This window comes from Patagioenas fasciata, chromosome 5 (genome assembly GCF_037038585.1).
Source record: "Patagioenas fasciata isolate bPatFas1 chromosome 5, bPatFas1.hap1, whole genome shotgun sequence".
In the NCBI taxonomy this organism is placed as follows: Eukaryota; Metazoa; Chordata; class Aves; order Columbiformes; family Columbidae; genus Patagioenas; species Patagioenas fasciata.
Genome location: NC_092524.1, coordinates 60,268,435 through 60,339,004, shown reverse-complemented (window position 1 = coordinate 60,339,004; position 70,570 = coordinate 60,268,435). Strand labels below are relative to the sequence as shown.

At 46.7% G+C, this 70,570-nt stretch overlaps 2 protein-coding genes across 4 annotated transcripts in view; one reads left to right on the top strand and one right to left on the bottom strand.

Moving 5' to 3' along the window:
* The window catches only part of EIF5 (eukaryotic translation initiation factor 5), a 7,800-nt gene extending 4,732 nt beyond the window's left edge, over positions 1-3,068 (bottom strand). Inside the window, exons 1-4 of one of the 3 annotated variants that reach the window (XM_065839301.2) lie at positions 2,956-3,068; positions 2,593-2,785; positions 280-559; positions 1-34 (exon numbers count right to left, since the gene is read on the bottom strand). The exon at positions 1-34 is cut by the window's left edge and continues 48 nt beyond it. In XM_065839301.2, the coding sequence (XP_065695373.1) occupies positions 1-34; positions 280-351 (106 nt within the window). In that variant the 5' untranslated portion in view covers positions 352-559; positions 2,593-2,785; positions 2,956-3,068. The other 2 variants (XM_065839302.2, XM_071809670.1) reach the window with 2 other exon arrangements.
* Positions 3,069-28,898: 25,830 nt separating this feature from the next.
* LOC136101753 (exocyst complex component 3-like) lies at positions 28,899-54,594 on the top strand. Its single transcript, XM_065838151.2, has 12 exons — positions 28,899-29,219; positions 30,826-31,420; positions 33,135-33,252; positions 37,801-37,875; positions 40,055-40,155; positions 41,187-41,279; positions 42,610-42,742; positions 43,948-44,058; positions 45,572-45,727; positions 48,731-48,852; positions 51,085-51,270; positions 53,120-54,594. Exons 1-11 carry the CDS (start codon positions 28,934-28,936, stop codon positions 51,263-51,265), a joined length of 1,971 nt encoding a protein of 656 aa, XP_065694223.1. The 5' UTR covers positions 28,899-28,933; the 3' UTR covers positions 51,266-51,270; positions 53,120-54,594.
* The last annotated feature ends 15,976 nt before the right edge of the window (positions 54,595-70,570 follow it).

Sequence of the window (70,570 nt, the reverse complement as noted above, 5' to 3'; positions counted from 1 at the left end):
TAACCGTCTTTATTCCATTTCCTTTGCCCTCCACCTAAGGAAAAAAGTGTTTTAAGATTAAGTGACCGCAACAGCCAAACTCAGTGTGTATTCCCCATCTCACTACATCAAAGTTCTGCTTTTATATGTGTCTTTAAGAAGAGCTAATATGCAGAAAGGAGCAGACACACACCTTGCCCTCTGGCTCAACATCATCACTAACTTCAGCCCCCTCTTCCTCCTCTACCAACAGATCAAGTGGTATGAAACACTACCTACTTACCACTAATAGTAAGTTACCTTGGCAATCAGACGGGGCATTTTGTAGCGATAGAACTGATCTGAAACACTGCGGTTGACGTTGACAGACATTTTGCCTTATTAGTAGCTTTATCAATAAGATGAAGAGATCTTTGATTGCAGTTTTTTGGTATCTTCTGTCTGGAGAAGACGGGATGACATAAACGACTGCAAGAGTTCTCGGTCTCTGACATGAAAAAATTTTCGCCACTGAGGCTGTAAGGTTCTTGCTTGTATGCTATGTTTCCCCAATACAGGTACCAGTGGCTGCGCAACAGCTCTGCAAGTGTTAATAAACAGAAAAGAAATGAAGTATCTTATTGTGCACCAATCAAATCTTAAAACAGAACTATATAAGTGGCTATAATTAGCATGAAGAGGGGGGAAAAAAAGTACTCTCTGTATCATGACTTTCTTCAATTTGTGGAACTGAAAACAACAGCCTTGAACTGTACTGCTACGTAACATCCTCAACTACACCATAGCTTTCCACCCTCTTCTTTCTTAGCACCCCAAAACCACTGCATAGCTTATGGCTATTTGCTGTACGATTAACTCCTAAAGAAATGCTGCCATCAATAAGGAAGGGAAAGAAACACTGCTGGATTTATTATGGAGACCAATGGCTCTTGCACTGAGAGGGTCATGTGACACGTTTCAGGCTGCAGGGCAGAGGAAATCAGGAGAAAGATCTGGAAACCTGTTTCAAATTCCACATCATAGCATGAATATCACATAAACTGTCAGAATGCTGAAAAACCTCAGTAAGACAAAGCAGCAGTGATCTGTAGCCCAACCTAGTTTTCACATGGATTACCCATTTTTGGATTGTAATGGAAAATAACTGAAAACTAGGTAATTCTTCCTCGCACTTATGGATTCTCTTAGCAGCTTCTGTTGAGTTTTGACTTAACAATAAACCAGATAAAGCCTGACATAAGTTGCTTCACTGTAGAAAGCTTAACAATGCAGAGGTACAGAGCAGTGCAGAAGCTTTTCCATTTTTTTTTTTTCCTTACGGAAAGGGGGGGGGGAGAGAATGAATCCTATTATTAAAGTTGCCTTAAGCAGTATTTACATATTTAAATTAATGTGTCTCTATAATCAGATCTAAGAGTACTTAAGCCACAACCGGATGACTACACAGGCAACCTTCACTACAGCATGGCTATTCTGACACGTCATCACATTTTTATCATTAATAACAGAAGCGTTGACACATTAAAATAGCCTTCTTAGTATTTATGCATAACAGCACATCGATTGATTCCACACAGCCCGAGTCCCTCTGGTCGGGCCTAAATATATTTTATTTTTTTTTCTTACACAAAAAGCAGTCAGATTTTTAAGTGCCTTGTGTTCTACACTAGCCCAGATGCAGTTTTGCCCTTCCTCAGCAAAAAGTGCAGCATAGACACTGTTTCAAGCACGAGGCTTCCTTCCCAAAGTGTCTAAGAAGAGCCACAGCGTGACCTGACCACATGCTTGCAGCAGCACTGAGGAAGCACGTATCTCAAAGCAGAACATGCCGTTTCTCCTCCTTCCACACTACAGCTTTTGTCTACTATAGACTAAAGCTCCCTCTCCTGGTCCCTAGGACACCTCATCCCAAGCACCACCCTCCCCCCCACCCATACGCTATGCACGGAGGAAAAAGCGGGCAGGCACATCGACTCCCCGCTTCAAAGCGCCCTTTCCCCGCCCCGCTCAGCCCTGTGATGAGTCATAAATGCAGCAACGAAGCACTGAGTCAGCCCTGGAAGAGATGGAGGGGAGTCACCTCCAGCCACGCATGCGTTCTCCAAACGCGGGGGGGTTCAGGCTCCGCAGCCGCCCCTCCTTCCCCCCATCCCCCGCCCCGGCTGACCCTCGAACAGCAGCAGCCGCCCCCCTTCCCCCCCGCTCCGTTGGTAACTGCGCCACAGCCCCCCTCGCCGCGCGCCCCCTCCCCGGTCCCCGCCGCGCGCGGAGGCGCGGCCCCCGCCGCCGCCATCTTGTCTCGTCGCATGGCGGTGGTGGGGGAATTAAGGAAAAAAAAAGAAAAACAAAACAAAAATACAGCAAACAGGTACAATTAAAACATTGCAGGTTTTTTTTTTTCCCTGTTTGTTTGTTTGTTCTTTCCCCCCCACCCCAGTTCTCGTCCCCCTCCCAACAAGGTCCCAGACGCTTCGTTACACAAAACCTTCCCCCACTACCCACCGTTCACCCACAGCCCGACGCCCCAGCCTGAGGCGCCCGCCCGCTCCCCACACCTTCTCAACACCCAAACCCACCTACCATCACCCGCCCCAGCCCGGCACTAGTACTCACCGTTTTCGTCCAATAAAGACATAAACCCAACGCTGCTCGCCCCGGGCTGCGACGAAGCCGAGTGTGCGAGGAGAACAGGGCCGTGGGGGCGCTTATATCCGGGCGGAGAGGGAGGCGGAGGCGGACGCCGCAGCCTCCGGGTCCCGGCGTCCTGGGGCAGGCGGTATCAGCAGGGACAGCAGCGCCGGACAATCTGCGGGCAAGACACAATCAGGGGCATCGTTAGTGGCGACACCTATGACGAGAGGGAAGAGGAGGAGGGGGGAGAAAAGGGAATGGGGGAGGGAGAGCCGGCGGCCGGCGCGCAGCTCAGGCGGAATGGGCCGGTTGATGGGACCCCGGCAATGGCTGCCCCGTACTCACCTCTAGAATGTTCTCGCTCTGACTGAACAACGCCAAAGCTGGGATCAATCAGCCAGCGGCGTGCCCCGCCCCCCCAGCTCCACCATTGGTTCGCCTTTCGCCTTGGGACGGATCTATTGGCTGAAACTTCGCCGTCCCCCCACCCACTGGCGGCGACCGCAATCAATCAAGACACCCCTGGCTTCGCTTCCCTCCCTCTCTGCCCTCCCCCCGCCAGTGCCCCAGAGGACATCGCGTCTACATCGACCGAATCTCGCGAGAGCTCGCGGGATGGGCCGGGGGGTGCGGGAGCTGAGTCAGTGCGGACGGGCCTGGGGGGGCAGCGACTGAGCTGGGGGGTTTCGCGCTTCTCCTGGCCTGCCCTTCCTTCCTACTGGGTGTGCTGAGAGACTTCGCACCTTCTCACCCCACCTCCGCGCTCTGCGGCGGGGAGGGGGCCGCTCGGCTTCTCCTCAGGGCTGCCCTCCCGCCCCGGCCCCCGCGGCCTAGATAGGGCCCTTGCCGTTTAGGCTGTGCCTGCGCAGGCCGGCTGTGCCGGGCGCTTGGGGAAAGGCCCGTGTTCCTTCTTTGCCCAGGCTTTCACCTCCGCCGGTGGCGCGGAGCGGGCCGAGGGAGGCGTGTGGAGGAGGATGCAATGCTGTAGGAATGAAAATTTGGGTGGGTTGCAACTCAGACCGGTAGTGACCGAATGCTTGACATTACAGCAGCTACATTACAAATAATTTAAAGCAATTAAGTTGCTAAGTTGTGTTTTTCCTGTACACCCTGCTTTCAGAGTGCAGGAAAGAGCCTTTTATTTAACTTCAGTGTCATAAAGACTAAGCTTCGCGGGCTGCCTTACAAAGGATGATAAAAACACCGAGTGTTTATTCTTAATGTAAAATGTTTCCAGCCCTCTTTAGCTGAATTGGGACCCTGGATGAAATACATCTTTGGATTTACATTCACTTAAAAGGCAGAAATGTGTGTCATTCCTTCTCTGTGGACTGTTCTTTCCATTTCTTTCCATCTTCACTTTCCAATATAACAGAAATTGCAATATTGGACATTTTAGAATGCAAATAAAAGTTTAAGTGGCCAAGAACTTATTTATCAGTTGAGTGATGGACCAGCTTTTTTAGTCCTATAAATACTTCTCAGCAAAAAATACTCCTCAGTTCCTGTCACTGTGCATTACTGAATAATGTTGTAAAGCTTCTTGATGGCTGTGTGGGTGCGTAGAGGAAAAGAGGGTATGAAGGTAAAACTAGTAGTGACATTAAATAATGCCGTATACTCTAAATCTGTTCCTGCTTGAAGTTAGGTTTGAAATGTAGGTTTCCCGACTGACTTTGGTAACGATGAGGTCAAAGGAAACACCCCTTCTGTTGAGCCTTTGAGTAGATGTTGAACATTTTTGGTGTGATATGCGAAAGAACTGCATTAAAATATGAAGGTGACTGATAAATGGGTTTTTCTTAGAAATAAGAAAAGATGGGCTGTTGTTATGAGCACTTCCAGTGACACACAATAATAAAAATCTTGTTCCTTCAGCTGGAGCCACCAGGGATAAATGTGCACATCTTGGTGCTTTCCAAAAAACCCCTCCTATGTGATGGCTGCTGCTGTAGTTACACATCTCTTCAGTCTATGGAATAGCAAGTCTTTGTAGCCAGGACACCATCCCGTAAAACATCATGTGTGTCTTGGACTTCACTATCTGCATTTTGAAAAGTTAAAAGTTCTTCAGGGTATGCTAAATGTATTATTGATAATTACACAGCAACACTTTTTAAAATATGAGAGGGTAGGACAAAATAAGGAAGCATCTCCAAAATATGTGAAGCTTGACAGTTACCGTGAGGGGAAAAAAAAAATATACAAATGTGGGAGGGAGGCAAGAAAAGCACAGCAGGAACTCCTTTGCTGTGAAAATATGCAGCATGTATAACTTGCTAGATGCCTCCTGTCTGTGGCTTTAGTTCCATTTATTAACCTATGAGGTTAATAAATTACAAATGTTAAAGCACACTCCTGCCAACACCACTTTATTGAGCAGCAAAAGGGAAGTGAGACCCTGGATTTGGTGCTATTTGACATAATGAGCAACTCTGAACACTTATGATTAGTAGCATAAAGAAGGATTTTTAAAATATAGTATATAAATTGACATCATTAAGTTAAAGAGTTACCTTTTAATTATACAAAACGGACTAGAATTGTGGACTGTTGTCTTCTTGCTAGTTGTTGATTTTTTTTCTTACCAGAACAATTAATTAATAATAAATGTTGGATCCCAAGTATATTTTCTTTCCTCCCACTTTAAAATGTCATGGTTTCATGAATCCTGAAGTTCACAGTTCACATTGCTTAGCTGACCTTCAAAATACAGACCACTTGTGTGCTTTGCATTTCATTGGTAGAAACTAAGCAGGTTTTAGATATATTTTTGTAGTGAAGACATTTTAAGTGGCCTCAGTAAGTGAGGTTTTGGAAGTGGTTTTATGTCTGAGAATAGGAAGTTTTCTGCAGTGGACCTCAGGGTGCATTTCCTTATCACAGGAATGCTTTATTATCAGTTCAGCCTTGAACAACTCAAGTTTGTTCTAAGTGGTCTTTGTTTTTTCTTAAAAATAACAGAGTAAATGTCAGCAGCAGCAAAATACAAATTCTATTGAAAATCCCAATATAAATCTGTATTTAAAATGTAAATCTTCAAAAATGGGTATTGTAATCACGTGTGTTTATATTCTCTGATAGACAACTTTGTGTTCTGTCAACAGTTTATTCTTCGGCAAGTTTGTTGTCTATCAGTGATGTGGTTGGCTATAAACATAACCCTGTTTCAATACCCACTTGGTAACCTTGGCCTTGAGGAATGTTTTTTTCTCTGCTGTAAGCTGAACATGTTATCTCCCAGTGACTCGTTCAGAGCTGTTATTTTGTCCAGGAACCCTTAGCTACTGAGTAAGTGATTCCTGTTTTCATTACTTTGACTGTAGTTTCAGTAATTTCAGAAGATGGAAGGAGGGCCAAGATTGCGTATACTTACACTGAACCCTGAAAAGCAATGGCCTTTCTTCTTTGTGTCTTGGCAAAATATAGACAATTATTTACACGTTACGCTTCAATATGCAACCTTTAGTGAAGCATGAGTCCAAAATCCATTGGGATTGAGACTGGACACTGATCGGTAGCAAGGGCAGAGGTTAATTCTGGTTTTACTGTTCAGGAGCTCCACATGAATTGCTGTCCAGCAGCTTACTGTTCATCTTGGGGAGACTCCCTTTCTCGAATGCCTTCCTTTCCATGCTCTGTAACGTTGCTATTCTGTCAGCTATTGTCGGGAGTTCAGGAATTAGTAAACAGAGAAAAAAAGGAGAGCAAGTCTATGATGTAGCATGGAACAAGAACAGTCTGGCCAGTAGGACTAGGGAAGTGATTGTTCCCTTGCACTTGGCGCTGGTGAGGTTGCACCTCAAATAGCTGTGTTCAGTTCTGGGCCCCTAGCTATAGGAAAGACATTGAGGTGCTGGAAAGAGTTCAGAGGAGGGTGACCAGGCTGGTGAGGGACCTAGAGCACAAGTCTTATGAGGAGGCTGAGGGAACTGGAGCTGTTTAGCCTGAAGAAAAGGAGGCTGAGGGGAGACCTTATCGCTGTCTACAGCTACCTGATAGGAGGTTGTAGCATGGAGGGTGTTGATCTCTTCTTCTGCATAGGACAAGAGGAAATAGCCTCAAGTTGTGGCAGGAAAGGTTCAGATTGGATATTAGGAACACTGATTCACAGAAAGGGTTGTGAGGCACTGGAACAGGCTGCCTGCGGAAGTGGTGGAGGCACCATCCCTGGAGGTGTTTAAAAGATGTAGAGATGAGGTTCTTAGGGACATGGTTTAGTGCTAGATTTAGGTTATGGTTGGATTTCATGATCGTAAGGGTCTCTTCCAACCAAAATGATTCTATGATTCTGTCAGATACACATATAGCCATTATTTATGGTAATTATTTTTGTTCCTTCGATTACTATGTAGAAATGCTAAGATCTCCCAGTGAGTGTTTAGGTCTGAGTGCCCTGAAAGGGCTCTAGTGTTCAGCATGAGGAGGCTCTGCCTCAAATCTGTGTTATCATTCCAGTAGACACAGTGAGGCTCCCTCTTGCCCTCATTCTTCCTCTCTCAGTGTGTGCTGCCTAGATAGGGGAGGCACCTCAGCAGGGAGAAGCAAACAGCTCTCTCTGCAGAATATAAACCACTGTTTGAGATCTATAAATGCTGAGGGAAAAGGATGCCTGTTCTGTATCCCAGGGTTTCCTATCGGGATGCACTGCAGGAGATGGATAGAGGTTGACTGGGTAGGGGAGCGGTGCTAAGGGGACGCTGCTCAGTACCAGACCCACACACAGGGTCACCTGCTGAGGCAGCGCTGCCTGCCTGGACCAACACCACATCCAGCATCACGTACATCACCATTTCATGTTAAACAGAGTAGGGGATGGCTTCCCAGAGCACCAGCAAATCTAATGGGCCTGTTGTCACTTTGGCTTTCATGAATAAGGTGAAGGTGGGCAGAGAGTATCTTGGCTCTGTCTGGATGTATGTCTGCTGGAATACCCTTTCCAAAATAATAGCGGTAATATATCTTTTCTTAGACCAACTGGTATGTCTGGAAGAACTAGCAAGCTTCCTGACAGCTGAGTAATACCCGTCTATGTGGGCTGAGAGAAGGGCTGAAGGCTGTCAGGAGCATTGCTGAATTTTAAGTGGTGCGTATCTCCAGCAATGCATTAGAAAAGTGTTTGGGCTATCAGGGTGCATGTACTCAGTGGACATTTGAGTCGCCTCACTGTGTTTGCTAGGATAACATGGATTTTCATAATGGTATTTATTTTTTTAACAGGAACAGGTTGATTTGCTTTGCATGTTGTTTTCTGTGTTGGTGATTTTTCAATAGTGTACCTTTACCTTTGACATTGCACTTGGCTGGTTCTTTGTCTGTAGGAGGAGTCTGCTGGGAATTTTACAGACAGTAGTTGTTTGGATGAAAGGACAAAATAGAACATCCTTTTGAGCAAATAAGTCCAGGCTGTCTGTGTTTAAAGAGGCAAATAAACAAAGGCAAAGTCACAGAAATAAATGAAAAGTGCAGATGGGGTGTAAGTTCAACCAGGAGGTGAATTCAGCACAGTGCAGTTTGGAAGTCTGTGAAAAAGGGATGCTTCTGGATTGGAGAGCTGTCTTTTCTCCATGTGTCTCAGCAGCAGATGAAAATGTTGGTGATAGGAATCAGACAAGCCATGTTTCTTCAGTTTGCCCAGGTAGCTTTGGCTGTGGGCCTAACTGGCAACCACTAGCATTATCCAGCAGTTGCCTGCTTGTGGTTGGCAAATCTGCTTGCTACATTTATATGGTTGCTGAAAGACGTGGATGTGGAAGATAAGGAGTCCCTGGGGAATACAGCTTGCAGCTGAGGACGTGCTGTCAAAGCTGCCTGCCGGTTCATTATGCCCATTAGCAACCGCTGCATTTACATTTCCCTGCTGCTTGCCATGGCCAGCCTTCAGACATCAAAATCTGTCTGCTTGAGCATTAAGTTAAATCTCTTTTCGGGTATCTTTTTAGCTATTTACGCTTTCATTTCCATTTCATTAAAGAAACAGTTCAAGTCCTCTGCAGCTGTCATATGCTTTGCCAACACTTCCACATATAAATCCTTTGTCATCCTTTTCCTTTGGCCCCTGATGGTCTGGCAACCAGTGCTGTGATTATCAGTGTCAATTTCCCAGCAGATGTTAACTCTAAATAGTAAAAAAGAGTAATGAGTGCTTAGAGTTACCTATTGGCTTTCTACTTTTCCTAAGAGAGAGGTGTGGTAGCCCCTGGTTTTGAGACCCTCACTTCAGAACCTCTTCCTAGGCTGGGGAGACCTTGGAGATCTTAAGTGCTCTCCAAGCCCTTCTCCTGTGGGCAGAAACATGTATCTAGGGGTCTGCACTGCTGGTTACAGCATGCTTTGCTCTTCTGTTCTGCTCATTTGAGCATGGAGGAGTTTCTTTGCTTTAGAATAATATGAGAGAATTACTGGGAGAGCAGGGGTTTGGAGGCAGTACTGGGGTCCAGCTAGGGATCACGTTTGTGCTTCTGCTGGCAGATCTATGAGAGGAGAAGGTGTCCCTGATGCTTCTGCTGAAAGCAAAGGAAAAGTCTGTTTTGAAGGCAAAGGAAAACCTTCATATTCTCCAGAACTAGACCTTTGAAGGTGCTGCTTGGCTGGGAGGACAGAGTTGTGTATTTGGAAAGAGACATATAGCAGAAAAAGTTTTGTCTGCAAAGTCTGATTTTATATCCTTGACTGAGTTGCCTCTCTTGCAACATTGAAGGTATTTTGCAAGGCAGTACAGGTTTTGTAGTGGATTATGTTGAATTTGTAGGTTGTAAATCAGAATTTGCTGTTTGCTTGGTATATTTTGCCTTTAGCTTGAGTACAGCTGGTGCAGACTGCTTAATAAAAATACAGGGATTACCTTTTGTAATGAAGCAAATAATACATGACTGCAATGCAGTGCCAAAGTCTTCGAATGCTCTGGTGGTTTGCAGCTCAAATATTTATAGTACTAAAGTAAATTATTTGCCAAACTGAGAAAAAAAAAAAAAAGGTGGTACTTAAAATAAGAAAAGAGAGGCAGAAACTTCGTTCTGTGGTTTGTGCATGCCAAGTGCTCTGTATGCTTAAACTATTACATAGACTAGTAGCAATATTAAAATAGCGGGTAACACACATCATTTTCAAGAGTGGTATAATGAATCATGTCTCGTTTTGGCCTGTGGAGATTCTGTGATGGCCGCTAAAAGCTGACTTGAAGCACTAATAATGTCTCAGTCTACCCATCTACCCATGTACCTGAATGTCAGTGTATTTGGTATTATCCAGAGGGTTCAGGAACAGGTAGATGGGGCTGAAGAGACAGGCAGGTGCATACACGCATACAGATACGCACACCACAATCACATAAATCTTGCTTGTTTCAGAAACAAGGCTAAAATACCCTTGAACATGAATCCAGGTCAAACATGGTGTTGACTGTAAAGTCTAGCATGTTTCGATTGATCTAATGTAGATTTTTCTTTTTGGGAACAACCCAGGAGATGCACTGAAGGCAGAACTTTCTTACAAGGATATTACCGCCCTGAACTGTTTTCAGAATCAGTTTTTGAAAGGTCTTAAGACACGCAGTTGGGTCAATGAATGCTCAAATGCATAATGGAGGCTGAATTTTGCCTTGAAGGTCAAGGATGTTATTTTAAGGCTATTTACGAAACATATTGTCTGCATTGGTTGCTTTTGAGCTTTTTACGTGAGATAGGTTTAGGAAACAAGCTCTCCTAGAACAGACTTCACAGAGTCGAAGTGATCTGAAATAAATGCTAATAACATGATTTGCAGCTACCACACTCATGTAGGAAACTAGAGTACCAACAGCTGGATTAGATTATGTGGTAGCTGTGAACATTTTGGCACTGTAACTCTTTCAGCCCTTGATTTTAGGATTCTAAAATGATTGTGTGCATGTAAGCAAGATGTAAGCACAGTAGCATTTTTGCTTCAGTGCCTGATGTAGTCATGGGGCATCTGAATAAGCTATAACTTGCGGTTGTACAGTTCTCTGAGGATTTTGTATCTAGTACATCTTCTCCACGCTAAAGAACACAAAGCAGGACTTCTTAAAGTTGCTCACAACCACTCCACCCTGTAAAAGATTAGATACTCAAGAAGAATATACTGGCTGCTTTCAGTGTTGTTTTGCTGCACCTCACCCACAGTTTGTAATCATTGTCATGAATGATTTACTGTTCCCTTTCTATCATGTTACTTTTTCATTGTTGTCTCCTGCAGGCAAAAAGCTTTCAGAGGGTTCTTCAGCGTTTAATGTGTTGTTTGTCCTAGATATTGGGCATGACTTATTCAGAAATGTGTAATAAATATGCAGCTACTCTCCTTTCTGGTTGTTTGGACAGTCAACAGATTAATGGGTGGCTAGGTGACAGATGAGTTCTCCATTCTAGATTAAGTAAGGGAGGATGTGTGGATGCAGGTGGGATCTCAAAGGTCATACGTAAATGCTTGTGAGCTCATTCAGTCCATGGAGATGCACCATTTTATGCCAGTGGATAATATCTCGGTTTAACTCAAGGACTTTAATTCTGGGATGTCTTTCCTGCTGGCAACTTCATGCACTTATCCCTGATTATGGCATATAGATGTAATACTTCTGTCTTCAAAGATGTATGGTTATAAATGGTTATTTTTAGTTTGTAGACATCCAGTTCTTTTGATTAGTAGCACCTACTGTGGCTGAAGAAGACCCTAATTTTTTCTGCTTGCTTTTTTTCCTGGTGCACTGAGACAAGGAGTGCTGTGACAAGGGGTTTTGATAGTTTAGTCTATCTGCTGCGAGGATAACTCTCTGTGCAAGTCTGTGTGCTCTGAAGGACATTTACTAGCACACAATTGATAAAACTTTTTTTTGAATTTTATAGGTAACAAATGATGAATCTCAGTGCTGCTGCTGCACCCACAGAGACCTGCACGGAACAGCTGAGTCACACAGATGAAGCTTGAAATATCTCCCCTCGCAGATGTGAGGGAGTCCCATTGCTTCCTCTGCAGCGAGTCCTGGGCTGGTGCGTTCCGCGCCCTGCAAAACATTTGGGTGGGCAGGAGGGAGAATGACTTGGCCCCTGCACCTTATCCGGCAGCGTGCCAATTCTGGAGGCATATGCTGTGACGTGTGTGGGCAGATTGCTCACAGCTTACTCAATTCCTGGAGCAGCAGGGAAGCGGGCAAAGTACGGTGGGCTGCCAAGTCACAGTCTGCTCGCTAGATTGCTCGAGAGTCAGCACAAACCTCCTTATCCCCTGCTATGGAGTAAACTGCTCAGTAACATCTCATCCTAGCAAAGGTCTTAAAGAAGCAGTTCTGCAGCTAACTTCAGGTTGTGGCAGATTTGCCTGACTTTTTGCCTGTTTACTCCAGCTCTGCAAACAGTGCTGTGTTTGCCACAGTGATTCCAACCTGCGTATTTCTGCTGAGAGATCTTTGGAAGATGTGATTAGTTTTGGGGAGGTTTGTCTCCCTACATCTGTGGACTCTGCACAGGGCTATTGCACAAGAGGCTGCGCAATATTTTCTTCCAAAAATCCTGCTAATGAGAACAAGTGAATCAAAGGAGAGTTATTAGTCACGGGTTTCCCATAGCTATTTCTTTCAAGGAGCACCGACTAATGGCTGCTTCTCAACAAATATCAGATAAAATGAAGTGGAATTCTTAAGCCTTTACTGACCAGCTAAGCTTCAGCCGTTTGCTCTGACCACTTTTGAAAGCTTGGCATGCATCACTTGCATAGGAGAGCTGTGCCAGAGCTGTGAAAAGCCCTGTATATCTTAACTCTTGTCCCGTGTCTTGTATCTTCCCCATTTCCCACTTACACTAACTGTGTTTAAACCTTTGTAGAGGGTCTGTAAATTGTGCACAGTCCATTCTAAGGCAGTAAGGACAGACAGGAGTCTGTTTTTAAATCCTTTTTTGAAAATCTCTTCATAATATGTCCCTGGAAAAAGCTCCTGGTTTGTTTATTTTGATTTGTCCTTTGGCCGTGGCTGGACACCTGGTCATGGGTCAAAATCTCACTGGCCGTGGACCAGCATAGAGCAATTTGCAGCTCCATGTAAGTGACTTCAGTTCATTTTGGCCACATCTCCCCGGCATTTTCCAGAGCCAGTCATCTGTGCTTCAGCTGATCTGAACTCTGGCTCGCCTGGCTGAGCCTGCCAAGAAAAGCATTAGCTAAGCAGAAACAGCTTGTAGCTGAGGGCAAAGGTGAGCATGCATTAAGTATCCACATCTTGACACAGAAAGGATGCAGCTACAATCAAAACAAGGGAAAGGGGACTGGGCAGACAGACAGCCGCCTGAGGTGACCCAGGAGAGCGTGCCACACTGCTTGCTGAGAAAGGCTTCTTTGTCTCCCTGCACTATGCCTGCCTGTTCTGACTGAGATGCAGAACAAATTCAAGAAACCCACCTATATGGCCTTCATGACATTTTTCTTTCTTGGCATTGCTTTGTTGTGCTCAGAAAGGCCTTGAATGTGTCGGACCATTGTGTGTACCTCAGCCGCAGCCAAGCAGGGATATTTGCACAGCTGGCTTTGTGGCTCCCTTCTCCCTAACATGCAGCATGGGGGATAGAGCGTGTGTCTGAATGCTGGGGCACCTTTCTGACAAGAGAATTCACTGCTGTATCACAGCTGGGAAACTGAAGGAACAGACTGAAGTTCTTCCTCTATGTCTAGGAAGGAGCAAGGAGCAGAGTTAGGGAGGGGACCTTTAACCATCACCTACCACTTTAGCACTGCCTGATGTGTCTTTGTAATCCCATGTCATATAGTGTGACACTATTCATATTGCTCCCCTGTTCCCATTTAGATTAAAGCTTGACCACTGTGAGCTGCATTTCCAGATGTTATTTTCAACATTTTCAATGTGATGAAGCCTCACTCTGGCAGAATCCCTACTGTGTCCGTGAGCATCCCTTAAAGAGGCAGGACGAAGTTTCTAATCAGTTTTGTGAGAAATAGTCTTTTCAGAGTTCTTGGACTTTCTTTCATATCTATTTTGCAGTTATGAAATGGCTGGACTGTGGGCCTTTAAACTGTAAGACTGAACATTAGAGATACCAGCTCTGTGTTTTCCTGAACTTTGGTAGCATTCAAAAGATAGGATTTACGACTTGACCTCCATATCCACCAAATGCCTGTTGGACAAAATAGTTCTCTGAGTGGCGTGTCCTGATCTGGATTCAGCTCAGGTCTGCTTGGTGGGACTGTTCTGTGGGAAGAAGTAGCTAGTACAGTCCTTTAGCAGTCCTGACTGCTGCTAGTGAGAGGCAGTTCTAGCAACAGGAAAAACCTGGAGTGTAATGCTTATTTCTTTTAGTTGCCCCTTACTTTGGTGTCTGGCAGGGACAACCTCTGAGCCTATTGGCCTGACAGTAACTTGGGTCGCTTTCAGAAAGCTGGGACTACATGGGCTCAAAACCTCTCCTTTTGCATGACAGGGCTGAGATAATCCCCATGTCTGAGCTCTAATCCTGTGCCTTAATTGAATTTTCCCAATTTCTTATTAACTATGGAGCTTTAAAAGTTAAACAGCAAGCCTCTTCTCTTCAGACCCTCTTCTTTCTTTGTTGCTCTCATGTTCGTTCGCATGCCATCTCACTGTGGGTAAAACGAAATGCCTTTTGCAGGTCACTGCTGTTTGTTACGTTTATTTTCTTGGTCTTGCTTTCTCTCAGAGCATGAACCCAGCCAACCAACTTATCAGTTTGACGGGCTGTGACTGTTGTCGTGGTGACCAGCGTAGCTGCACTATCATCATGTACAGAAGGCTGCAAAAGAGATGCCTTGACCTGTGGGTGTAGCTGTGCATGTGCGTGAAATGCCAGTAAGTCACTGGGATACATGAAGATAAGATGCAAGTCTTGGTCTATGTATGTGAAAGATGAAGCAACAACAAAATGGAGAAGCATGCAAAGTTAATAGCTATAAAAGAATAAATTAGAACACGTGTAGGAGTTGCAAATGCTCAACTTTTCTTGGCATGTGATCTGTGTACCAGTCATCTAGAGCATTTGTATTTGAGAGCTGCATGCCCGCCAGCCTGCTGTCTCTGTGCCTTTCTATCTTTTTCTGCCCACTCCCCCATTTCTTCAATTTCTTAGGTTTATGGACAGGAGAAAGAGTAATGTTAGTAACACTTCTGAGTCACGTTTTCCATCCAGACACAGCATGCTTAATCCACTCACATACACATTCCTCAACAATGTCGACTCCAATTCAGTAATCACTCACATGAATTAATCAGATTGATTTTGTGGTGCCCTGTCACAGATTATCTCCTAGGTGCTAACAGAAAGCCCTACTTTGAACAGCATACAATCCAAGCAGAAGACAAGGAACAACAGATGGAAAGAGATGGGTAAGGGAGCACAAAGAAAGAGTGAGACATCATTACTCAGCAAATAGGCAACAGTGTCAGCTCACCAGCTGTCTAACACTTTGGACAGCTTTCACAGGCTCTGCAGCATGTTCTTTGACTGGTTTGCTTAGATATTGTCAGCTTTCAACCTTCAAAGACAATGCTGGATAGGGTAACCTAGATTAAACCAGATCCTGGCTAGTACAGGCTATATGTTAGTTAGGGGTTAAGAACATATTCAGGTTTTTTACCTTTGAAAGGCAGATAACGAGCCTGCCAGTTTCTGTGCTGAGTGGGGACAACTGTAACCTGCTCGTGTGCCCTGTGTTACGTGTGCAGTGGCATGGTGGTGTAGCCATGGCTGCTATGGGGAGGAAGTGTCTTGTTAATCTCCAACCCAACTAATCTTCCGTGGCTAATTGAGAGTTGAATATGGTTGGTTTACTGTAAAAGCTGGCTTTTCTGAACACTTATTACCAGGCAGAGCTCCACAGACTTCAACAGTCCCGCACTAGACCCAAAATCATGAGAAGGTACATCTGGTCTGCTGCCTGTCTTGTTTTGCTTATGTATCTATGTCCTTAGCATTGCCCTTGCCTGTGTTTGCTTATCTGTGACCTCCAGACGCCTTGCAGCAGATAGGATGCTCCTCTAGACCTGCCCACTCTGTGCTTACAGCTGTGTATCTCCAAACAGCCTGTGTCTGGGAGGGTTTCAGTGGGAAGCATAGGGAGGGGGAGCTAATGCAGCAGATCCATCTCCCAGGATAGTCTCTACGATGATGCTTCAGGACAGACTCTGTTCCAGTGGTGGTCAGTGGGGACAAGGGATATGCTTGTGAACAACATGAGTCAGACCTCGTGCCAGGGCTGGCAGTGAAAGATGTCACATCTCCCAGCTGCAGCATCAGAGCTCTGCTGACTAACGAGGAGAGGCTTGAGGATGTTGTGGGATGGAGTTTCTGTCATGTAAAATTCATGGTGCTAGCAGGCCATCTTAAATAAAACATGACCCTCCCTTAAAAAGACTCAAAGTCTTCATTTCATGCTTGTAAAGCAAAAACACAAAGAAAGGATGTTTGAAGAATGAGGGAATTGAGGACTGTCTTGGGTGTGCCAGTCTGATGTGACAGTGAATCTGCTCTCATAGCAGTTTTACCCTGGAATGACACATCCGTGTTACCCATTAGGAAATGCAGCACTGAGGGGAACATCACTTTGGTTAGAGGAGGAGGGGACTCGTGCTTTCTGATTACCAGAAACAGAGGATTTGTGTTATCACTGTGACAGCTTCAGCCTCTGGGGTGGCTCCACGAACTTCAGTGACACAACGCATGGTGCTGGTGGGAGATGGAGCAGACCTGGAGCAGCTCTCTTGTAATGGGACAGCTTTTTGTTTACTTGCCCACCTATGCCTATTGTCCTGCACTCATCAGTACTTCTCTTGTTACTGAGATCAGACTGTTTTCTTTGTGCTGCTCATAATCCTCCTAGATGTTGTGTATACTGAAATTTCTAAGGGACTTGTGAAAGTCCTGTGTACCGTGAGCTAGTAAAGCATGATTATGTGGCCCTTCCTTTGTAACATGAGTTCTGCCTCTTATGGGAAACCTGATAAATGAAGAAGCTATTGTTTGCTGTTGTCACAGAGGTTCTTGAGGTAAATCAGAACCTGGCACTAACAACTAATTGCGTAATTTCAGGAGGGTAACTTGAATGTTTAGAAAGCAGGTTTTGCTGCTTACAAGTGCAGTGAATGATTGCTGCCTTCAGTTCTTTTTCAAGGCAGCATTAGTTTGCTGTTTTAAAGAATGAAATAGAGAACGTATGTGTCTGACTGATAAATTACATTTTATTTTTGTATGAATTGATCCCAAAAAAACATAGTTACAGAAGATTGAGTGCAGCATCACATGCAATGTGTTGCAGGTGATGGGTGGCAGAAGTGACCCATGTGCGAGTCTTATGTGATGGATGGAAAAAAAATTGAAAGATTGGGGTATAAAAAGCCATCTTTCTGATGTTAATCCCAAACCACTGGTTTTCCTGTGAGCATTGTTAGCATCCTGTGGCATTGCAGCGTTAGATGATGACACAGTGACGCTTGGCTGACCCTGCAGCCACCTTGTATCACCCAGGCCATTCCAGCAAGTTTGCACAATATGCCCCATGTTCTGAAAACACCCCTGAGCATCCCTGCATATGATTCTCACCACGCCTGAAACATAAAGCAGAGTTCCCACACTGTGCTGCGTGTAAGAGGGCCTGGCCTTTCCCCATTCATTTGGGCTGTTTCTGTTTGCAGGAAAATCTACAGTTGCCTGCCCTGCATGAAGGATGCAGGTTGTGTAGCTTTATCTACAGTGCATACCTAGTGCTCTGTGACAGCATGGCCTTTGCTGGAGAAGGAAATGTTATTTATAGTTGGAAGCAGTTCCTGGCCAGAGGCAAAAAAGGGGTCAACAAGCACAAGCCAGCTCAACCCCTTCCCTTTACACTGTGCCAGGAGCAGCCTGTCCCCATGCTTTCATCCTCTCGACAGCAAGATCCAGTGTTACTTGCACAATTTAGAAGCCCAGAGCCAGCAGTGTCTCCCAGCCATGCAGAAGCCCTGGTGTGGTGATGTCCCGGGGAGGTGGGCAAGGAGGGTTCCTCTGGAGGGCTCCCCTCTTGGCAAGATGAGCTGGTGCAGCAAGCAGCTTTTGCTGGAGCTGTTGCCAGATGTGCAACCCAAAAAGGCTCGGGACTCATTGGCCGTACAACTGACCCTATGCCCTCACAAACTGTATGTGTCTGAATTTTTTCATGTGAGTGGGAAGTCAGAAGACCTGTGAGCCTGGGGACTAGTTTTTGACGCTTTTTTTAGTGGCTAATTTGTGAAAATTTAGGCTATGTTTTGTCTGTGCTGAAATACATCTATCGACATCCAATCTACTCATTCTGAATTCCTCTTCTTGTTGATGGAGAGAATTAGGCAGTGCTGGTATGCTGCTTGACTGGCCTGTTTTAAATGTCTGCATCCACTTGAGAAGAAGGGCACTGCCTAGACCTGTGCCTTTTTTATGGTTAGAAAAGCAGTCTGGATTGTCAGCAGAGATGTAGACTTCTTCACACTGGCCATGCAAGATTAGTAAAAGGATTCACATCCCCAGAACTTGAATCATCTGTTAACTCACACGCTGGGAAAAGACTCTGGATTCCCCAGAGAGGTCAGATGAAAACCAGACCGGTAGAGACCTGGATATAGAGGGTCCCCCTTTGGTCCCAGCCATAGGGGCCATCCGCCCATTGAGGGGATCTGCCCTGGCTTGGTTGTCTGATGAATGTCGGTCAGGGTTGTGACCACTAACCTGCTGAATAAAAAGCTGGTACTAGATTTTGTTGCCTTGAGTTGAGTTGTTTGTGCCAAGAAGGTAAGGAAATATACTTGAATGTCTGGACAAGTTTTCTGTTGCTGAACTTGGCTCTCCTGATGACTTTTGTCTGGCTGCTGAGATCTTGGGCTTACCCTTTCAGGAGTTGTGAAGATTTAAATGCAGTGTTTTCTATTATCTTTCGAACTCTGATTCCCTACCTCTCGTAACCTCCTGGCATCTTTTCTGCTCCATATCCTTGTCTCTTGTGACCTGCATCACTGTCTCGCCTTTTCATAGACTCTCTGTGCTCTTGTCTGGTTTGGTTTGCTCCCTGCTGCATGTGCTTTGTTTCATTGACTGCCAGGGCATGTGACCTGCAAGGTCTCTTGATTGAGTCTGACTTTGCCTTTTAAAAAGAGGCCTGAGATCTCAGTAACCCACCCAGAGAACTAAAAAAACAAACCACCCCAAACAAGACAGACAGGAAAATATACAGTGGATCTTTCTGTGCCCTAATAAATAAAAGTCAGACAATCACATGGTTTTCCAAAAATAACACTCATAGCGAGTGTTTCATTAGGAATCATAGCGACCTAGTTTGCATGTTACCCACATGCAAAAAGTAAGTTGGTGAGGAAAACTCAGTTGCCTGAAGCAGTATTTGCATTTGCTGAACCAAATCTGAATTGAGAGGTGGTTAATTAGATCTTACATTTTTCTCTTGGCATCCCTTCTGGGGGTCTCAGGGAAGGGGGGATGCTCGCTGGCAGCATGGCCCTCAGCAGCCGCTTGCCTTCTGCGTGGGCTGGCCGCGTGGGTTGCGCCTGTGTGGTGCGGTCAGTGGGGGTCTGCGTGAGCAGAAGTCCTCTTCTGTACACTCAGTCTGGGATGTTCATATCTAGAGAAAGGGCAGAATATCTCTGTGATCAGAGGACCTAAATTTGTGTATGTGAATTTAACTTTCTGTCTCCATCTGTGAGGCAGATCAAAACATTTTGGTATTGAAGGAAATCTCCCTTGACTTCCCAGCTCCTGCCCACCTCAGGGATCCGGTCTGTGCTCCTGTCCTTGTCCCTGCGACCAGCTCTGCAGCATAGCCCTGGGGTGGGAACTGTACCTTGGGGTACGTGACAGTGCCTTGCACTATCTGCTGCCTGCCAGCTCCTCCTCATCTCACCTGGGGAGCTGCTGCTTGAGTGCTGGCCTGGACCTGGACCTGGACCTGCTCACTGTGGGCAGCTCAGCGTTAGTGACAGCAGTGACGGCAGCTGTCATCATGCTCACATCCCTCACAGTGCTGGATGCCCTTGGGATCCCCTGAACATCGGTCTGCTGAATATTATTAGTTAATACGAACGGTTTCTGGGCCTGGCTTATGGAGGGGCCTGCTAGGATCCCAGGAAGATGAGAAATGTGACTGGAGACAAAACAAATCAGTAGCAGAGGCAGGAATAAAAGGACTTGGGGGTCCTTACTCCAGGGCTGACCAGCCTTTCTGTCCTTCTGAGCCACACAGCACCATCGTGACATTATTGACTGGCACAGGATGCACTTCCTATGTCTTGGGGGACTGGTAGAGAAGTGTCCTGTGTGGTTCACGTGGCATTGCCTCATCAAGGCCTCCCTAGCTTCCCAGGGGTGATGGACGCACGCTGTGTCTGCAGCTGGGCCCCGTTGCCAGCTCTGCAGACCTCACTGGCTGTTTTCCTCTTGTCATGGTGTGAACCAGCAGCCCTTGTTCCAGCCCAGCCTTGCTGCCAGCACCGGGGCCGGAGCTGCCTCCCAGCTGCCAGAGAGCTGCGGGTGTCTCAGGAGCAGCCACCCCACTGTGCGGTTGTGTCCTCCACGGCTTCAGCTCATCTTGGCCTCTCCATGGAGCTTTGGCTGCCTGGCCTGGCCTCATGCTGAGGTGTGGGCTGCAGTCCTTTCCTGACCCTGCAACAAGAGCAGAAGTATGTCGGGGAGTGTTTTGTGCGGATATGGATAGAGCTCTTCTATGACTAACGGATGCCATCACTTTCCCTTAAGATTATATCCTCTTTTTTTTTTTTTTTTTTATCCCTAATGATAAGCAATACATGGATTTCTGATTCTCTGAACAGCCTTGGTGCTGGGAAATGCTCTTATTCAGGCAGAGAATCTAGGTCAGCTGTTCATAAGAATAGATCAAGCCTTCACTGAACACAGCGGACAGGCCTTCAGCAGGACGGGCTGTTTTCCTGCCTTGTTTTGTTCATAATGAACTCTGAAAGTTGACATTTTGTGGACGGCAGCTGTAGCTTCCTGCCAGCAGGTGAGATGCAGGCATTACTAATTCAGTGCATCACAGGGAAAAATAGATAACACGAAATATTAGTTGTGATCTTAAAATATTTTTTTAACTGAAGATGAGACACTTAGTAATGAAGTTCTGTACTTTTGTTCAAGGGGATCTGATTCGTGAGATGTGAGATACGTTTTGAAGATGGAGCTTAATTTTTTTTTCTGATTCCACACCTATAAATAACTGCTCTTACATATGGCATCTCATTATTTAATTGTATATGCAGATTAGATAGTCATTTACATGCTGTCATCAATGACAGCAACTAATAGCACTGGGAGTTATTTCCAGTCGCATATGGCAATGCCAAAGGTTTTAAATATCAGTCAGTACCTGCCATACATATCAATAGCTCTCCCCATCTCTTCCTTTCAAAAAATTTTTGAATAAATTAATATCACAAGGTACATCTGCTTGTTCTTGGAACTCGTGCAACAGCAGATCTGTTGTGTTATATATTTTACGTAAGACTAGAGTCCAGCTTGCAGATCCTGGTTTCTCTGTGTGTGATGGCCCGCTGAGACTGGGAAGCAAGAGGAAAGGAGATGTTAATGTGCTTTTTCTCTGTTGTATTTACACATGCAAAGGGTGGGGGAAGGCAACTACAGACATGAAGGACTCAGGTCCCAGTTGTACAGAGTGGGATTTTGATCCAGAAGATAGTTTATAGCTCTTCAGCTTTCCCTTTGCATAGACCTAAGTGGTTACCCAGGGTAGGTGAGTAGGAGTCAGGGCTGGGGAGTGCCCAGTTCATCTTCTTATCCTCATCAACAAGATCAGTGCAGTTATCTTTTTTCTTGATGTAAAACAGGAGGACGAAAGCTTATATTTTTCTGCTGTTTTACCCATTTTGCCCACCTAGGGTGTATTTAACTGTGAATGCTGTGGTAACAGCCAGGGAGACCTCAGTGAACATATAACCGTTATTGGACTTGGAATATCTCCATTAAAACCTTGCGCAGAAAATACCATTAAAAACCTATTCATTCAAACAAACAAGCTCCAAAGCAGCTGCCTTAAAATCCAATGATTCTGTGCTGTGTCAAGACCAGCTGTATTAAATTGGTTTACAGTCTGTGTGATTTTCAGACATTATTGATTCTAAGGCATTTGTCATGTAGCCATGGAGCATACAAACACCATTCCATGCCACTATTTCATGTTCACTAAACAGATGTGTACTGCTAAGAAGCTGAATATTCTCTTTGAAACCAAAGGAAATAGCCACTTACTTAAATCCTTTGTTGGAATGTGGCCTTAATGCTCTTTTATTAATTGAGTTCCAAGAGTGTCAGCTCTTGACAGCCAGTAAATAACACGTGCGGGTGATCGAAGGTCATGGCAGTACAGATAATGTGCTTGTTCAGGATGGGAAAAAATAGTGGTTCCTTTTTTAAAAGAAGGAATTTGCTTGATAATTTAGAATCATCCTTACAAATTACTTGATTTTGTTTCCACATCTTTCTCCTTTGCAGGGAAGAAGATGCTGTGAGCGTTGAACGCTGGCAGAGCGGTTGCGAGGAAGGCGGCGGAGGAACGCTGCCAACGTGCTGGCAGTCGCTGCTCTGCAGCTCTCTGGAGCGGGGCTGGGGTCTCTGAGTCTTTATATAGTGCTCCTTCTGCTTTGCCAAGGAGTGGGAAGCGACAGAAAGAAGAGATACATCCTGATACTGTCAGCAGATGAATGCGTTAGAAATATTCTGCCCTTTCCTTTACCTTGCGTGTGTCTAATGCCCCCCTCCACCAAGTTTAAACTCATTTCTTGTTTTGTCAGAATTTCTCTTGTTTTGTCAGTACTTATTTCATTTCTGTAAGACAAGAAGGGGTCAGAAAATGTTGAAGACTCTCAGAGAGCTTCCACATCACGTAGCAGTGATGAATTTTCTCATGCCATGTCTCCTCTAAATGCTGTTCTAGTTGAAAACCAGAAGAAAACACAGTGGTGCAGTGTAAATGTTTTATAACCGTGTATTTGGAAGGCTTGCTTTATTCAGCTTGAGCTCATATTGATAAACATTTAATGCTTCTCTTTGTGCTTATGTAGAGTTCCTCCCCAAGGTATTTTTCTGCAATAGTTTCAAAGGATGATTAGCTCTCTCCTAGGACCCTTTTTGGTTCCTCTTTCTGCAGCAAACCCCTTAATGTAGCTAGCTAGCTGCAGTGTTTGGAGACTGCAAAAATCTTTTACAATGGACCTTTTACAGTGTTACATGGCATCTTCTTGGTTATCCTGAGTGTTATGAGGTCCAGTGGCTAAACCAGCTCACCGCTCACTGTGGGATGGGAATGGAGTTCCTACTCAGACTGTCTAGAAGTGACAACGGGAGATGCTAGGTGCTGAGTGCTTCTGAAAACGTGATTTATTTAGGTGTCTATATGAAAGCTGATCTCTTTTCTCTCATCTTCTCTCCTAAATAACCTGTGTGCCATGTCAGAGTATTCAGCAATGAGGATAAGGACCCTGAGTTGTGTTGTAAATACATCCCATCCCAAATAACTTCTTTGGCAGTGCAGGTGCGTGGAGTGTTCCTGCCTTAGCTTGTACCCAGAGCCATCTGCCATGAATGTTGAGTGAAGAAATGGTTGAGTTTTGATCTAAATATGCCCATTTCACCTCTGGGAGGTCTCCGGCTGTCCTGGAAGCCAGTCTGTAGTTATGATTTTCAGCCTCCAGATGGTATCTGGCAGATGTGCCTCTGGAGCTATGTCAGTACGGTGGGGGTGAAACATGGGACACTGGAAATTACACAATCACTGGCCTCTTGTGGCAGCAGGAAAAACACGCAAATGATGCAATGTGGATTTTCAGTCCCAAATCTCTGCATATGCTGCACTGTGGAGGGCTGTTGGTACAGATGTGAGTGGGAAGTTTCCTGCAAAGTTGAACCTAAAGTTTTTACTGCTGGAAAGAAGCTGCGTAAAAATGCAGAGAAATCCTGTCAATCTAAGCCAAATGAAAAGACTCAAATAAAATAATTCTAGGCTTTTCTGTCCAAATAGCGATGGAATATCTATAATACAATCTTTCAAAAAGAACACCCCTCTATATAAAATCATGCATCATCTTGAAAAGAGGCATGGTGGTGGTTGAGGCAATGCATTCTTTACTGCACTACCAAACAATATCTATAATTTATTCTTTTTAAAAAGCTCTTTCCATGCCAAGGATAGCAAGCAGCTTTTAAGTTGTAGCTTTCCTTTGGTAGACCTGCCCCTGGAGCTTTCCTTGGATAACGCTTCAGATAGCTCTTAGGATTAGAAACCAAGCTGTTGGGTGGCTGCTCTTCCAGGGATGTGATCAGTGTGTAGCACTGCAGTGGTTTCTGTGGCAGAAACAATTCCCTTCGCTACCTATATTGTCTATATTGTTTATAAAGAGGTATATATGGTAGGAGAACACAGTCAGACCATATCTCTTTTTCACTTGCTGCCCATGCAGGACTCCGGAGGCCCTGGGCAAACACAAATTTGGTCAGCTTGCCTTGCTTTAAGTATTTGGAAATTAATAAGTTTGCTTTGAAATATTTTATTACCCCATTTTTGGAGTCTGGTCAAACTGGTTTTTAACCAGTCTGTATCGTCTGCTGTGTCCTCTGTCTGGTGGATAAATTTTTCTCCCTCTTCCACTGATGCTGAAGGAAAGCAGAAGGAAGCTGCAGTTACCACAGTATCCTTGGTCCTTGCTAGAGGCCTGTGGGGCAAAATCAGGGAGTGGGAATTCCCATCTTGACCCGAGTTTCTTTACTGAAAGTAAAGACTTTGGGAAGTATTGCTTTAGTCTTCTCTTGCTATGTGGATAGGATATTTTTAATGTAGGGATTTTTAGGGTGACTTTGAACATCTCTCTTGCTAGGCTTTCTGCAGTTCATATTTAAAATTTCGGGGGTTGTGTGATTTATTTGTCGTTATTGTTGTTGCTGTCAAAAGGGAAAACATTTTCCCTAAAACAATGCTTGTTTCACTCTGAAAAGCAAAAGCCAAAAAACCAGAATAAGGCAAAATCCCCAGGAATTAGCTAAAAATGTTCCAAAGGCATGGCAAAGTAGGTTACTAATTAAGTGAAAATTGAGGTCAATTTGAAATGGGGTCTTCACAATCAGGAGGAAAACAGCAATCGCAAATTGTACATCAAGTCCTAATGTGTTTTGTTTCAGTATTCAGGGCAGGGGAAGGGACAGTATCAAGTTGTTTGGGGAGCTTATTCTTAGGACTTCAGTGTGGTTTCTGAAACTGCTGGGACCATGCAGCCTGTCTGTCAGTCAATCTGTTTGTACCCTCCTAATACTGTTTGTCCTCCAGTTTCAGGCAAATCCAGAGCAGGACAGAAGTCTCAGATTAACTTTTGCAAAATGTGATGAAAATTAGTGGCTGAGGGGAGAAGAGTTACTCAAGCAAACGTGCTCAGTAAGAGAAAGGCAGAAAGTTCCTTCTTCCCCTTTTGCTCCAGCTGTGGCTGTTGGGCAGCAGCAGCAGCTGCAAATTAGCTCCAAACTCATGGGTCTTCTGCCTGTTTGGGGTAACCCAGATGTTTGGAGGGGGTGCAGTCTGAGGTGGGGAGGAACCGCAGGGAAGCAGCTTCATTTCAGCTGTTACTATGGGAAAGGTTGCTTGTATTAAATATTCGTGCTGCTTTATGTACTCTTGAACATACATGGGTTAGACAGAGAGTAAACAGGTGATTTGGTGAACAACAGAGGCAAGGAAACCATATCTGTGTGCCTTCAGATTGAGCTGCCGGGTGGAGTCTCTGGTGCCTAATAAAGGCTGAGTTCGTGCCATGTTTTGTTCCTCAGCAGGAACAGTGAGAGTCTCTTATATCTCCTCAGCCAGGTACTTTCATGAAGTGTGTAGGGATGTACTATTTTGTGCCAACCACCCTCTGCCAGTTTGGTTAAAACTATCTTTAAAATTGGTTAAAACTGACTTAAAACCCACGCAGGTGCCTTAGGGCAGGGGATCAGATGAACACAGAGATGCACGCAACCAGTGGGTGCATTGTCTCATTTCCTTAGAAAATGGGGTTATCCTTGGGAAATAAGAATAAATATATGGTTTCCACAGAATGATAAGCAACTGATTTTGCACAAATAGCAAAGTCATTTCTTGCATGTGGCCATCATGGCAATGCCAACTGCAATGTCAAACTGGAGGGAGAGGCTGTTTTATTTTGTTTTTTTTTTTGTTTCATTTTGGTTTGGTTTGTTTGTTTGTTTGTTTTATCTTTCTCCAAAAAGTCTACCATGATTACAATACAGACTGTCTGTTCATTGATGCAGATGAAGTCAAAGATGTTGCGTGTGGGTAGAGAAACAACATTGCCGGACTACAGGATAGCTTCACAAAGTGCTTTTGCATGAATTTGTATCCTAAGGAATCACCATGTTTCTGTGCTGTACTCTGAGTGCTTTATCAACATAATTAATATCCTTTTCTGCCATCTTTCATGCCTGTGATTCAGAGTGATGGAGGGTGCTGGTATGTTCTGGAAATAGAGGAGGTAAAAAAAATCCCAGATCTCTCTCTCTCTCAATACTGTACATCCAGTCTGCTTGTTAGGACTCAAATGTATTTCATATAACAGAGGCTACTGAGCACAAATTTTCCATTGTATGTGGCTGACTGCATTCACATGGAGTCCCTGCAAAGCAACCAGGGGCATTGCTGCTTTGCTGGAATTAGAATATTAATGTAATTGGACTCCTGCAAAGTCACTTCATTTGAAGTGCTAATAGTCTGACTTCATCAGTTTAGCATCCAGACCAAACAGCTATTGTTCAAGTCAGGTACACGATCCACTTATTATGAAGAGATTTTATCTATTTGAGCAAAAGAAATGGGAAGGAGGAAGATAAAGAGTTAAGTCAACAGGGAAACAACATGAAAATTTATTCAAGATATTTGCTTGTTTAGTGAAAGGTCCCAAAGACAAAGGAGTTACAGTTTTTCCAAGACAGAAGGACAGAGCCTCAGTGATGTGGGGAGGCTGTGGGCTTTCCCATGAGCTCCAGGCAACAGGGGGAACTCCTGAATGCCAGGGATGTTCCTGGAAGACAAATTGCTTCTCTTTCACAGTGAGCATAGCAAGGGTCAGAAAGGAGAATGACCACCCTAGAGAACGTCACACTGTGAATAAATAGAGGCATTGAAACACCAGGAAGGAGAAGGTGGCAGGGGTGGGCATCCAAGAAGTACCTTTTGAGGAACAGGAAGGTCATTTGGTACACCTGACAAAGGAGATTGTTCAGAAGCAGAACCTTGCGTGTCAGGGTGGTGTGTCCTTGTGGTTTCCTCCTGCCCTTCTTTCTGCTTGGAAAGACTCCCCTTGGGTGGGCATCTCAGGAGCCCATGGAAGGGGCAGGTGAAAATGTAGCTGTGCCCTGAATCCCCTGCCCAAAATGATGGTTTTGGACAGCAAACAACCCCTTTGCATTATGTTAACACTTTGTGAAGGACCTTTGTTCTAGTTTGATCTTGACACTTTTCAGCTCCTCTGCTGTAAAGGTATAGCTTCCATGGGGACTTTGCTTGTCCAGGCAAAAAAACACTAATGGAAGCACTTAGGTAGAAGATGTTCCTAGAGATTCAAGTCATCCCCATGTTTTAGCTTCAGAACTTTACACAGAGCAGTAAAATAGCATTAGAGACAGAGGGGAGAGACCTGTGCCGCCTGCATATGCTGTTAAAGCACGTAGACCCAGAAAAGCAGGCTGCTGGTGGCTGTTTGGCAGCTCATTTGTGGCATGTCCTCTCCTGGTACAGTGCATTCCTCCTCAGGGATGCCTTCCTCAACCCTTGCCTTTGGAAGGCAGTGGTGAGCAGAGGTATGCGAAGCGGGTGACGATGGATTGCTGCTCCCACTGCAGCAGGAGGGATGGGGCGTCACCTCATGCTGCTGCTGGACCCGGTGCCCACAGTCAGGAAGGCCATTTTCAACTTGCTGTCCTTTTGTTAGGTGCTCACAGCTGCCTGCTTTGCCCATACACATACGTTGCCCCTGGTTTGTGAACCCAGTAAGGGTAGAGCAGATGAGCCATCTGGATTGTTGGTACCACAGTGCTCAGATGGGGTGTCTCCTGAGGGCACTCATATCTTGAGTGTCTACCATAGTTTCGATTGGGTGGATCGAGCAGACTATGGACTATGAGATGGTCCTAGCCTCAGGAAGTCCATCCATCTCTGCTCAGGCACTCCCTGCTTTCCACAGGCTCATATTGTATTCCCTTGAAAGAAGCTTTCTGGGAAAATAACAGCAATTCCCATACATCATGTTGCTCCAGTTTAGGGCACGATCTGCAATCGTAGTGTGTTCAAAATCTGCATACTGCAGAGAATCTTGCCTGCAGGACTGGCACTTTGACATCCAATTTCCTTCCACAGAGAAGTCTGGGGAAATGTTAGAGGTGGGCTTGTTGGAAAAATGCTGATGAAGTGAAACATAAACACGTTGTGTTGGAGTTTTCATGGGAAAATATTGATGGAGGGTTTCAACATGCCTGGCATGCATCTCTTCAGTACTAACCCTCTCACTCCATCTTGCATTCATACATCATGCAGCTATAATATTCCAAAGGAAACATTTTAACTTTGGCTGATTAAAAAATAAGGTCAAAATGGAATGTACATAAAGCCTCTCAAGATTAAACCTTTTTCACAACTTTGGAAAACAGTGTATTTTGCAACCTTGGTATTTCCTACTGGCAACAGTTCAAATGTATGGCCACTGCTGGAATTTCTGGGGCTTTTCCTCCCTGTTGGCTAACATTGGGCTGGCTGGGAGGTGGGAAAAAATTTGGCTCCAAAGCCAGGCCTGACCTCCTTGCCAAAGAAGAACTCAGGTGCAGCCAGGGCACGTGGGGAAGATGGAAAGTGATTTGTGCTTCATGGAAACTATTAATAATCAACTCCCTTAGACTGATAGGATTGTCATAGCAGGGATGTTTTAGTCATTTAGAAAACGCTGAAGATCCCGCTGGCTTTCCCCCAGTGCATGTGGTTAGACTGTGTATGAGGTTTTTGACATTGTTTTCCTAGAAGAGAAAGAAGTTACCTAAGAGGGAGGGCAGCCTATAAAAATGTTTTCACTCAGCACGGGCATGGACCAGGCTGGACTTCTTAGAAGGCAGCTGAAGCCTGTAGCCACATGGAGAAAAGAAAAGTCTGGGGAGAAACGTCTTCTCTGGGAGAGAACCACCAGGAGCACCTTGCATAGAAGTGTTTCTTACCTTTTTTTGTTGTTTTTCCGATAGTATTCTCAATTGGACAGAAAGCATCTGAATCTGCTGGCATCATGAGGAAGATAAAGTATTCCTGGGGAGCCTTAGTGGGAAGAGGCAGTAAGTGGGAGAAGATGGCTGGGGAAAACGCAAGGATGGTGCCCAGGGACACGCACGAGGAGAGGAAGAAGCAGGAAGCCAAGAGGAAAGGGAAACTGAAAACTGTGGCAGGCAAAATGCTAAAGGCCGTGGCTGGTGGGAAAGAGGCAGCGGAGGAGAAGGCTGGTGGTGAGGATGTGACAGGGAAGTTGCTGAAGACGGGAACCAGTAGGAAGGACATGGAGGGAGAGATGCCTGCAGGTAACCTTGAGGTTGTCTTTGGGTCCCATCCTGGACCTTCTCTGCCTCTCCCAGCCCTGCAGGCTCTTGTTTTTGTTAGCTTCTGAACTAGGTGTGTTATACTTTCCTCCTCCCTGTCCTTCACCTGAGTTCTTTTCCTTTCTGAACTGTACACTTGCTCCTCTGGAAACTTTTCTATTTTACTTTCCCTTTGCCTCCCTTTGTCTTTGCTGTCCTTATTTTTATCCCTGATGTGTCTTGTGAGAAAGATGATGTACGTGTGACTGGCAGCCTGTTGGGTGTGAGTGTGCCATTTTTCCACAGATGAAGAGGGGGAGGTAGGTTGTACATGGGCTAACTGTACCAAGGAATCATTTCCTATCTGTGGCATGTATTGAGGCAGGATGAGTGCAGCTTGCTGAGCAGCTTGCCCATTGCTTTGCTGAAGATCCTTGCATCAACCCTTCTCCATTTTGTGTCACATGCCTCCCTCCAGTCCTGGTTGATTTAGTTCTTATTACACAGATGAGGTATTTTCATAGAGAAAAGTTTGGATATGGGTAATGGAAACTCAAACTCTTTCATTCTTCACTCTACACCCAAAGCTGTCTCCTGAATTGATTTCAGAGTCCCACAGCTTCTGGCCTTGCTTAACTTTCCCAGGGTTCTCATCAAGTTCGATTTTTCCTCTGGGCTCTGCTCCAGATGCCTTTGGGCAAATCTTCTTAACTCTTTGTTACTCAATTTTTGTCCTCTGTAAAATGCACAGGGAAAGAAATGCAGCTCTGTGCAGCTGTTGTGAGATTACTTCTAGCTCTTAGTGGTGGGCTGGGTGTGATGGGTAAGACGCTTTGGAAATAAGCAGCGGGGAAAAACTTCTCCATCCAACTTCTGAACTTTAAAGATTTAATAATTGCCTTGACGAGGTGTCTGGTGATTAGGGTGATGGCTCAGTCACCACAGCTTCTTGCAGATGTGAAAGTCATGGGATTTATGTGAATCCCCTTAGTTGAGACACTGCAGATGGGTTGCCCACCTTCTGATTTTGAGCTTTGGGTGAAATAGCACACATAGTTATTTGGCCTAGTTAAAAAGCCCCAGCACAGAGAGGGCCCTGGACTGCACTGAGCATCTTTGGTCTAAGACAAGAGCTCGCTGGCAGGAGTGAGACCCTCTGCGTAGCGATGCCAGACTCTGAACAGGAGGAAGGGACCTTGCAAGAGAGTTTGCAGCACTTTGTTCCAGGGTTTATGTAGAGAAGACAAAGGATTCCTTCTGGGTTTGACTTTCAGCTGTTGGCTTTTTCAGAAGATGTCCTTTCTCTGATGCTTTTGTTCTGGACAATATATACCTTCCTTAAGTAAAGATTGTCATTAATGAACCTGAATTGCCCACAAGAGGAGGTCTACTGGGATGATGACAGAAAGCTGCAGAAGACCAGTCCGCAGGCTTAGTTAGCCTGGAGGAGGAAGGATGAAAGACAGAAAGAAAGACAGGAAGGAAGGAAGGAAGGAAGGAAATTTTGGGGATACGTATAAACCAGATACTTCAGTACTTGGATATTGAAGTAATGGGTCCTATAGAGGAATGAACAAACATCAAGTTGTCATTACTCTCTCTGTTGCAGAGGAAACCATCTGTGAATTCATTGAGCAAGGAAAATTTTTTGAAGCTTGTGATCATATTTATGATCTGGAGCATTCTGGAAATGATGGTGTGGGCAAGTCTGAATCTCTTTATACACTACTGGCTGAACGAATGTGGACTGTGGTGGGAGAAGCTCTCAGTGGAAGTGGTGGGATGTTCCTGGAGCCATTGCAGTCAGTGGGGGAATCTCTGAGGTGGGAGAAGCAGAAGGAAGCAGAGTGGCTTGGCAGCAGCCAGGAGACAGACTCTGTTTCCACTTGGAGTCCAAACTTCTGGAGGAAAGATCTGGAGGAGAAACTAATACAGTACATGACAGCCCAGATTCCTCCCTTTGGTTCCTCTAGTAGCACAGACGAGACTGCACTAAAACAGCACCTGAATCATCTGGAAACGACATTTCTTCCCAGCCTGGAGCACAGAAGTGGTGTCTTCAAGGAAGCAGGACTGTTCGCCACCTATGCCCGCTGCTGTCATGCCTCTTTGTCTTCCCACCTTTCTACACTTACTGGCAGCAACCATTTCAGCTTCAGACAATGTCTTTTAATTTATGAATGGGGCCTTAAAATGTACAGAAGGTATGTTTGAAAGACTTCTTTTTCTCTACATTTCCCCTGTGTTTCTGTTCTTCAGTTCTGAGCACAATCTCTGCTTTCTGTTAACGCAGTGGTACTCAGGACTCTTGCTGAGTTTAGACTTGCCCACTGTCTGTTTTATCTTCTGTGCTCTCAGAATCAGAACCTTTTTTCATTGCAGTATTGCCTCTTTCTAAATCCTTAGTATTGGGCTCAGGGGCTTATCTGAGGTAGGCAGGTATTTCTCCACTGGACTCTTGTTGGACTTGCACAGTGTCCTGCTTTTTCAAACAATTTATTTTATTGCATTAAGCCTTTTTTTTTTTTTTTTTTTTTTTTTAGCAAGGTCCATAATACTCTAGTTACTCCAGAATAATTTTCTCTTGCCAACATGGTACTCTGCTGACTTCTTTTGTTGTCTCCTTAATTGCTTGCTGTTCTGTCTGGCTTGCATTTTGACCAGTTGTTTCCATTTTTGCTGCACTAGTGTTCAGATCACAGGAGAAACATATAGCAGATCATTAAATTCCTACCAAAGTTTGGGAAAACAGATGTGGCTTTCCCCATGATCTGAAGTGTGACACATCTGGGACCTTTTGCCCCAACGTGAATTCAAAGCCTGTGGGTTTCATCAAAGCCTAAAGCTTACTATTTCTTTTTGTATGACAGTAGTAGATAAGGTGTTTGATTTTCTGTGTCCATGGTTACTTTGCTACTTGACAGCTTCAATCCACTTACATCCCAATAATTTTCAGCCCTTCTGGTTTATTTGATTACTTCCATCCAAGCCTAGAGTTTCTCTGTTCCTTTTATTAATTACACTTACAAACCCTTGATTAGCTCATAAACAGTTAATCAGGTGGGTTCTTCCCCTCACCAGCTCCCAAAGGAGGGAGGCAGGGTGGTGGGTACCTGCTGGTGCATGCTGTCCTCAGACACATGGGAGACGTGGCCAGGATGCATCCCTTCTGCTGCTACTTTTATGGGTTTAAAATGGTAAAACTTCAATTTTAAATAAGAGTAATGGATTGATGAAATATTGGAAACTTACATGAAACTGAAGGTGAATAATTATGTAATGTAAATATATAATGAAAAACTCAAAGACAGGAAAAATGTAAGTGGTTTGCAAATGCTGAATTCCTTCAAGGAAAAAAAAAAAAAAAAACAATAGCAGCCTGTGACTATATTCAGGTCAGAAGGTTGTGAAGAAAGTGGAAATGGGAAAAGCAGAGATGCCAGATTTAACTATTTTGATTTTTCTCACTGAATACAGTTTCAACCTTAATGAAAGCTCCTGTGTAGATGCAGTTGTCCTGGTATATAGCTGCTTTTTATTCCATTCAGAGAGAATATGTGGCACTTGTAAAATTGTGCATCCATGGAAGTGTGTTTGGGTGACTCTGCCCAAGCCCGAGAAGGAATTCAGCAGCAGGACTGAGGGAGGGGGAGAGGGAAATGGTGAGCAAAAAGTGCAATTTGGGCAGCAAATACAGGAAGAAGGAGAAGAAACATCATGAAAGAATACCTGGAAAAAGGGTGTGATATAGATCATCTACCATGTCGTGGCTGCCCCAGCTCTGCAGACACTGCTGGGTACTTGTGGGGCACCCTGTGTGCTTGGCATGAGGTGCCAGACAGGGGCTGCCAGGTGGACGAGGGGCTGTGGACCAGCAGGACGCTGCCCCTCGGGCTGAGATCTTCTCTCTATACACAGCAGCAGCGAGACATGTCTGCGATCCAGGCAGAGCCCGCAGCACAGCCCTTCTCTTGGTGTACAGCATCTTGTGTGGGTTGCATTGAAGACTGAGGAAAAGTTACTTGCAGTCACTCGGGTAAGAACTCAGGAGTTTTTCCCCAATATACCTGTTTTTTTCCCATGGTTTTAAAATAAGGAATGCCATTGCTAAATTAGCTGCTCCCTTGCTGGCTGAACCAAATCTGCTCAGGTGTGTGTGAGCCCCAAAGTCTCCATCTTGGCCGGGTTTCATTGCAGAGCCCAAGTGTGAAGGTCCATGAGTGTCTTTTGCCAAAGGGATGCTGCCCTTTCTTTGCTCCTTAGCAAAGAGATGTTAGGAAATTTGCAAATCTCTTTTCATCCTGTTGCTGCCTCTTCATAGAGCTGCTCTCTACTCTGTTCAGGAGCCAGTGTATCTGGAGGAAACGGAGGCTATGGGTGAAATCCACATCCTTATTGAGAGCCATTTCAAGATGCTGTTCGTCTTCTCTCCAGCTGTTATTGAGCCTAGAGTGTGCAACAGGTGTTTTTCTTTTTTTTTTATAGCCCCTTTGCCTCAGCTGTGCAGGATATTGAGGCTGCTGGGTTTGTCTGTATGTGGACGCCTCACAGCTGTCTCCAGCTGGGCTGACACTGCTGAGGTTACAGCAAAGAGTATTTCCTGAGCCCAGCACAAGAAATCGTGCAGCTGGTGCACAGCCGGCACTGCCCTCCCGTAAGGTCGGAGCAGAGCATCCTGCCTTGCCCCACGGGTGACCTCAGCTCCAGGGCTGCAGGAGCTCCTTCTTTTCTCAGTGAAGCTCCTCCTTTGAAGGATGCTGTCTTGGTGTGTGGAATACAAATGAAGGAGGGAACGTGGATTGTAGCAGTGGGGAGCTGCAGAGGAAACCGTGCTATTTGGAAAACTCAGCGGGGACTTTTCGATTCAGCTAAAGCCAAAATGCAGCAGCAGGAGTTACCATGCTCATCTCTCTCCCTTTCCACCAGCCCCTGGGGAGCAGAGAGGGGGAAATTCCATGGCAAACTGCTGAATCACCAAGGGGAAAGTACTCTAAATTGCAGAGATTTTCCTCAAGGCTTATTCCCTGAGGGAGAACACGAAGGAAGTCAGAAACATTAAGCAGAGGTGCCAGCTGGTGACAATATGCTTAAAACATACCAATTTAAGTGTTTAAGCATCTTTATGGTCTGTTTCTAATCATTACCCTGGGGAAGACCGCATGTTCTTCAGGTCTGTTTTTAGCACATATTTCAATGAAGGAAATGACTTTACTTAGGGTAGTGCTAGTGAGGTTATCACTGAGTCATTGACAAACCCTCAGAGATACTGACTAACAGTGATGGAGAATTTAATCTTTTTTTTTTTTCTTCTTCTTCTTTCTCTTTCTAATGTAATGGCTGGAGAAAGCTTTTGTTTAACCATGGGCTCTCTTCTTCCACCATGTGCTGAGTGGGCTCACGTAGATCTGGCAGTAGTTACCAGCTCTTATGCCACACTGCCCTGAGCTGGCTGCATTTTTTCATGCCACCTTGGACCTGGAAGCATTGCAGCTCTACCTGGTGCCATATAGCACAGAGAACAGAGCTAGAATTGCTGGAGAGTGTAGTACAGCAGCAACCCAGCTCGCTTCAAACCTGGCCAGCTTAGGACCAGCTCCAGGTTCAAGCTAATGAGCTTAAGTGGACATGAGCTGACTCCATACGGAAAAATTATGGATATGTCTTCACTCAGCTCAGTGGCATAACTTATAAAACCTGCTTTATCCCTCTGTTTCTTTTTCCAGGATATGCCAGCCCTTTCATTATTATGAATATACAGGAAGCTGCTATTGAGCAAATATCCTGTCAGTTATCTCTGAGTGACTGTAATGTATAATTGTGATTCTAAATCACATGGTGTAGGTTTTGCCACCTCAATGGATGACTAATTTTTTCTAAATGAAAGGAGACATGACCAGAATAAGCCATGGTCTGCTTTGCCTACGAAAACCTGGCTTTGTCACAGGGAGTGCAGGCCTGATACCTCTATAAAATAAGATCTCCTTAAACAGAAATGAGCTATGAGAGCTGTGACCACATCTGAAGGTGCTGAGAGCTCAGATGCCACGTGAGTTTCAAAACCACTTCCAAACAGCACTGCTGGGAACTTGGCCAGCTCTGCACGTAGGCTGCGTTCCCTCAGCCCAGACATGTCTAGAGCAAGGAGGCTTTGTGCTTTTTGAGGTTGCAAGGTTGGTGAACTGGAAATGATGGTGCTATCGATAGGGTTGTCGATCTATCACCCCTGAACTTGCTGTACTGGGGAATGTGAAACGAGTGCAAGGCAAACCTTCCAGCATGACATCTTGGTTCATTCTGATACTGAGAGGTAGAAAATGAGCTTTCCATCCCCTGCTTCAACTCAAAACTACCTCTTTGTCCAAAACCGGAGATGACAGGACTAAACATGCACACCTGGACAAAAGCTCAAGGCGGGTTTACACTGACCTGCAAAGGATCACTTGAATCTGTGTCTTCTTCTCTCCCTCTGTTTTTTTCAAGTAGACAAAAGGAGGACTGAGGAGTTCATGTGCTTTGGAGGATTTGGGCTGAGGACCTGCTGCTGCCCAAATGAATAAGGCTGTGCCCACCTGCCTGCTGGTGTGTCAGCGGTGTGCCCCCACCCATGTTGGGTATCTTAGCTAATTTTGTCCACAGTTGATAATTATGTAGAGCTCTCAATAATACCCTTGATACAGCAAAGACATGGACCTGTTGGAGAGGATCCAGAGAAGACCACAAAAATAATCAGAGGGATGGAACACTTCTTCTGTGAGGACAGGCTGAGAGATTTGGGGTTGTTCAGCCTGGAGAAGAGAAGGCTCCGGGAAGACCTTATTGTGGCTTTTCAGTACTTAACAGGAGCCTGTAAGAAAGATGGGGACAGGTTTTTAGCATGGCCTGTTGTGATAGGACAAGGGGTAATGGTTTTAAACTAAAAGAAGGGAGATTTAGGCCAGACATGAGGAAGAAATTTTTTACAATGAGGGTGCTGAGACCCTGGCCCAGGTTGCCCAGAGAGGTGGTCGATGCCCCATCCCTGGAGACATCCCAGGCCAGGCTGGACGGGGCTCTGAGCAACCTGATCTGGTTGAAGATGTCCCTGCTCATTGCAGGGGAGTTGGACTGGATGACCTATGAAGGTCCCTTCCAACCCAAACTATTCTATGATTCTATGATTTAATGTTAAATTCTTGCATGTTTTAAAACTGCAGATGGGAAGGACCCAAGTTATAACTCAGGCTCCTGCATTTTCCAAGAGGCAGCAGTTGGCTGGGTGCTCAGCACAGGTGGGCTGGCCATCCACGGGTTGGAAGCTTTACAACATGGGGTGCCATGCCTTGGTCAGACAGGGAGGAACAAGGAAGAAACTGGGCCTGTTTGTTACAGCAGAAATTCTGGTCTTTTCCATGTTGGAGCTGTGGTTGCCTGAGGTGCTGGTGTCACCACAAGAGCTACAAACAAGCAAGCTCATGCTAATTCAGACACATCATCTGATCCAAAGCAACTAAGTACTGTGGCTCAACAAGTTACTGTCTTGTAGTTACTGACTAAATGCATGCTTTGTCCTGTTGGGGAGCAAGACCTTCATGTTGGCTTAAGCTGACACATTTTACTGTGCAACTGGGGCAGGCTAGAAGTGTTTGTGCAGCTTGTCTGGGATGTGTTATCCCAGCACATCGTGTTCACACAATTGCTCACAGTCAGGTGATGGCACTCAGGAGGAAAGGAATTTATCTTGGGTTGTTTACAACTGCTTGTTTGTCTTCGATTAACACTTTTCAATGAGTATGGCAGAGCAGTTGTTTTGAATAAACTTTTGATGAAATTCTTCAGTGACAGCCACATATTTCCTAATTCATCAGCCAGAAAATAACAAAGACAAAAAAGGAAGATCAGACTTCGCATTCTTTCTGTTTCTTTGGAGGAAGATGCAGAAATGAAAGAATAAATAAGCGAGCCAGGCTTCTGAGTTTAAAACTTCTGTAAAGGTCAGATCGTGTTTTAAGCAATGAGCTCTTTCTCTGCAGTGCTAGTTTTGTTTTTACAGCCCATTCAAACTAACATAAGCCAGCCAAGTCTTGGGAAATTTCCCATCGTGCAGCCTCATGGGGCTCATCTCACCATGACAGTAGCTCTAAACACTGACCCAACTCCTTTGCTCTCCCAAGTCCCTGGCTCAAGTGAAGGAATGCTTTTAATTAACACTGGCTGGTTTGTGTGGGTGCTGGTTGGAGATGAGAAGGGTGGAAAATCTCAGCTACAGTAGCTGGCAGCACAGCGTTGTGTCTAAGCGTTGTTTTGCTGTGTGGGCGCCTTCATTTGAGCTAAGCTAACTAGGGAAGACTGTAGATAACTCGAGCTGACACTGGGATGAAAGGAAGCTGCAAATCATTTAAACTCAAACAAACAATGTAGAACAAAACAGAATAGTGTTATTAGGTCGGCTGGAAAATAGCCAGGCTTTGGGTTAAACGGGACGACCAAAAAAATAGAGGCAGAAATTAATCTAATCCAAATGCATAATGAGAGGCTGAGAAACCTAACTCGATATGAATGCCATTGTATCTCAACTGTTCTTTTTTTCTCTCATTTTAATATTTAGAATGAAGTAGGAAAAGCTCTGAAAGAAGCCTTTGATATTGGGAAACCCCCTTGTGCAGATGCTGCAGTCATTCAGGTAAACCAGGGGGAACTGAAAAACTCTCATGCTTTGGGCAGTCATGTTTTTGCACACTAGCATGTAGGTATTTGGCAAGACCTAGTTTTGCATCTCTTGGGATAAGCTCAGTGTGTGAAAAGCTTGCAAGTTAGCTGCCATACTTAAACTGCATCTGTTTGCTTCCAAACCTGTTTTCTTCTTGTGCGTACTTGAAGAAAACTAAACTAACTAAAAAAGGGTTGAGCCTGAGATTAGCTGATTCAAGCTGAAGTTGCATTTTCATATATGTACCTGGATTTTTATATAACCTTTTGGAAAATAATGCTGTAGGTTAACTGGTCTGCTCTGTATGAGTTCCGCAGAGCACTTTCATAAAAGCAGCAAGAGCTGCTGAGCCATGTCAGGTCCCTGTATCTGGCAGCACCAACCTGGGCAGCTTGGTCCATGTGTGTGCTGGGTACAGCTGTGACTGCTGCCCCGGTGTGTTCAGCAGCGCAAGGGATGACTGCAGAGCACAGCGATGGCGAGTGCTCGAAGGGTGTCACAGAAGCACTTCTGATTCCTGAGCAGTACATACCATGGCCAGAGGGTGTTTGGATCAAGACCTTCAGAAGGCTTAAAATAAATCCTGGGGTTTATGTGCGGATTCAAGTGATGCTAGAGATCTGGGATATGTTGTGGGTTGCTGTGACTGTATCTTTCTTCTCTACTGCCATCACCCCTGCAGCAGTCCTGTTTCAGGTGATGAGAGAGGGAAGAGCCTCATGGACCTTTAGGATGGCAGACAACCTCCAGCACCTCATTGGAGGCTGGCAGTAGACATTGCAGATCAACAGCAGCTGGCCTTCCTTGTGAGGATACAGCTTCAGCTGGCAAAAAGTGGCTTTTCTGGGCCAGCTCAGACTCAGGCACCAAGAGCAGAGCTCACAGAGGTGTCTGCTCCCTCCTTACCTTGCCTGTGCCCTCGGAGTGGTGGACCAGTGATGTTCTCAGTGATGTTATCTGTGCTAGGGTGGCTTTTCTCTGCTGAGCTGGCTTAGATTTTTCCTGCCTCTGGCTGACAGAGCAAAGGTTTATAACAGTGACCAGGCTGATGACTGGTTTGAATGCTGTGGTCCTCATTGCTGGCCATGCTTCAGCACAAGTGTTTTTGCTCCATGGTGTATGTAACTGGTGGGTTTGATTGCTGTGGGGTAGGTGATGGAAAAGCCTGGCTAAATAGGCAAACCTTATGAAATTACCGCCTCCTCAATTTTCTCTGGCTGACACTTAAAGACCAGATAGAAAATGAACAAGATGTCATGGAAATGCATCAGCCATAGTTTCTGGACACTGGTGTGGTGTGTTTTATCCTGTCCCTTTGGGTGAACTTTTACATCTGTTGTGAGCAGTGGAAAAACCCATTCACAGTGTGAATCACCCTTTGTCTTTGACCAAGGCTTCTGAGAGCACTGGGAGAGCACAGCCTATGAGTCCATCTGTCTCCTTTTATCCATCTGGCTCTCCTCCCCTTGCAAGCTTTTGTTTCCACAGAGCAACTAATGGCCAGCATTAAGTTGCCACCTGCTCAAGCCTACCCACCGCAGGGTGGACTTTTAGCTGTAGCACAGCCTCCTGCAGGCACCTGGGCCACTCATCTGGGGTCAGTGGGGTGAGACAGGTGCCGTGGGGTTTGACACATGTTGCTTTGTCAGGCATGAGAGGTGGTGGCTGGGAAGAAGACACCTGTCTTCCTCAGACATCCCTGGTAGGGACCCTGGCAAGACATGCACATCACACAGTTAGAGCCTGCCTAACCTTTCTTTTTTAGCAGCTACGCCCAAATGTATCCGCCAGTGTGTCACACAGAAGCACAAGTGCTCCTGCACACGGAAGGTCTTTGTATGAGCTGAGCCAACAGGCTGGACATTGCTACCAGAGAACATCTGTAGGCACAGGCTTTCACCTGAGCTCAGGACTTGGCTCCATCGTGTTGACCACAATGAAGGCAGCGGTAGCAGAGGTGTAAGATCAGGCATTAAAATAAGGCTCCTAAAATATACTGTTATTTCCATGAGGGCTCTCAAAACCAAAACAGAAGTTGTTTCCTAGAAGGCAGAAGGATTTTCACCAGGGTGACAGATGGGACGTATTCTGGTTCACTGCATAGGGAAAAATTACCTTGGCCAATTCTCCTCTCATGCCTTGAAATCCACAGATACTAGTGGAGAAGACAGAGGCTGCTGGGCATGTCAGTGAGAGCCTGAGCGAGAAGGTGGAAGCTGCGTGCCTGGAGGAGTGCCTGAGCTTCCTGGAGAGGTACGAGGGATGCTGTTCTCCTCCTTGGCATGTCCTCAGTGCTCAAAAGAAAGAAATCCTGATGAAGTGACTGGTGATGCTGTGTTCACCAGATCTGCCATTGCCCCTCTTTAGTTTGATGGCTGTTTCCCATCAAGCTGTTGCTGGAGAGACAGCCCTTTGCTGTTGTTGATGTGCACAGCGTTTGCTGTTGGGCTAAAGCTGAGAGAACAAAGTGCACCCAGACTTGTCTGGACAGGTTAAAGCCTTGGGGGATGTTTATTCCGGAGAGGCTCAGACCTTAAAAACAACCAGAAAGAGGGAGAGCCACATGGCCAGTGCCCAGGCTTGGCCCTTCCTGCCCAGGCTGTGCTTCCCAGGCACAGTGCTTGCTGCTGGCTCCCTGGGAGGGCGCGGAGCTCTGCTCCATCCTGCTTCTCAGAGGAAGACAAATGTCTTCTTCTCATCTTCTGCCCTCTTACCACTTCTTCTTGCTCCCTTTATCTGCTTTTTGCTCTCAGGCATCTCCCTCCCTGTGTATCCCCCACAGCAGAAAATGCCAGTGCTGCTGAGAAGGATATTTCAGAAGAAGGTTTGGGTTAAGATCCCTGGCTCTTCACATTCTGAGAGGAAGGAAATTCCTATAAAATGGAGTAATCCATGAGCCTTTCGTGTGACTGAAGCTGTGATGAAGCAGTCAGTAGCCTTTGTGGGTTACTCAAACATGCTGTGGCTTTATCGGCAAAGACTCAGGTGCTTCCCAGAAACAAGTGTCGCAGTAACAGCAATAGTAAAATGAACCTCCTGCCTCTCCATCCCTGGCAGGGGCACCCAGGCAGCTCTAGGGCTCTCCTTGTGCCTTTCCTATGCTCTCCTTCCTCACCAGCTGTGCAGGACAGAGACTTTGTCCTTCACACCTTGAAGAGTGAAAGTGTCTGCACTGAAAAGACAAATAATCACAGAACATTTCTCCCATTTGCTGCTGGGCTAATGCTCTCAGATATGTTACGGAGCACGCTAGCTTAAAGATATTTCTTCCTGTTTTAATTTAGCTATGAAAATGAAGTAAGAAGCTTTATCCAGCTTGATTGCTACCCTGGGATCTGCAGCAGCTTACGGATCCTGGAGAACTGCTGTATTCTCAGGTTAGAAGCCAGACCCTGGTGACATGTAGAGCAAAATGAATTTTCTTCTTTCTCATCTTCTTCTAACTCTGCTATGGGGTCAGCCTTTCCACCAGCTGAGTCTGGCCATCCTCCCCCATGCACAGCAACCCTTAAGCGTGGAGGGAGCCAGCTGCAGTAAGAGGCCTTCCGAGCTGTCTGTCCCAGCTGCCCTGTGAGAGGGGGCCAGGACTGCTGTGTTAGCAGGGCAGTGCTGCTCCTTCTCACCTGCTCCCAGGCCCTGCAGATGCCAGGGAAGTGGCCTGTGGTCCAGCGTCTCTCTCATCCTCGTGTCCATGACCCTGAGCAGGAGGCAGGCTGCAATGCTGTGTTTCATGTGGTGACATTATCCTGGCTAACCCTGCCATGTGTTGCGATGTGGTTCCTCTCCCTGGTCTGATTCTCCCTCATTAGGAGAGCCTCATAAACGTTGCACTGTGTGTGCTAGTGCACTTCAAAGTAAGCCCAAGCTTAAGTGCTTTGCTGAATGAAACCTGAACGAACATGCCAGGCTTTCCCTGGGGTTGCTGGGAAGGAGGGAAGCAATGAAGCACAGAAGGGTGGGGGAGGCTGTTTGCACCTACGAGCTAATTTCAGAAGTGCTTGCAGCAGTGGAGAAAACAAGGTTGCTTCTCTTCTTCCTGTGTGAAATCATCTGGGGATCACTGGAGTCAGCAGAACCCCAAATCCAGCATATGCACAGTGCTTACTTGACATTGGAGCCTTTTGTTGAGCTTAGGTAGCTCTTTGGTTTGTTGTGTTTGCATGTTACTGATGCTGGATCCTTGATTGAATACTTTCAAGTGTCTTTTATGTAATTCTTTACAGTGATACTAAGAATAAAGTTACACACTGAACTTTTCTGGAAAGTAAAACGTCTGGTTTCAAGCTGGTGATAATTTTAACCAGCTGGCTTGACGACTATTCTGATGGAAGAAAATTATTCATCACCATTTGTAGGGTGCTGAAGGCATACAGGATGCTCACCCAGCCTCCATTTGTCAAGGCCACTTCATGCCTACTCATTTTTGAAAATATGAGAAATTTTACTCATTTAATCTCACTAGTGATGGATACAAGTGGTGTTTGTGTACGTTGAGCTTTTGTGTCCTTGTGGCAGTATCTTAATGAGAGCCATCCAAAAGATGGGTGCATGTATGTGGGTTACTGAGCAAGCCCGGGACCTGAGCGTGTGTCCATTCAATTACCCAACAGTTGTGTTGGTTATTGTAGGAAGAGTTTTGATGTGAGAGAATAGCCTGGTTTGATCTGATCAATACTTTCCATAACCTTTGGTGTTTTTTTTAAACAGGACTGTCTGGCATAAGCTAACATACATTTGCAGTGTCAGCACTGGCCAGGATGTTAAGGTAAATGGATTTCTAGACAGGATGGAAGATGAGATTACAGAGCATTTTCTGCAGACAGTCACTTCTAAAGTAAAGGTATGGGAGACCCATGTTAACACTGAATATTTTCAGACTGTAGGGCATGCACGCACTTCACTCTCATGTCCTGATTTGGAAAGCGTGAAACCATAGTTTAGCTTCAGGCCCAGTACCCTCCCCTGCCTCATCTGAAATTGTGTATTGACAGCTCCATCTTTTCCAGTTTTGGGGATCCCAGTTCCACTGTTTGTAGTATTTGCTGTTGTGCTACAAATGGGTACCCATGGTGGCCCTGGTCACCCAGGTCCCAGGGGCTGAACTTCACCTGACACCTACTCATCCCCAGCAGGCAGGCATCTTCCTGGGGCAGAGATAACTCACAGAGCCCAAGGCTGCAGTGGGTAGTCAGGATGTAGAGAAAGCTGACCAGAAATGTGTCCCTCCCTTGGGATAAGTTCCCCTCCCTTCATGCTTTCTATTATTAGACTATTGGCCCAGACGTCCACCTTCACATCCTGGGCTTCATGTCTAGAAAACACACAATTGCAGGCTCCTAATGATGTGTGGTGTGTGCATTTCCTTGGGAAGCTCCCCTCAGCATCTTCAGGCTCATTGTACAGGCAGAAAAAGGAAAATGGCAAAAGAAACCCTGGCCACACTGTGCAGTTTTGGGCTTCAGAGCTCATTATCATCCTGTCAGCTGGGCCCACGCATCGAGATGGGAGCTGGGAGTGGTTCTGACAAGGAGTACGGACAACCCTGGGGAGGAGGAGGAGACCTGGGGCTCAGGTTTTCAGTCCTTCTCTGGCTGTGTCAACACGGGCTTCAAATGACTGAAAGAGAGTTCATCCCCTGCCTGCCTGCTTAATGGTCCTTTTACTTTCCCATGGAAAAAGAGGCAATGGCCATGCTGGGAGCAGAGTGCCAGAGCAAAAATGTGCAGAACAGCCAGATCTTCCTGTGCTCCCCATCCGTAGAGGCACATTTTACATAGTCCCTGGATTGGAGCTATTGCCACCCATATTTTGTAGCTTTTGGTCTTCCAGGTTTGGTCTGAAGAACTTAATACATCTGTCCTGAGTTTGAATGTTTTCTTTCTTTCATGTTTTGCTTTTCTTTGAAATGAAGGCACAGGATGCTGCAGCTCATGAAGGAGTCTGTTTCCGAAAGCAGAAAGAGCAAAAGCACACTAATTCATGTCTGTTGTCTGTGTGGTGTCTCTACACGAGCACCCTTTGACTCTGTCTGTCCATTTTCCTCAGGGAACACTGAAGGAGCACTTCAAAAAGTGTGACAGTGGATTTGACCACATCCTTGAATCCTTAAAGCAAAGCTTTCTGGCATTTGGGAAGAAAAAAACAGACACGTATGAGGTAAGAAATAAGTAAGAACAATATATTACACAGGAAATCACTAAAACTACTCCTTGAACCTTGGGATGGCACAGTATTTGAACATTAATCCAAACTACAATTGTGTCTGTTGCCAAAAGGGCTTTTAAAGATCTAGTGGTCTCAGTCTAGTTCCTCTGTCCGAGAGAGTTAGATCTCTTCTTTGCTGTGGCAGCCAGGACCTTTCTGTAATCTCAGCAGAGAAACTGATTGGTGAAGAAATGTAGAAACTGAATGTATCTCCCAGAGAGGGAGCATCAGGCCATCTCTGATCCTACCATTGCCCCAATGCTATTATATTGGAAACCTCCTCAGCTTCTAATGCGCTTCACCCTTAGTTGTAAGGAATAATTATCCCTTTGATGGAGAGTGGACATTTGGAGAGGTGAAAAGTCTAGGTCCCCAAAGGACATAGTCTCTCAGGCACAGTTCAATATGCCAGGGTTAGCAAAGAACAACCTCACAGAATACCTAAGTATTTTCACCTTTACAGTAGCCTAAATGATTTGTCTAGGGTCCCATGACACCCTTGAGTTTGCTTCTTCACTAATGAGGTTGGTATATGGGGTACCCTCTTTTGCAGGCAGGTTGGATTTGCTGCTGCTGCCTGTGCTGCACGTGTCCCCCTAAGTGCTGGACTCCCTTTCTCTTACCCTCCCAGGCCTGCAGGCTCTTTGACAGTGCCAATTTTAATTAAGATTTTGAAATGTGGAAAAATGTAATGGAACAGAAAAAATCAGGAGTTATTCTGCTGTTGTTCAGAGCCTGTCACTGGACATTATGTCACACTAATGCTGGGGCAAGTGGCAGCTCAGTGGTGGAGCATTGTGCCAGAGCTGTCTGTCTCTTGCTTTGTCTGTTTTGGACAGAGCTGGGGATTTCCTGTACCTTTGGACTGCAGCCTATAACTGCTCTGATTACAATTGCTAATGGAAATGTGGTTTCTGTGCAGCAACCCGTCTCCCCTTAGAAATGCTCGCTCTCCCTCCCCTTTCAGTCATTGCATGGTCTCAGCACTGGGATCTCTCGGCAGGTAGTGGGTGGTTCAGAGAGGCCCAGGTGACTTCTCTGTGCCCAGCCACAGATGTGTGCCCAAGGGTAAGGCCCTGGGACATGTCTAGTGGGGATGCTTCAGGGAGATCTGGCTTTGTCTGTAGTCTGAGCTGTCCCCAACTGACATGTTTGTTAGCTTGGGGCTAAGCCAAGTGTCCCTGCTGCTCTGGAGTGTGAGCGACCTCTGGCTCAGCTAACTGGTCCCATTGATTGTGGTTGGATGTCTCCACACTTATCATCAATGTTTATGTCATCCACATACAGTTTGGAGATACTCCATGTGCTAGATCAGACATTTTAGAGGGATAATTAAGCAAAGAAATGGGACAGCCATCTGGATGGACACTACATCCACTGTCTACACTGGTCAGAGTCCTATGGGTATAGTCTGGTCCTTGCTCAGTACAGAGAAGTTAATCTGGGGCTCTTTGCTTTGGAACAGGCCCTCGTCAAGGCTGTCAACACCATCATTATTACAGAGTATGTTCAGGCCCTCCTGACCACTTCCAGGAAATCATCTTCTGTGCAGAGGAGGGGGATTATCAGCAAAATAGAAGAAGATCACAGCATGCTGCAAACCATCTTTAAAGAATGCTTAGTAAGTCTTTGATATGGTTACAGTTTTGCTCTCTGTCATCAAGAACAGTACCAGCAGGGGAAAAAGCTCTGAAAGCAACAGAAAAGCTTAAAAGGTCTTACCGCAGTGGTATCCAGCTTCACAGAAATGACAATCAGATGTGCTGATGGCTCCTCTGATCTGCCAGAAGCTGTTAGTGTATAGTTTTGAAATGTGTGACTAGAGGAGGCAAGTTTTGCACTCCTGCCACCGAAATAAGGATGAGGCGTGCTCCTCCGAGCTGGTGAGACAGCTCTGAAACTGTCAGCTCCCCCAGGCAAGCCTTTGGTACATGGCATGGCGGTACAGAGGAGAAAGACTTGTGTTGCCCCTAGTGTTCTCTCTTGACCCTCTGGTGTGATGACCCACATCATCTGCTCCACATCTTCACCTTCTTTGTGGAGTGCCCCATAGGCTGCTGCTCCCTGGAGATGGGATATGTGGTGTTATCTGGCCTCCTCCCTCCCACAGGACCTTCCCAGCCTCTCAGAGCTGGGCTGATGGCTGAATGAGCCATTTCCCTGTGCTGCAGCGTTTCCTCACGGGCAGAAACACGCTGATGCTGTTGTGGTTGGTGACAGCTGCAGGGAGGATCAAGTCCTCCTGCAGGGTAAGCACCTCACACCATTAAGAGGTAAAGGTGCATTGCAAAAGGGGTAGATAGAGTGTAAAAGCAGAGCCACACCTTTGAAGAAAACTCTTGGAAAAATGCTAGGTCTGATTTGCAGAAGCAACTTTGGAAGCTTTAAAAAAGCCTCTTTGCTGAATTCCTAATCCCCTGTAACTGGCCGTGCTGCACATAGTCTCTGTGGATGCCACCAGGCTGTCACATGTGTACCTTGCTGACCCAAGGCAAAGACTGCAATGCCAGCAGCAGCTCCTCCTGCGGCCACTCCAGCTATCCTATGGGCCCTGGCTCAGCTCTTTTGCAAATGCAGGCTGAGAGCACCCAGGCAATGCACTTTGTAAGAGGCTGGTAGTCTGGTAACAGGACTCAGATGTGACAGAGCAGATAAAAAAGTCTGAGCTTCATTGATTTTAATAATTTCGCCAATTCTGAGTCATTCTCATGACTTGTTAATTGAAGTGCTAGGGACTGGAAATCTACTTTCTCCCAGATGAGTCCCCCCACAAGTAGTTTGTCAGCAATTCTTACATTGTCCAAAGAATAAAAAAAAAAAATCAAAATGATTTTCTGTAGGCTCCTCTAAAAACCTCTCAGATCCTTTACAATTAATGCATTAGTTTCATGGTGTAAAGTTGGAAGCTGCCAGAGCTTTAGCTGAAGACCCAACTCTCCTGGAGTGATCAGTCATTGACAAGTCAAAGCTTTGAGCAATCGAGATGTTGGGAATAGCAGGAGGACTCTCTAATCTTAACTCTGGAGTTTACCAGTAATGCTGTGCTCATCAGCTCTGAATGTCATGTGCAAGGAAAGCTGGTTTTATAGTGTAAAGGAGATACAGGAAATCTAATTATCTACTAAACCCCTACGTTCAGCTTGGGTGAAGAAAAGTCTGCATCTGCTTAGCACTGTTTCCCTTGTGTCCTCAGTCTGTTCTCTTTCTTATTGATGTGGGAGCACCGGAAACCTTGGGAAGGGAATGCATAAGCAATTTGCAGAGGACAGCCTGATCCTCAGTCAAATGAGGTACACAGTTACACATGCAAAATATGTCCTCTGCTGCAGACTGAATTTATCGTGCAGTTGCTGAACAGGCTGCACCTGCTCCCTGCCCTGCTCTGCCCTCTCTTCGGGCTCTTCCTTCCCCTCTGTCCTTAAAGCACATTAGGAAATACCTTGCTTGTCTCCTAAAAGCAGTACCTGTCAAAGGCACTTAAGCATTGCTGGTGAGACACCTCTTTTTTGTCCTTTTAGGTTGCGGGCTGCTTACCTCCAACCTTGCCTGTCTATATAATGCTTAACTAAATCTGACACCTTCAAATTAATTAGCATTTTGTAATACTGAGCTTGCCAAGTATGAAGCCTTACAGAGCTGGTGCCTTAGGAGCTGAGTATAGCTTTTGCACTGCGTAGAGCTACACATGCTGTGTGTCTGCAGTGCGGAGGAAGAGAGAGAAGGCTGTCTTTGAATATTACTATTATCTTTAATTTATGTTTGATGCAGAGGTAAGCTGCACTGAGAATGCAGCCTCTGTTCTTAATGCCCCGTGGAGATCAGGGGAACCTGGGCTTCTCCTGCCCCACTTTGGCAGCCTGTTCTCTGGGTTTGCTTTGTCAGAGAGTCTCTGTTGATGCGATGGCATCAATAATTCAGAGAAGCAATTTAATCGCATTACTGCACCAATGAAAAATGTGAGCAAGACCTGAAGCTGTCTCTCAGAAGTTCAGCTGCATTCTGCTGCCTCTGGTTTTGCTAAAAATGCTCTGTGTTTCTGGATAAGGGCTTTTTCTTCTGTGTGTTCAGATGGAGCTGACCCCAGGCAGCATCTACCAGCCACGTCATATCCTTCACAGTGTCCAGTCCTGCTTCCCATTTGTTCTGTTTTTTTTCTGTGAGAGGATCTGTGTCCCCTCGCCATTTCCCCAAGGTCGGTTTGCTGTCCTTGGGCTTGTTCCAGGGCAGCAGAAATGCCATCATGTCTGGCCAACAGAGCTTGTTTCCACATAGGTATAGGGATGTGCTTACTTCTGGAAAGAAACAATTTCCCATAGGGCAAAATGGCCTTGAGAGAACAGACAAGGTAGGGAAAAATTAAGTACATTTGCCTTCTTTTCCAGAGGAAATGCAGGAGGGGATTCTGCACTGATGAAGGCAGCTGCCCAGGTGCCCTGGAAGCTGCTTGTGGTTACACCCCAGTTTCTTTTCTCCCACCCTGAAAGTAAAACAGGTTTCTATATGTGAACAGACAGCCTTGCAAAGCTCCTAACACACGGTGACATCCCCAGTCTGATACAAATCCAACTCTTAATGTTGTGTGCTGCTTCCCTTGACCTAAACACACCTTTCCTTCTCTCCACAGGGTCCTACAGCTGGTTCCCTTAAGGATCCTATAAAAGCCTTTTTAGAACTTATTCAAACTTCTGATGCTGAGGGAATGAAAATAGCCCTTCTGCCCATCCTCAAAGAATTTCCTGATCTAAGGTAAGGTCTTTTGTTGGTTTGACTTCTGCAGTTTCTTACATGATTACTTGCCACCACTATTAGTCCTGCAATAATTTCTCTTTTCAGTGTGCTGGGCCAGGCACAATGCTTACCTTTGAATGCACTTGATGCTGCCTATTTGCAGGTGCTGATTAACAAGGTTTGTAACTTTGCCAGACATCAACCAGCGGAGTTGAGATGTCCTTCCATACAGGTGAAGGTTGGATGAAATGGCTGTCAACAAAGCAGGAGTAACACTGTGGAAAAATACTACCTGAATGGACAATTTACAGGCACATGTGTACCAAATGTAGGTTTCAAAAACACCTTTAACTTAGGCATTTCATAACTTCCAAGCACTTGGCTTTTGGCTTTCACAGGCTGAGAGAGTTGAGGTTGTTCAGCCTGGAGGAGAGAAGGCTCTGGGGACACCTTCCTGGGGCCTTTCAGTACTTAAAAGGGGCCTATAAGAAAGATGGGGACAGACTTTTCAGCAGGGCCTGTTGTGGTAGGACAAGCAGTAGTGGTTTTAAACTAAAAGAAGGGAGATTCAGGACAGACGTGAGGAAGAAATATTTTACAATGACGGTGGTGAAACACTGGCCCAGGTTGCTCAGAGAGGTGGTGGATGCCCCATCCCTGGAGACAACTCAAGGCCAGGCTGGACGGGGTTCTGAGCAACCTGATCTGGTTGAAGATGTCCCTGCTCAGTGCAGGGGGTTGGACTACATAGACCTTTGAAGGTCCCTTCCAACCCAAACTATTCTATGATTCTATTTCCACAAAATCCTAGGTGTATTCAGCAAAAAATACACTTCCATTTCTCACAGGAAGCTGATAACAGAAATTAAACCCAACTTTTATTAGGAAGGTGAGATCTTAATTTTTTCCAAAGTCTGTGGTTTATTACATCCATCTTTTGTTCTGATGTATTGTGCTACTGACTGTATTTTTCCAAGCTAACATGATTACAGAGTGGAGCTCTCTGTCACAGGATGCTGTGAAGGCCAAAAGTGTGAATAGCAGACAATTTGTGGTAGATAATTATTTCAGTGCCTGTTCAACATGACAGTCATGATATAGCCCCCAGCAAAGGAAGGCCTTAAACTGCAGACTGCCAGAAGCTGGGGGGCGGGGTGGGGAAAGAAGACAAAGAGAGATCATGTTATGCTTTGTCTGGTTTCTGTCTTCTTTTCCTAAGCATTTGCTAAATCTGAAGATGCTACTGAGCTAAAAATCTGGTTATCTGTTACAGCATAGCAATTTTTATTCTGTTACTACATATACACACACACATATATAAATAGTGGAAGATGGGACCAGACTCTTTTCAGTGGTGCCCAACAATAGAATGAGGGGTAATGGGCACAGACTGAAGCACAGGTGGTTCCATCTGAATATGGGGAGAAACTTCTTTACTTTGAGGTGCCAGAGCCCTGGAACAGGCTGCCCAGAGAGGTTGTGGAGTTTCCATCTCTGGGGACATTCAAAACCTGCCCAGACACATTCCTGTGTGATTTGCTCTGGTGAACCTGCTTTAGCAGGTGGGTTGGACTAGATGATCTGCAGAGGTCCCTTCCAACCCCAACCATTCTGTGATTCTGGAATATATATATACAAAACTACGTATTTATATATGCAAAACTATGTATTTATATATATATAGTATAGGAAGTGGGCATAGGAAGTACTCAGAATAATATTAAACTGATCCAGATCTCAGAGGAGGTCATCTAGGTATGAGTAGATACACTGGTCTTGATTTGAGCAGATTCCCATATGTTTAAAACTGTTTGGCTTGGATACATTTGCCCTGTTTATTAATTGATATGTTGTGGCCCCCCTCAGCGAAGCAATGCTATGTAGAACAAAACTCCTATAACCTTCTGGATGAACACGAAGTAGGGGAGAAAAGATACAAAAAAGGCTTTCAAATGGTCAAATGCAGTTAACAGCAACCTATTCTGGTGGATACAGATCTTTTTCTAGATGAGGTGAAGATTTCTACAGTTTCATGCGGATGCTGTGTGCATTGGGGATGGGACCCATGGGCTCAGCCATATCCCACCCAGCTCTTGTGATATGGCCTCCTACTTGCTAGGTAGCCAGAGGGCTTCAAAAAGCAGCTCAGCAGCTTTCAAGCCTTGGTCTGGCCCAGCAAAACTGAGTGATAGGAAGCAAGCTTTTTTCCTTGGCTCTTTCACTAATCTGCCCTCTTACCCTTTTGGAAAGGAAGGAACATCTGAGCGCAGTGCTGGACATCAAAGACTCGCTCAGCCGAGAAGACAGGGCTTCTCTCTTGAAGGCGTTTCATGATAACTGCAGAGAATCAGAAACAGAAGCAAACTTGCTTTTTGCAGATATAGAAATAAAACCCAGAAAATATGGACTCTGTGGCTGTCTCTGCTGTTAGCGAAGGTAGGTGTATGTGTGAGTGTGCTTGTGTGTAACACATGTAGCTTGCACAGGCATTCCTGCATTCAGGGAGGTGGAACAACTAGGGCTGTAGCATCACCTCCCGGAGGTCTTTGTTGCTGTATACGCCAGTTCTGCTTCCCTCTCTCCGCCTGCAATTCTCCATGTCACGAAGTGTGGTGTTGTAGGCAGTGCAGGGCGCTGCATGCTTAGATGCACGATTCAGATTACTGCAGGGACAAAGGAGAAGACAGGGCTTTTCCTCCTTGTCCTTTGCTCCTGCTTGCCTGTCCCTGCAGCAATCCCTCCATCCCATCTTCTGTGTGTGCACGGGCAGGTATCCCAGGCAAGTGTCTCTGCCTCCTGGCAGGGCACACTGAGGGATTTTCTGCTCCATGATCCTCTACTTTCCTGCTGCCTTTATGAGAGCTCTATTAATTAAATTTGGCTTGATTCTGTCCAGTGACTCTGCCATGCTGCGGGCACCAGAGGTGAGCGTGTCCCCTCTGTGCCTGCAGCAGCAGCTGGTGGCAGAAGAGAGGAGGGATAAAAGTCAGAGGGATGAATGTCACTGTAATGTCTTAAATCCCATCGGCATGAATTGCCAGGGCTCATCTGGAGCACCTGCAATCTCCTTTCAGTTTCCCAAGTAATTCCTTCATAGTCACAAATCAGGGATTTTGGGGGGTAAGCTGCAGCAGATCTTGAAAGCAAGCAGGTCCTCATGGTTTAAAAATACTTCTTAGTGGAGAACATGCAGCTGTTTGCTTCACTTTAAATAATCTGCAACTTCTTTTTAGTGCAAATTTGCCCACCTCAGAGCTAGAGAATTTTCTTTTATCTTTGACAGGCCAGAGCCCTTAGCTCTCAGAAATATTCTCCCTCGGCTAATATTTACAGATTGTCAACAGTCACCTTCTGCTGGATAAGGTGAATAGACTGACTGTCTCAGGTTGAGAAGCACAGTCCCTTCCCGCGTCCTCTGCCACTCTCCGGTGTCACCATTTATTTATAGGTCCCTGTGTTAGCAGATCAGGGATGAATTATGCAGGACGCTGACCTGGGGCCTCCAGGCACAAGCAGGCAGCGGGCTACCCTGGAATCAGGGAGAGAAAGCAATTAGAGAAACAGCACACAAACTTTCCCTTCTTAATGAAAACTGATTCTGATATAATGAACTGGCTATCAGCCACTCACTTTTATACCCTCTTTTCAAGAAATTACCCCTGGCACTGCCTTCACTTTAGAAAAGATATTCAGGAAAACAAGTTTTTAGAACACTGTAAGTCACTTGATCTCCTATTTGCTAAAATCCCCTGGGTAAATAGGCTCCCAAATCCCAGATGATCTGGCTGCGTCTGCAGTGCACATGTGCAGCCCGGGCTGGTAGCCTCACCTGAGCTCAGGTAACAGTGAAATGGGTTATGGGATATGCTCAAAGGGAGGTCACCTCCCTCCTTCATCCCAGCCCCGTGATTTTGCTGCCATGCTCTGGGGTGTGACCTGCAGGTATGTTGGGAATCATCTGCTTTCTCCCAGCCAGGAACGCAATATTTGCGCGTATTTGTCCCTTCTGCATATGGAGGTGGGAGGACTTTGGAAAAGTGTTATCTTTGGTTCTTTCATGTTAGTATGAAATGACCTCCCAGAAAAGGAGTGAGCAGATTTGGCTGTGGGCCCATGGACTGTGTTAGCCAGAGTAGCGCAGGAACTGGAGATTTTCAGCAGGTAAATGCCAATACAGCTTCATGCAAGAGTCTGTGCATAGGAGAGATGGTTTTGCTATTTAGCTGTTGCACATGTTCTGATGAGTCCTATTTAATTACCCAGATTTTTTCTTGCTTTCCCTCAGCCCTGCTGTGAGAAACAAGAGGTCTCGTTCCCACATGGCAGCATCTGCAATCGCAGCTCCTTGAAAGCTTCAGCAGCCGGATGAACGGAGAAGCATGAAAGCTATCGAAGACACAATCCCTTTTGCAGGAAAAACACGTGGCCCAAATCCTAATCTTCTATGCAAAGTCCAGGCAGAAGATGAAGGGGGTATGGCAGAAAGACAATCCTTCATAATTTCCTAGAGATTGCCACTTACCTGAGTCTTAGTGGTTATTCCCAGGACAAGGCATGGTGGTGTGTAGAGGAAAAGGAAGGTTCCCGTTCACCAAATTTCTCTGTTTCCACCCCTTGTTTCATACAATCTCCCACAAAACCAGGGACTACTGCACCACACAGTGTCCTAGCAGATGACATGGCATTGCAACCTTCCCCAGGGACCCAGGACCCCCTGTTTGGGAATCCTGCCTACCCCATGGTGCTGGTGGTGCCTGTGGGTTTGGGCACCTGGATCCAGCCCCTGAAGCCTGACCTGTGCCAGGAGGGGTGCAAACAGGGCTGCCCTGTCCCTTGCTCCCCACACAGGAATGCTGTGACCTGTTTTGGGGACAACCTGCCTTGGCAATGGCTGTAGGATGGGGAGCTCTTCCCTTATGAGTTTTACAGCTGGCTCTGGGGCAGAGTCTTGCATTAATTTTTATACCTTGGTTACTGGAAATTTCCTCTTGCAGAGGGAAGGGGAAGCCTCATGGGAAGCAGGCAGTGAAAGGAGTTGTTTGTCCCGGCCTCCGGGCAAGGTCTGTGCTGTTTTCAGATGTAAATAGGCAGTTCCTCTGGGAAAACACTGACTTTTCTTCCCAGTTATCTATGAACTGGTCACAACCTCCAAGCTGGATTTGGTTCAAGGCCTTCCTTTGCTATTGTGTTAGCATAGGCTGTAACTGCTCCTCTAACCGTGTAAACAAGCAAAAAAGCTCTGCTGCCTCAGACCTGCCATTGCTTTTCTGAGTGGCCATTCCCCCTCAAAACTGCTTCCCTAACAAGAAAAGGGTCAAATCTGTGCATAACCTATCAATGTATGAGGCGAGGGATGTATCAGGCTCTGGGACCTTTGGAAAGCGTAGACTCTGGTGGGTGCTCCAGGCTCTGCTGTGCTGTCACCCCAGGGACGTGGGTGTCCTGGCTCAGGGGCAGCTCCTGTGAGCCTGGTGGGAGCCAGAGCAGGTTTATAATTGTCCTGAGCTTTGTTTCTGTCACGGTGCTAAGTGTGGGGTGAGTGACAAAGGAGCAGAAAGGAACAGGCTGTTCCATCTCCAGGGTGTCCTCTGGGGCTTCTGGGGCACTGTGAGACCTCAGCACCATTATGTTCCATCCCTCACATCGTTAAAGGGCAGCGAGACTGACCCGTGGCCTGCCTGCCCTTCCTGATTGCATGTCTGCTTCAAAGATCCAGCTCCCATGTCCCTTGCATTTCATAGCTGTCCATTGCAGCTTTGGTGAGACCTTTCCCAGGACATGGAGAGGCTGGTGGAGCTCCAGCCTGGCCGGGTGGATATGGGTCGGGCTGTGGGGCTGGCTCTCCGAAGGGTGCCAGCCCTGCCAGGCACACCAGGCCAGTCACCCTCCCCTCCCACTTAATTGCACATTTTTTTCAAGGATGGGAAGGGATGATAGGCCTGCCTGCAACAGCAGAGTCACAGTCAGCCTCTGCTGATGGAGATTTCAAGCAGTGAGCCTTCCAGAGAAAACAAATAAATACCCTGCTGACATTTCGATCGTGGTCAGGCTAAAAATAATCCCACAGCATGTGGATGGCTCCTGCTGCGTACATGGTGATGTCTATGTACGTGTCTGCCATTTGACATTTGCCATCAGACGAGGGTATATTCTGCTTGCGAGCAGTGGCTGGGAGCCACGGGGGACACCAGGTGTGTCACCACCAACCCTGCAGATGAGATGAGCCCTGTGCCATCACGGCTGCTGCTGTGCCTGTCCTCACTGGGTGGCCAGGGGACGGGCAGCACCTTCTGCTCTGTTTGTGTGTGTGGAGAAACACAGCTTTCAGTGGGGTTTCTTAGCAACCAGTTTCTGCATCCTGTGTGTAGGGTCCAGTCATGGAGAGTGCAAATAAAGACTTGAATTTGTCCATGAGGCTTAGCTCTGGTGGCAAGTGTGAGGTTTTCCAGAGGTGGAGGGCCCAGGGATGTTGACTAGGGTGGGGATGGAGGGTGATGGGGAGAGGCTGCCAGGTGTGGAGGCAGATGGTGTGGGAGGGATGTCCTCGGCCACCCGCAGGTCTCCTGGGGAGAGCAGATGGTGTGTGGGGAGGCTCCCAGTGGCTTCTCAGGAGAGAAGGCAGTGGCAGGTGGGATGCTGGGTCACTCCCTGGGGCTGTCTGGGGTGATCAGTGAGGGAAGGGAAGCTGTGGGGAAGGAGGATGAGGGATTTCCCTTGTTTGCGGGGATTTTCACCCACGCTGCTGTGTGCCCTGGCCTTCCCAAGTGACCCAGCCTCCTCCTTTCTAGCCTTCACCCTCGGCTGGGGTTAAGACGCTTGGGTGGGATTTGTGCTGCTCTCTGCAGGGGACAGAGGGATCACACGATCCTTCTGTGGGATTATTTTATGGCCTTGGGATGTGGGCAAGGGCAGCAATGCTATTACCATCAGCTTGCCAGGGCCACCATGGAGCCATGCTGAACATCTCCCACTTGCCCTCATGTCCAGCAGCGACCCTGCTGCCAGCAGGACAGGGTCACTCAGAGCTCAGCACCCAGAGGCTCCCTCCACAAAGACCCTCTCCCACTCCCTTTGCACCCAAGGTTTCACAGGGATCCCCTTGATGCCACTGCCATGCTCACCTGTCACCCAGACTTGCCAGCCTTGGGGGCATGGACAGCAAGGAGCAACACACTGCTCCTGGTACTTTGATGACTGGGCTTTTTTGGGAGCCGGTCTCCATCCACCACCTCTCTGGCTCTGCACTGGGCTGACAGGTTGTGTGGTGAGCAACGATTTGTCACCCATGTCCCCAGCACTACTCAGGGCTGGGATTTGCCTGGGCGCTTTGAAGTGCTGTGTGCAGCCAAGCCTCGCCAGCCACCACTGTCATTTGAGCTCCTGTCTCTGAGGGTCACCTTCAGTGCTCGATGCTGAAGACATGGAAAACAGACGCTCCTTAATTATGCTGCAAGGTCTGAGGAAAGACCTGACATTTGCTGCGGTGCACCTGTGCTTCCCTGGTTTACTTAGTGGCTGTGCCAAGGATGTGTGACAGTGAATGAAGGGCTTGATGATGAAAAAAACAGGTAATACTGAGAATTTGGGACACACTGAGCTCTGCTGGATAGCAAATGTGCACAAAGAGAATCAATGCCTAAAACCTTGACACCTGAGAGAGGGCAAGCCACTTGCTGATCACAGAATGATATAGTAGATTGTGTTTTATTCGCCATTCTCCCCTCTCCCAAGAGGAGCCTGTCAATTCTGGGCAACTCGTGCATTGATCCCAGAATTAACTGGAATAACTTGCACCCACCTTTGAGGCTTTCCTCTCCTCTCTGCCAGCACCCAGCTTGGGAGCGATGGGAATGGGTTGGTATGTAGGATCGGCAGCGCGGCAAAAGCCACTGCAGGAAGTTCCCCCACAGGGAAACATCCCAGCACATCGCTGAAGCTTTGATTTTAAGGCTTAAATGTCTGCCTTTACCCCAGCACCCCACGATCCGTGCGGGAAGGAGGAGCAGGCACAGGTATGTGCTGAGGTCTCTTGCTCTGCACCAAGGGCTGGGCTGGGTCCCCACTTTTCCCCAGTGGCACTGGGGACACTCCGTGCTGGGAAGGGTACACACCTGGTGCCATCTAGTGGCATTGGGACACGGAAAGGATCGTGGCTCTTTTATTGTTATTGTTTGTACTATTATTACGGGGTATTACAGTGGTATATGCCTGAGTGGCATTTCACTTGTGTGGGCTGTGAGTGGCCCCTTACTGGGGTACGGTATTTGTGGGAAAACAAAAAGTTGGGAATTCTGGTGTAAGATAGGATTCAGAGAGCATATAGGTATTTCTGCCAGTCCAATAACCAGCAGTTTTGTGGGAAGATTGCGAAGGAGAGTGATGAGAATTGTCACATTGTGTGCTGTACTTTATAAGAACAGCTGGAGCTTATAAGTGCACAGGGGGGAGGTGGAGAGACTGCGCTGCAGAGCTGGGAGCCCAGGAACTGATCATTTCCCTCTCTTCATCAGCTGGGGTTCCTGCTGCAGTGAAGGGCTTTAGGATAAGGTTTAGTTGGCTTAACCTGACCTAAGGCCATACTGGCACCAGAAGAAGAGTTCCTGCACTCACCCCAGGGTGCCTTCTCACCAGCTGCATCACGTTGGTGTTAGGGGTCAGCTCTACTTCTGTGACAACGAATTAACAAAACGAATAATTCAGCATGGGTTGCCTCTTTCCTTCTCAGGGGCTCTGGGGCAGTTACTTCTGTCCAAGCTCCAGCTGCCAGCTTCAGACCTGCTAACTCTCCTGTCTCCTACTGCCATCCCAAAGCCTGTGGCTTTCAGCCTGTTCCCAGCCACTGTCCCCAAACTGTCCCCTTGCCCATGCCCAGTGGACCTGTTCCCTCTCTGGCAGTTTGCTTGCTGCTGCCTGCAGCATCGCAGAGAGCGTGAGGCTGCAGTGCTGCCTGTGTCTGCCTGTCCTGCCAGTTCTGGTTCACGCTGCCTGTGTAGGGGACACCGCCTATCGCCCAGATGGGCTGTTGTAAAAGGGGTGGCAGCCTGAGAGCAGTTAAAATAAATGAGCTGGCTTTAAAACAGCTGCTGGGAAAAGACTTGTATTTCAGGGCTTGGACAAAGTATTTGTAAGGATTTTAGCATGAGAAGACTATCTGGAGTGCTTTGTTATATCACATAACCTTGCAGGGTTTTGGAAAAAATGTAAAGCAAATCTCGGTTCACAGATGAGTATCAAATTGTTTCCTTCACTAGATTATACCATCTGAACTTCTTCATACACTGTTTTTTTGTGTCTAACAAAATGGGCCTGTGCTATGCCAAATTATGTCTTTTTATTCCTCTCCAGATTGCCCAGTCCTGAGAAAGACCTGAATCTCCATCCTCAGACACTAGCTGCATCTCCTGCTCATGATGCCACGTGGTCTGTGGCCCATTTCACTCGTACCTGCTGTGGTCTCATCCAGCATGAATCAAACCTGGGAAGGAGAAGTGGATCTGGCAAGGGCAAAGATGAGCCCACGCTGAGACGTTGCAGCTCATAAAGGAGATGGGGTAGCTGCTAAACATGAGCTCCTTGTTAAAAGCTCTGCAGAGGAAGGGATGCAATTCTGTGCATAGACTAAGGGCTGTGCTCTGCCTGGTGGGAGGCACCAAAGGTGGCAAGATACCAGGAATGGCCCGGTATGGGTGGCAGCAAACATCTGTGCATGCAGCTATGGGCTGCAGCCATCCCAGGGCACTCTTGTTCCCCCATATCTGAGCTGCTTGTCACACTCATGGGTCTCCCTGCTGCAGCTCCAGGCGGGGTTGTTTGGATGGAGCAGCCAGGGGCTGGCTTGGGGCTGGTTTGTCAGTGGAGATGGGGAGGCTGGGGGCTGCTGCCTGCCCTGGGTGCTGCTGTGGAGAAGCAGCAGTGATGATATCTGGACATGAGGCTAAAGCACACACTGCAACAGGGAGGACACAGCCACAACTGCAGCACTTGTCTGCAGCTTGGTCCTGTGCAGGGTGGGGGGACAGGAAAGGGCTGATCTCCCACTGTGATGGTCATGACCTCTCTTCTTTATACAGTGATCTGCCTGTCTCGAGAGATGACTTAGGCCATTGCTGCTTGGGAAGCTGAACATCTCCTGACCTCCCTGCTGGTTCGTACCCCAAAAGCGTGCACTGACCAACTCAGCCAATAAACCAAGCAGTGATGGCCTCAGGGGCCTTACTGTAGCCGTGTTTCATGAGCCTTTCATCTTTTGCAGGCTGTCCAGGTGCCTGGGATGTGGCCCTGAGTTGGCTGCCAGGACACGCAGGTGATGGGTGCTGCCAGTTCCCCTTTGGAGCAAAAAGGGGAATTTCAGAGAGAGACCTCGCCTTGCCAAGGGGTGATGCTGGGCTTGGAGTGCTGCGACCTCCTCTCTAATGCATTTCAGCTGTTAATAAGATCTTTATCCCTGCCCTCGGGCAGACCCCAGCCACAGCCGTGCGTGGAGTCACCTCGTCCCCCCAAAAGCGAGGACGTCTGCTTGCCCCATCCTGAAGCCAAGCTGCGGTCCGCCCCCCCCATAATGCCTTTTCTTTGCTGGCGGAATGTCCCAGTGAAGTCGGGACCCGCCACTAGATGGGGGTAAAACCTGCGGGAACACCCGGAGCCGCCGCTGCGGCGGGGCTGCGCCCCAGGAGCCCGGCTGCGGGGGGGAGCCCGTCACCCTGGAGGGGCTGGGGACCGCGGTGACCTGCGGTCACTTTCCGACCTGTCCTTCGCTGCGGGGGCTAAGCGGGACCGAACCGCCGTGCGCTACCCCGGGCAGGCACCTCCCTGCAGGGGACACCGGGCACGATCGGTGATGCAGGACGTTGAAGGTTTATTGTTCCAAACACGCTCCCAGTGCCGGGCCGACTCTCGGCCCACTGCTAACTGGTATCTGATATTCTTGGGCCCAGTCCCACCGGCTTTCAGCTTAAAAACACCAGACAGCAGTGCTGGACTCACTTGCAGTGGCAAATCTGCTGCCTATTTGGAGTATTGCAAGACCAATACACACTTGTGTCCTGCCCAAACACACAGTGCGGGCCCTGGGGTGGGTTCCCTGGTCCCCCTGCCCTCAGGGTGCTGCAGAGCCCCTCACCCAGCTCTCTGCTGCCAGGGTAATGCAGAGAGGGGCTGAGTGCTGGGATCAGCTCTGTGCCGAGGCAGAGGTACCACTGCGGATGTGCTTCCTTCTGTTGTACTTACACTTACGTCTCCTGTAAAATCCCCAGCAGCTCGCTCCTCCCGGGTGCCTAAGCCATGACAAAACTGCTGTGGCAGGTCCATCTGCATCCTGACCCTGCCCCGTGGCCAAATCTCATCTGATCCCAGCGGTGCCCAGCCGAAGACTCCTTCCTTCCCTGCCATGGGGAAAGCCGTGCAGCCAGCCTCTCCTGCTGCAGTGGAGTTTGCTCATCCCAGGGTTGCAGCTGTCCTGGCTGTCCCTTGGCCCCAGATCAGCCCTGTGCCCAGTGCACAGCACTTGCTGCTGGTGCTTCAATCCTGGGGGATTCTGTAGCACGAGTCTGCACTGCAAGGGGAGAAACGCCATGAGAAACAGGGTGCATGAACTTGAAGCCCAAGCTTATGGTGGTTACTTTACAGAGGCTGTCCCTGACCGGTGGGGAGTTAATGGGGAGCTTTCTGCTCTGTTTTATGTCTTGCATGGTCATTAATAACCAGCCCTGTCAGCAGTTCCTTCTTAAACAAAACAAGCCCAGGCAGGTGGAGCTCAGGCTACCAGATCATAATCAAAAATACTCATGAACAAGATATTTTCCTGAAGACCACCTGATAGCCACGCGGGCCAGGATTACTGTGTGGGCACAGTGGGAAATACTTCTGTGTATCAGACACTTGTCAGTGGCAGGGAGGGGAGGTGACAGTGACTGCAGGAGCCAAAGGGCCATGTCCCATGGCACAGATGGGGGCTTGAGGGGCAGAACTCTGGCATTGTTTCCCCTATTACTTGCTGAAAAAACAGGGCCCCAGATGGGAGCAGACCTCAAGGCAAAGCTTTCACATTCACAATATATATGAGGCACCCTTGAGGAAGGACGTTCCTGAGAGTGTTTGGGGAAGAATGCCATCCTGCAACCAGGGCTTGGGATTACAGCCATCATGAAGCTGAATTTCTCTGAAGACAGCCTTGCCTTGCCTTGCCTTCTTTCTGGAAACATTTTTTACCTCTTTGAGGGCCGGCATCTTGTGTAGCCCTGCTGTCTTTCCTAAATTAAGCTGTGTTGATTCCTCCAATGCTTTATCAAATGTCATGTTGCCAGACTATCAGCCATTCTCTTTCTTGTCTTTTGGACTCTGGAGTGCCAAGAATGGACACTGTGCAGTAGCCAAGCTCCGACGATGACAGCTGGAGCAGGGGAGTTTCTTTCTGTGTTGTCTAGGTGTCACTCCTTTTTGCAAGTCCCAGCTACAGTTTTCATTTTTCTCAGTGATCTGTTGACACAACCCATTCATGACCCTTCACATTACTCCAGAGTGTTTGGGTCTTTGCAGAGTTATTACTGAATGAGTAATTTCCTCCCTGTATTTGTGCAGTTGTTTACTTCTGTGTCATTGATGTATGCTGTTCTTGTTCTGGTTGCATTGCATCCTATTGATTTATTTATTTTATTTTCCAGATAACTGCAAAATCAGATCCTGTCCCCTATCGCTGGGCACCATGCTTGCGGTCCCTGAAGCTCTTGTGAGCATCCTCTGCATTTCAGCATCTAAATCATTAATGAGCCTGGCTCAGACCAGGCTCCTGTGGACTCACAACCAGCAGCCACTTTTGCTCTGATCATGAATCTCCATCCAGTTTTGTGTCTGCCACCCAGGAGCTTTGCAAGAGCAGACCCTCAGCCCAAGGTCTGCATGTCCAGACAGATGTGTGATGCTCCCCAGACCTGCACCAGTCAGCAGTGACACCCTCCTGCTCTGCTACCTCATCCTTGCGGCCACTGTCGGGGTAGCACTTGGCACTGGCAGGGACCATGGTCCCTTCCTCACTTATTAACTCAAAAGGTACTTGGTGCTAAGACCCTTTACTAAAGTCAAGATTCCCAACATCTGCAGCTGCTCAGAGAGGAGAAATTCCTGCCATGGAAAGAAAGCAAAGAGATTTATGCAGAACAAATTTGATTAAAAAAAATTCTTGGTGTATTTCCTTGGTATGGTTCTCATGCTTAAAACTCTTAAATTCTACCAATACTTTTCCAAGAAATAACCTCAGGGCTTCTTCCTCCCCGTTTTTTAAGATTAGCACTGCATGCCCTTGCCCAGGGAGCCACCTCCCTCTCGGCCATCATGGTGGATGGCTGTGAGATGGCTTTGACCAACTCTCCAAACACGCTGTGTTGGGACGAGGTAGGTGGATGAAATCCATCTCTGGAAGCCTCCAGTTTATTTAGGCTGCAGTTGGATGCACAGTTTGTTAGCATTATCTTATTTCATTTATTTTTTGGCAGCATTGTTAGCATAAGCAGCCCCCACTGCATGTTTACCCCCTGACTGCTAGTGCAGCTGTTGAGGGCAGTGGAGGGCACAACAGTGAGTGGGGGTGACAGAGGCTACTTAAACCAAGACTGCTGCTGGAGCAGATACCCCTCCAGTCACTTAGAGTTATGTTCCCTTGGTGCTTCTCATTCCTCTGTACCAGAATCTTTGCTTCAGCTTTCCAGTTGCTCCCCAGATGCTTCAGCCACAGTTTCACACGAATCTCCTGGAATTTGAATAACTTGTTTTCTTTCTGTAATTGCTTCTTAAACTTCAGGGGATTAAGGAATTTATTATTCAGCTGAATTCCCATCACGCTGCACATCCTCCTTCTGCACTGAGAGATTTCTTCGTGCCTTAAATATGATTTCCTGAGGAGCTGTCTGCTCCTCTAAATTCTGATTTCCCTTCTCCCACCCCATGAAGAAGGAGGTCAGGAAAGTGATGCTGACTGCTGCATACCCAGTGCAGGGGTGAGGAGCACTTCCCAAGGCATCTGTGGAGGTTTGGGCTCATAAGAGACATCCCTGGGGTCAAAGCAGGGCAGCCCATGGGTACAGCTAGGTTGAGCCTCTCCAGAAGGGTGAGCCAACAGAGTGGGAAGCCCTGGAAGGAGAAGAAGGTCTCTCCAAAACAGCAGAGTGGGGAGTGTAAGTGGTCTGAGAAGGAGCATAGCCCAGAGGCTGAAGCTGCCTCACACACTGTGATGGCTGTGATGTTGCCAGCCTCTGGGGAGGCACAGGCCTGATTTGGGAATGGGAAGTACCCTGAATGGGTGAGCTTCAGATAAATCACTTCTGCAGCTGAGCTTTGGGCTGAAAATGCTGGAGGATGGCCAGGGAGACCTTAGTACATGGCCCTGGAAGATCTGTCAGGCAGAAACACTGTGCCTCAGTTTCCATTTTAAAGCTGCAGCACTGCTGCTACCTGTCCGGCCACATCTTGTCATGAGTGCCCCAGCTATTGGAAGGTGCAGGGGGTTTGTCTGTCCCATCTTGCTGCAAGGTCCTGCAGACAAACCCAGGCTGGTGTCTGGCTGTGTGTGTCCTGATGTTCAGTGGAGGCTGAGCTGCTAAACCTACTGAGGGTCAAGTGTGTGTTTAGGGCTTTCCCTCTCCTATCCCAGCAGAATACTGGGGGTGTATTTAAGGGCTGACATGGCTGGAAGGTTGCAGGAAAAGCAGTGATTCTGGGAAATCACGTGTCCCCGAGCCTTTGGAAACAGTGAAGGCTGCCAAGCATGATGCAGGCTGGTATTTCTGCATGCTTTAAGGGCTGCGTCAGAGCAAGGCTGTAGCTACAAAGAAGACAGAGCATGGCTTGAGGCATTTACTTGGAAAAGCCATACTCCTCCCACATAAGCAGCTCCTCTATCCATGGGGAAGCGACAGAGTGCTGCCCTGAAGGAACAGCACTCTGGTTTCACTTAGATACCATCTGATTTTCATTTTCATAAATGTAGCTATGTTTATGTCAGCCTCCAATGTTTTGCACAGTGCTGGACTCCTACAGTTTTAGCATTGCTGAAATTCCCCATTCGCCTCAGATAGGATGCAGCTGGATACCTCCCTCTTGGCCATAAGTGCCCTCACTGGGGACAAGTTCTTCTGCTGGCCAGGTTGCCCTGGGGCTGCCCGCACAGGCAGGGCAGCACCGCTGCAGCACCAAAACACTGACATTAGACACCAACAACAAAGACCACCCTTGACACTGGGCTAACACCTTCAACATCTCCCCAGGGCTGTGATGGGAGCCGATGTAATGGGGACTTGGAGACAGGGGCAGCAGCTTGTCCTCTGGCAGCCACTAGTTTTGAAAAACCACAATTGTTGGTCAGAAGGATCTCCACTGAAGTTCTCCATGTTTGAAAACACATGCAAAAGAGAGTCATCCCGGTAATGGACATGCTATCAGTGAGAAGGTCCCACTGAGGAGTCTAGCTCATGTGGAAAATGAACAGAGGCTGCAGAAGCTGGGCTTGCTTAACCTGGCAAAGAGGAAGATAAAGGACAACTTGACAGTGAACTGCATGAAGGGTGGTTACAATGGGGACAGAGTCAAACTCTTCTCTAGCAGCAGGTGCTACACCAAGGGGAGATGGGCACAGGTTGTACTTTGGAAAGTTCAGGTTCAACATCAGGGAAGAACTTATTTCCTAGGAGGTGATGCAACCCAGAGAGAGAGTGAACTCTTCACTTGGAGGTTTTTCAAGACTTTGCTAGTCCACACCATTGGCTGCCACGAGCTAGTATTGGAAATGGTCTTACTTTGAATGGGGAGGTGGACTGGAAGCCCCCAGCATCACCTTCCAGCAGTGTTCTCATCCTGTGAGCCCTATGGTCAGGCCAAGCTTACTTACAGCTTGTCTGAGTGCTTATATGTAATGGATCATCACTTCTCACACACCTGAAAAGAAATAGGAAGTGAAGGCTCTGCGGATTTTGTCTGAAAAGTTGTTTTTACAAGCATGACATAACAGGAAGGTTGATGGAGCAGAAAGCCAAGATGAAGAACACTCTTATCCCTCTAATTTTTAGACATTGACCTATCGTACTATGAGAAAGAGCAAGCAAAGAGAGGGAAAATATGATTAAGAGTAGGGTAGAGAGGTTTACATCTCCTCAAACTCAGGAGTCTGTTTTTTTCACCACACACCACACTGGGATGGGGCCAGATGGTATGGGCAAAGTCCCTGTCAGGGACCAGGTAAGAACAAAGTGGGAGGACAGGAATTTCCTGGTGTCACTGAATGGTCCTTCCCAGTATGAAGCTTGTTGACATTGAGGACCTACATTTTTGTATTGCTTCCTGGGAAGTGAGGTCTCCCAAGAGCCTGTGGAAGGGTGGCATTTCCCACAAGGCTCTGCTTTCTCAAGGCATCGAACCAAGAAGTGATGCTTGCTTGGCATGTTTGCTCTTGTTGACATGACTGGAGCATAAACACATGTCCTAGCTGGGAGGCAGGGCTCCAGGCTCCCGTGAAACCAAAACTCCACAGTGAAAAATTTTGGGAGATTTTGGTCAACTAAAGTTGACTTGAATTTGTAAGTGCACTTCCTTTCTTGTAAAGACAGCTTCTATATGTAACACAGAATCAGCCTTTTTGTTTGCTTGTTTTTCTACTGGGTAACAAGAAAAAAGTGCACAAAAGAGATTCTTGGGGAGAAACGATGAGGAGACTGATTTATCAGTCTGACTTCCCAGACTACTTTTGAGCTTGAACATGAGTGAGCTGAGGTTTGACAGAGTCTGAGGGTGACCTTTTTTAGAAGCACTCAATGCTTCTCCTGAACCTCTGGGCACTACATCAAAACTAGTGAAATAAGCACAAAATTCAGATAGTATGAAGCCAAGTGACATAATCCACAAGCCTCAAACAGCTGGCGAGTCTGGGAGTGGGTGCAGGACAGTTGCACAGGTCAAGCCAAGCATCCCTCCAGGGCAGTGTCTGCACCCTGACACTGACCAGAGTAGATGCCCAGGGACAGCCGAAGGGATGGGAGAAGCACGATCTCTCTCTATATGCTCTCCCAGACACCAGCAATCTGTGGCTTTAACATTTTCTAAGCCAGAGTGGTGTCTGTGTTTAAGAGCCTTTGAAGTTATTTTGTTCCTAATGCCCCGTCTCCATCCCTGTCTGTCTGCTTTCTTGCATACAGCTTAGCTTTTAGCAGCCCACACCATCCTGCAGCAGGACCTTTTGCAGCCTAATTACACACTGAGTGAAAAAAGCTTCAGTTTTCTGGTTTTGGGTCTTGCATCTGCTGCCTTCATTTGATACTCTTTGCACAGGAAGAGATGGTTTTCCTCTTTCTACCTTTAGGCCTCCATTATTTTGAAGATCTCCATCCTTAGGTGTCTCATTTCCAGCCTGGAGGGTCCTGTCCTGCTCACCCAGAAGCTGCCATAAATAACCCCACACCTCTGCTCTGAATGTTCTGCACTTCTGGCACATCTTTGAGATGAAGGGACCCAAACTGTGCACAAGTCCTTGAGCTGAGGCTGCCATGAGTTTGTGTTATGGCACAATTTCTTGTTCCTGATCTGTTCACTTTTTCTACCCTTAGTAACTCCTAGCATTCAGTTTGAGATTTCTGCTCACTTTCTTGCATTAGGTAACATTTGTGCAGTACTGTCTGCCCAGGGTCTCATTTGGCTGCCCTGTTTCCCATGTAAAACAATAATTTTGCATCCCTTTGCATAGATCTGCTCTAACATTTGAACATCTGCTTGTTCAGCCTCATAAGGTCACTTTTACTGCTATAAGTGACTTGATACAATTTGCAAACAAGAGAGTCACCTGCCTGTCCACCCCTGCCCAATTTCCTGCAGGGAGCCCAGCACAACCCTACATGGAAGGACACTGCTCCAATATGAAAATTGTTCCTTATTTCCCATCTCTGCTGTGTTACTCATCCCTGTGAGGACTTTCTCGCTCATCCTATTGATTCCCATTTTCTCTCAGAGCCTTTTGCAACAGCTTCTCAAATGCCTTTTGGAAACACCAATAGGTTACAGCAACCACATCTCTCTGCTCCCCTGCTCACCCCTCCAAGAACACCAGGGGGTTTGTGAGGTACCGTTTCTCCTTGCCGAGCAGGGCTGGCTCTTCCCCGGTGCATCACCATGAGAAAGGTGACAAAGGGTCCTACCAGGTGCTGGTGCCATCTGGTGCGAGGGGGCCAGGTTCTTTGGGTGTCATCCAGGTTCTTTGGAAACATCCAAGGGCTGTTCCTGCTGCAGGGTCCATGCCTGCTGCCCCACAGACCCTGTGCAGAGGGATCCTGCCCGTGCCCTGGTGAGGAGCCCTTCCTGGGCATGGGGCCATGGTGCAAGGTGGGTACAGCTGGTTTGTGCTTCTCCAAGGCCCACCCAGCCGTTTTGCAGAGCATCCTTCCCATGTGAATCTGTTGCAAACAGACAGGTCTGCCAGTTTTTCTAAGGCTTTTACATGTGTCTGTCCAAGTGTGTCACATCCTTCCTTTCTTCATCCCCGTGTTATATTTGAGCTTTGTATCTCAGGGTGCAGGTGTCCGTCATGAAGATCCATATCTGAGGGAGATGTTGTGGTAGGCAGGAAGGGTGATTGTGAGAGAGGTACAGTGATGGCAACTGTTGTGGAGTCTGTGAACATTTGAACTCTCTGCCTAGTTAAGGAAAGAAGGGCCCCAGAGTTGGTTCAAGCCAGAAGATAGAGGAGCTTTGATCATCATCAGAAGCTGCATCCCTCTAGATAAGTCAAATAACAGAATGGTGCATCTAAAGAAGGTGAGAAATAGCAGAATGTGAGAGCTTATTAATGTTTGACTGTTGCCAAAGGCTTATTTTTCTTCCCAGCTGCAGGTGCAAAATAGCAGCTAATGGAGAGCAGCTGGATTGATACCTGCAGAGATAAGAAATGGCCTGCCTGATGAATATGAGGGGCGCCAATGAAGAACGGGGAGAGCCTAGATTCTAATTTTACAATTGACTCAAATTGATGCACGAGGGGTGGTAAGCTTACATTGCAGGGGTATAATTTCCCAGGGTTTCTTTATTCGGAGTCCCTCTTCCAGAGGCACCCAGCTCAAGCTGCTCTCTATGCTGTACCTTACAAATAAATCATTTATTTAAGAGAAATTTCTGGAATTCATGCCTGAGACACCACTTCAAGATACCTAGGGTGAAGCTTCCTTAACTCTACTAAGCAAAAAATTCAAATGCTTTTCTGGGGTTACTTAATGGTAAAAACAGTTGTTCTAGTTGCGATGGGGAAATGACCCACTTGTGAGTAGGAGGAAGTTCACACATTGGTGATGCTGTTCATGTGAGAGTCATCCTCTCTCCATGTGCCCCGTGTGGGGCTGACCTCTGATTGCTGCTGGTTTACAGCAGTGCAAAGCCCATGGGTTCAAGGGAGGCCCTCTGAAGCAAAATGCAGTCAGCTTTGGATATAGGAAAGTGATTTAAAATGTTAGATTTCTGGGAAACCCTGGAAGCAAAATTATCCTAAAGCTGTAGACTTTCATCAGGTGGGTCCCAGGGGTCTGGGCAGGTGTGGAGGTGGGTGCCTGCCTGGGGCATGGGCTGCAGTTTGGGTTATTCCCTTCATGTGTTGCCCAGCCTGATTTGGCTGATGTGCTTTCCTTGGCCAAGGACACAGTGACTTTCGTCTATCCCTTCCTTTCTGGGGGGGTAGTTAAAAAACTTGCACGTGCCAATCTGCAAATAATAACTTACAAATGCAGTAAAACCTGCAAGGTCATGGTACCCATTCTTCAACCAAACTAACCACTTGCTGGAATACACCAAAGTGCTCCAGGAAGAAAATTCTGTCCCAAAACATACTAGCTGTCTGGAACTAACCTCTTGAGAAAAAGACAGTGTTTCAAGTCCTAACAACTTTCCATACCCTTTCCATATCCTTTACCAGTGCAGATAGCTGGAGTGTGTTTCCTGGCCCATGTGGTCAGCTAACCTGTGTTGACCACATTGCAGGTCCAGCTTGTGTCCAGCAGCAGGAAGGTACTGCAGCCATCCCGGCTCAGTGTGATCAGACACTGTCAGGGAAAACAGAAAACCTTCTATTCAGTCCTGTGATATTAGTTCACTGGCTTTTCTTGAGGTCAAAGTCTTTCAGATAAAGAAGAAGTGATAAAAGTGAAAATGGGTCAGGGCAACAAACAGGGAAACTCAGAATTATCCATCAGGCAGCCAGTGACAGTGACACAAAGAAGGTACAGGGAAGTAAGCTGCGGCGGCAGACCTATGAACTAATTGTGATAAGAAGATATCGTAAGACATTTACACACTCTCTGATTCTTTTGTCCATTGTTTCTATTATTCCCTGGATATGACTGTTTTTAAGGGTGAAGACTGGCTCTCTGGGAGGCCTCAGGCGTGAAGCAGAGGGGTGTGGGGCAGCATGTGCAGAAGGAAAATATCGTATCTAGGGCCTTCTACAAGGGTGATGGGGTGTAGTTAACCATGCTGGAGCAGGAGCTGCTCTTTTAGGTTGACTCTCCTTTTCACACACAGACCCCATCATGAGTCTGGTCACAGATGATGATGGAGATGCTGAAAGGCCAGGAGATTAATAGGAACAGTGCAAATATATGGTAACAGCATTGTCTGATGGAAGTCCTGGAATTGCTATGGTCCAAACCAACGGAAACCATCCATGTAGTGTGTGATTAAACTGGTTTATATTGTTTGTGAGTTGTCTATTCTTCATACACACTGCTATCCTTGCCACCTAAGTTTTGCATCAGTTAAAGAAAAAAGCAAACTGCCACTGCAAACAAAAGCCAGCCACTAGTGGTGGCCAGGGGAGGGAAAGTGAGACCCAGGCTGGCCCTCAGCGATGCTGTCTGCCACATCTAGCCCCCAACAGCATGCAACACAAGGACTTCCCAAGCCACAGTCTGCATCTTCTCACTGGCACCCTTTGCGTCTCAGTGCTGTGGGTATTGCATAATAGATGTCAGAAGGGAGAATGATGGGAGACTCTCCTCCATTTCCATACTCGCTGCCTTAGCCTGATTGAAAATCTAAGCTGATCTGGTGGCTGAAGGGTGCACAGGGACCTTTGGACCTGGGCTTAAGCGTGAGTCTTGCTGCAAGCTCATGACATCTGTCCAAGGGCAGCTCACATCTGTGTTTCATCTCTTCTCACTGGCTCACAGAGAGAATAAATACTGAGCACTGGGCGTGATCCTGAGCAGAGGGGCCATCTAACTAGATGGCTATTCCAAGGAGGAACAAAGCCAAATACTTCTTCCTCTAGCGAAACAGCTGTGTGGTTTGAGTCAGTCAGAGCATAATGTGATTTCTGCAGAGTTACTGCTACACATCTGGCCTGAAAAAAGTGCAGTCCGCTTCCTTAAGAGTTTTTTGACTCGGCTAGATTCCATATACATTATGAACTGAAGCATGTTTCAGTGGGAGTAGGCAAGTACGTTGTACCAAAGATACAAAGCAAAGAGCACGCTGTATGTAGTAAAGGCTTTGAAGCCCAGTCCTGACCAGCTTATCTACATGGTTAAATCTGTGTAGAAACCTATGACTCAAAATAATTTGTGTGGTTAAAACTCAGTCTAGGTGTAGCAGTATGAACTGTATAATATTAACTTACAGGTTTTTGACTGAACTCTGTGGACTGTTTGGGGTTGATTTCTCCCAGCTATTGTTAACCTAATGAGACTTGAGATTGCTCAAAGTTCTCGTGCCAATGCTTTCCTGT

Bases quoted from the DNA above. Each gene is read 5' to 3' on its own strand.
- LOC136101753 (XM_065838151.2), top strand. From the start codon at position 28,934: ATGAGGAAGATAAAGTATTCCTGGGGAGCCTTAGTGGGAAGAGGCAGT. The intron at 41,280-42,609 runs GTTAGAAGCCAG...TTTTTTAAACAG, and splicing joins GAGAACTGCTGTATTCTCAG to GACTGTCTGGCATAAGCTAA. The intron at 48,853-51,084 runs GTAAGGTCTTTT...CCTTTTGGAAAG, and splicing joins AAAGAATTTCCTGATCTAAG to GAAGGAACATCTGAGCGCAG.